This window comes from Anomaloglossus baeobatrachus, chromosome 2 (assembly GCF_048569485.1).
Source record: "Anomaloglossus baeobatrachus isolate aAnoBae1 chromosome 2, aAnoBae1.hap1, whole genome shotgun sequence".
In the NCBI taxonomy this organism is placed as follows: Eukaryota; Metazoa; Chordata; class Amphibia; order Anura; family Aromobatidae; genus Anomaloglossus; species Anomaloglossus baeobatrachus.
This window is the reverse complement of record NC_134354.1, coordinates 567,020,221-567,092,309: the sequence shown is the minus strand read 5'-3', so window position 1 is coordinate 567,092,309 and position 72,089 is coordinate 567,020,221. Positions and strand designations below refer to the sequence as shown.

Below are 72,089 nucleotides of genomic sequence, written 5' to 3'. Positions count from 1 at the left end.
TGCCTTTCATGTGGCACTAAAAGGTGCCTAGCCTTGTATTTAGCCCAAAAAAAAATAATTAAAATAAACGACGTGGAGTCCCCCCTATTTTTGATAGCCAGCCAGGGTAAAGCAGACAGCTGTAAGCTGAAAACCACAGCTGACAGCTTCACTTTGGCTGGTCATCAATTTGGAGGGCTCCACAAGCTGGTTTTTTTTATTATTTATATATAAATAATTAAAAAACAAATGGGGGTCCCCTCAAATTAGATCACCAGCCAAGGTAAAACTGACAGATGGGGTCTGGTATTCTCAGGGTGGGAAGAGCCATGGTTATTGGACTCTTCCCAGTCTAAAAATAGCAGGCCGCAGCCGCCCCAGAAGTAGCGCATCTATTAGATGCGCTAATCCTGGCACTTCGCCCCAACTCATCCCGTTGCCCTGGTGCGGTGGCAAACGGGGTTATAAATGAGGTTGATACCAGCTGTAATGTCACTTGGCATCAAGCCCAGCAGTTAGTGATGTCACGGCGTCTATCAGATACCCGACATAACTAATTGACAGTAATAAAAAAAAATTGACAACAAAAAAAAATATTTGAAAAAACACTCCCCAAAACATTCCCTCGTTCACCAATTTATTGAAAAGAAAAAAAAAATCGGGTTCGCTGTAATCCATTTTGGAGGTCCCACGACGATTCTGGACCTTCTAGAATGTGGGGGCACATTCATGGAACGTATCCCCCATTTTCTAGGAGTGCAGACCCTCCATTTGAGGAGAGTGGGTGCAGTATCATTGCACCCACTCTCCCCGGGTCCACAGCAGCAGCCAGCGTTTCTGAAAGAAGGAAGCTGAGCTGACAGCCGCTCTCTGCGCATGCGAGCAGCGTGCATTGTGTAAGGGGAGGGATCGCGGGGGATCAACGCTGCACAAGGTATGGGGGTCACCAGGGAAAACCGGGGTGGTATAGGGGGTGACCTGGCAGGACCTGGGGAGGAATTTTCTGTCGCATGTGTCATGGCACATGCGACAGAAATCAGTGGAAGAGGGTAAATGCGTCCAGCGCGCTATGTGCGCGCCGCCATCTTGGATTTTCAGGAGGGGTTGGGGGGGCACTTTGGGAACCAGAGGAGATCAGGGAAGAGATTTATCTCCCATCTAACATGTTTGATCATGCCAGGTGGGAGATAAATCATTTTTTATCGGCGCTGTCATTGACTATAACGTGATCATCGGTGATCACGTGACTGGGGACCGGAAAAACTGGCCCGAATCAACTACAGGGTCTCAGCTACCCCCGGTACCTGAAGCCCCGAAGATTTTGCAACGTTGGGGGTCGACCTTTTTCTGACCGCCGTTTTAAAATGACGGATCAGAATAAGTACCCTTTTTTGCTGCCGATTTAATACGTAAGGCAATCGTAATGGGGTTAAACTTCTCCACAACAGTATCACGGACCTGCCTGTTGTGTTCCTTGGTCTTCATGATGCTATCTGTGCATTAAACAGAGCACTGAGACTATCACAGAGCAGGTGCATTTGTACGGAGACTTGATTACACACAGGTGGCTTATATTTATCATTCATCAGTCATTTAGGACAACATTGGATCATTCAGAGATCCTCAATGAACTTCTGGAGTGAGTTTGCTTCACTGAAAGTAAAGGGGACGAATAATATTGCACGCCTCACTTTTCAGTTATTTCTTTTTTAAAAAAGTTTAAAATAAGCAATAAATTTCGTTCAACTTTACAATTGTGTCACACTTATTGTTGATTCTTCAACATAACTTTAAAATTTTTATCTTTATGTTTAAAGCCTGAAATGTGGGAAAAGGTTGAAAAATTCAAGGGAGCCGAATACTTTCGCACTGTACAATGCAGTCAGACACAGGAGAAAGAGAATACATGCACAGGAAGAAATAAGATAACCGAGGAAATAAACTGACAATAGGGATATTTCCACACCACACAAGATATCATATAACTGATCACCAGAAAGTGGAGTACACACTAAAGACAGGAATCGCTGGAGCTATCAGCAATGAGGAACTGGATCCAGTACCTTAAGCCTCTTTCACACGTACATGCCTCCGGTACGTGTTCGACAGTTTTCTCACGTACCGGAGACACGTATACACGTAGACCTAGGTATTCCTATGGTTTTGGACACACGTAAGTATTTGCGCACGGAACGTGTGTCCGTTCCGTACTTACGTGTGTCCGTGAGTTTCTCACGCCGACATGTCCGTTTTCTCTCCGGCATCACGGGTGTCACATGGAACGCAAAGGTGTCAAACATAATGCAAACGTACCACACGGATGTGGATGTGTTCCATGTGACACAAACCGGAGAGAAGACATGTGTCTGTGAGAAAAAAAAACAAAACTTTACTCACCTTCTCCTGCCCTGCTGTCTCTGCCGCTGCTGTCACTTGCTGCGGACCGCCGCTCATTATGCTCATTGAATATTCACTTCACTGCGGTTGGAAGCAGCAGCAGTGGGGAGTCTGCAGGACCGTAGACCGAAGATCAGCACCACGGACAGCGAAGCCAGGGACTGGTGAGTAGAAAGTTCCCGTTCTCCGTGTGTTATCACGGATAACACACGGAGAACACACGTAGCCCATAAACACGGGTCATGCAGGGCAAAACGCACTTCTGACACGTCCGTGAAAAACGTGTGTGGTTTTTCACGGACATGTGAGAGAGGCCTTAGGGCTGCTTCTCACTTGCGAGTTTCTCGCAGTAGAGCAATGCGAGAAAATCTCGCATTGGAATCGGACACATGTTAGTGAATGATTCAGCTCTCATCTGCGATTTTTTTTCTCAGTCCGAATCGGACTGAGAAAAAAATCGCAGCATGCTGCTTTTTTGCGAGTTTCTACTGCGAGTTTCTCCAATGCAAGTCTATGGGAGCGTGTAAAAAATCGGATGTCACGGGACAGCACTCACACCATCCTAGTGACATCCGATTTTCTAAATACATTTCTCGCATGTTTCCTAAAACACTGGAAACGAGCGATGTCTCCCAATGTCTGTCAATCACTATTCTCTGTCAGTCGGTCTCTCCCTCTCGGTCTCTATTCTCTCTCTGTTGGTCCGTCACTATCTCTGTCCCTCTCTCACAGTCTGTCGGTCATTTTCCCCTCCTCTCTCATACTCACCGTTCCCCGATCTCCGGCGCGGCGCTGCACGGCATTCTCACTGCTGTGGCGGCTTTTACTATTTTGAAAAAGCCGGCCGCTCATTAAACAATCTCGTATTCCCTGCTTTCCCCGCCCACAGGCGCCTATGATTGGTTGCAGTGAGACACGCCCCCACGCTGAGTGACAGGTGTCTCACTGCACCCAATCACAGCAGCCGGTGGGCGGGTCTATACTGTGCAGTGAAATAAATAAATAATTAAAAAAAATGGCGTGCGGTCACCCCCATTTTAATACCAGCCAGATAAAGCCATACGGCTGAAGGCTGGTATTCTCAGGATGGGGAGCTCCACGTTATGGGGAGCCCCCCAACCTAACAATATCAGCCATAGCTGCCACTAAATCCTAGATTAATCATGTCAGGCGTCTATGAGACACCCTCCATGATTAATCTGTAAATTACAGTAAATAAACACACACATGAAAAAATCCTTTATTAGAAATAAAAAACACAAACACATTCCCTCATCACCAATTTAATAAGCCCCAAAAAGCCCTCCATATCCGACGTACTCCACGGACCTCCAGCGTCGCTTCCAGCATGAAAGTGACAGGAGCTGCAGAAGACACCGCCGCTCCGGTCACCTCTAAGCAGCAACTGAGGTGAGTAGCGCGATCAGCTGAGCTGTCACTGAGGTTACCCGCTGTCACTGTTGGAGGATCCAGCGGTGGCCGCGATTAACCTCAGTGACAGCTCAGCTGATCGCGCTACTCACCTCAGTTGCTGCTTGGAGGTGACAGGAGCGGCGGTGTCTTCTGCAGCTCCTGTCACCTTCATGCTGGAAGCGACGCTGGAGGTCCGTGGATTACGCTGGATATGGGGGCTTTTTGGGGCTTATTAAATTGGTAATGAGGGAATGTGTTTGTGTTTTTTATTTCTAATAAAGGATTTTTCGGGTGTGTGTGTTTATTTACTGTAACTTACAGATTAATCATGGAGGGTGTCTCATAGACGCCTGACATGATTAATCTAGGATTTAGTGGCAGCTATGGGCTGCCATTAACTCCTTATTACCCCGATTTGCCAACGCACCAGGGCAAATCGGGAAGAGCCGGGTACAGTCCCAGAACTGTCGCATATAATGTATGCGGCAATTCTGGGCGGCTGCTGGCTGATATTGTTAGGCTGGGGGGCTCCCCATAACATGGAGCTCCCCATCCTGAGAATACCAGCCTTCAGCCGTATGGCTTTATCTGGCTGGTATTAAAATTGGGGGGGAACGCACGCCATTTTTTAAATTATTTATTTATTTCACTGCACAGTATAGACCCGCCCACCGGCTGCTGTGATTGGGTGCAGTGAGACACCTGTCACTCAGCGTGGGGGCGTGTCTCACTGCAACCAATGATAGGCGCCTGTGGGCGGGGAAAGCAGGGAATACGAGATTGTTTAATGGGCGGCCGGCTTTTTCAAAATAGTAAAAGCCGCCGGAGCAGTGTGAACGCCGTGCAGCGCAGCGCCGGGGATCGGTGAGTATGAGAAAGGGCTGCTAACTTCAGTCACTCAGGGGATTAGTGGTCACCGGTGAGCCCTTCACTGGTGACCGCTAATTAGGATGCGGCACAGACAGAGCCGCAGCATGACAATGAAGTCGGGTTAAGTTCACCCGAGTTCATTCTGATTGTGCGGCTCTGTCTGTGTCTGCTGTCATCTGCCATTCAGCTCTGCTACATGGTTGTCTGCGTCTGCTGTCAGCGGCCATGTAGCAGCGCTGAATGGCAGATGACATAGTAAAAAATACGCATTACACACGCATTACACACGCATTACACACGCTAGTAAAATCATTAATTTATTCAAAAACAGCATCGCACTTGCGTTGCACTCGCACCTAACGTGAACTAAAATCAGCCGAGTTTTTTTCAGCCCAGTCGGACCGATTTTACTCGCATAGATGTGTTTCCACCCTTAGAAAGAGTTGAGGCAGCTGTGAGTGGTCATTAGCAACCTGAGCTCCTAGCAGTAATTCACAAGCCAGCAGGGATTAACTCCTTCTGGACTGATGAGCAGTTAACATGAAAACAGCCGACACCTGACAACTAAGAAACATCAAGTGTGAACAGAGTCCAACACCACCATGACACCTAGCGTGTGCAGAGCAGAACACCGCATGACAATCATTTACAAATTACAACCCTAAATTAATGAATCTATCAGTTCAGTGAGCATATTGGCAACACAGGTGTTTCACAGAATTTTATATCATTGGGCGATGAGGAAAAAATAATTATATTTTTACCACTAAAATTATGTTTTAGTGGAGGCATGGCCTAGTGTGATATGTGAGGAGGATGTGTGTCATGGGCGGGGGGCGCAGACCACATCAGGGGGGGGCTACCCGAGGCGCTTGGATCCGGGATCGTGGCAGCGGCTCGAGTGGCAACCGAATCTGGGGCTCGTGCAGCAGCCTGTTGGCCACAACAATCATAAAAGGGGATATTTACAGGGGGAAAAGTTTGTCAGTGATGCCACCCGTGGGTCGTGGTGATGGCTGGTGGCGCCGCCGCTGCCTTGGTATGGAACGCCCGGGGCTGACTGAGTGGGGCAGCTAGATGGTATCCCCTCCACCGGTAGGGGAGGTGTTGTCCCGGCGCCCAGGTGTGCTGGGAAGGGAAATTCTGCAGAGCTTGTCCTTCAGTGTTGGACCGGGTGATAGTGGTGAACTCACAGTTCCAGAAAAATCCAATGGTGAACCAAATTGCCAGTGACCGGTAAACTCTGGCGGGTGTATTTGGTCCCACACCCTGGTACAGCAAACAGGGGTCCCTTCCTCCTGCACTTAAAGTTTGTGTTCTTGGTTTGACCACTCCGCTTGGAACGGGGAAGTCCACTCCCGGTGATTCTATGTGTTGGGAGCTGTGGCCCGCAAGATCTGACCCTTGGGATTTCTGTAGGCAGTTGCGGATGCCCTATCCCCCACATTGGGCTTCTGTCTCGCTCTCTGGGCTTACTGGTGGAACAAGGCCTCAAACCTTGTCACTGGCTGGCTGATTGACAAGGGGCTTGAAACTATCCACGCCCTAGGGTCCAGGCACCCCGACTGTGCATGGCATCTGGACCGGATTCCCGCTGTCGGCACCGGCGGGCTACAACGCTGCCCCGGTCCACTTTAGGTCTCCCGTGACCGGATCTCCGTCGCCTGTGGTCCTGTTTGCCGTCTGCCACATAGTCAGTAGCCCAATAGTCCAGGGGCCCCAACGCCTGACTCCGCTGTCTCTCAGCTCTCACTTCCACTCTCTAGACTCGACTGTTGTGTTTCCTCTCCTGACACCTCAGGATCCCTAGGTGGGCGTTCCCATCTGCCTGGTCCCGCCCACTGGTGTGTCCCTAATGTCATGGCGTTGTGACTAGGCTTTGCTGGCTGGTGTTGTGTACCAAGGATGTGGGTTTGTGTTGATATGCCAAGGTTGAGCCAGATTATATCCTACGCTATTGACTTATTTTTTATCTGAGCTCCTAGAATAGACGTTCAAATATGTCCATGTATTTCTCTACTCTTTCCTTCATTGAGGAAGAAACCTCCTCTATTTTATCTAAAGTCACTTCATCCAGAACCTTTTTGTCCATCCCAGCGAAGGAAACAAGAACCAGAGACTATGAAAATATCTATAGAAAATTAACAGCATTCGAATTACATTCCGCTACGTTGGCTGAATACCATACAATGAAAATTTCGAGATGGCGGTCATTAGGTGTCTAGACTGGGACAGCTCAACACCCCTTTCAAAATGCAAGTACACGCATGAGGTCTGCGAGGTGAGATAAGAGAAATTTTCTCACCTCTGGAGCTGCGCATTCTCCCCTCTCGTGTAGTTGCCTTTTCGAATCAAGGTGTCAGCACGGCTTTCTGTCATCCAGAAGTTCTAAGGTACGTTCGGGCGCCATTTGTTAAGGGGGCCATAAATTTACAGTGATGCAATCTAATTATGCATCTACCTTAACCCCGTCTGCATCCAAATCATGAGTCATTTGTTAGGACATCATGGCCAAAAGTTTTGAGAATGCTACAAATATTAATTTTTACAAAGTCTACTGCTTAAGTTTTTCTAATGGCAATTTGCATATACTCCAGAATGTCATAAAGAGTGATCAGCTTAACAGAAATTACTTGCAAAGTCAATATTGGCTAAGAAAATGAACTTTAACCCCCAAAACACATTTCAACAGCATTGCATTCCTGCCTTAAAAGGAGCAGCTAACATTGTTTTAGTGATTGTTCCATTAACACAGGTGTGGGTGTTGATGAGGACAGGGCTGGCGATCAGTCATGATTAAGTAAGAATTACACCACTGGACACTTTAAAAGGAGGCTGGTGCTTGGTATCATTGTTTCTCTTCAGTTAACCATGGTTATCGCTAAAGAAACACGTGCAGTCATCATTGCTCTGCACAAAAATCGCCTAACAGGGAAGAGTATCGCAGCTACAAAGATTGCACCTCAGTCAACAATCTATCGCATCATCAAGAACTTCAAGGAGAGAGCTTCCATTGTTGCCAAAAAGGTTCCAGGGTGCACAAGAAGGACCAGCAAATGCCAGGACCGTATCTTAAAACTGTTTCAGCTGCGGGATCGGACTACCAGCAGTGCCGAGCTAGCTCAGCAATGGCAGCAGGCTGGTGTGAGTGCTTCTGCACGCACTGTGAGGCGGAGACTCTTTGAGCAAGGCCTGGTTTCAAGGAGGGCAGCAAAGAAGCCACTTCTCTCCAGAAAAAACATCAGGGACCGACTGATATTCTGCAAAAGGTACAGGGAGTGGACTGCTGAGGACTGGGGTAAAGTCATTTTCTCAGATGAATCCCCTTTTCGATTGTTTGGGACATCTGGAAAACAGCTTATTAGGAGAAGAAGAGGTGAGCGCTACCACCAGTCTTGTCACATGCCAACTGTTAAGCATCCTGAAATGATTCATGTGTTGGGTTACTTCTCAGCCAAGGGAATCGGCTCACTCACAGTCTTGCCTAAAAACACAGCCATGAATAAACAATGGTACCAGAATGTCCTCCAAGAGCAACTTCTCCCAACTGTCCAAGAGCAGTTTGGCGCCCAACAATGCCTTTTCCAGCATGATGGAGCACCTTGCCATAAAGCAAAGGTGATCACTAAATGGTTCATGGAACAAAACATAGAGATTTTGGGTCCATGGCCTGGAAACTCCCCAGATCTTAATCCCATTGAGAACTTGTGGGCAATCATCAAGAGACGGGTGGACAAACAAAAACCAACAAATTCTGGCAAAATGCAAGCATTGCTTATGCAAGAATGGACAGCTATCAGTCAGGATTTGGTCCAGAAGTTGATTGAGAGCATGCCAGGGAGAATTGCAGAGGTCCTGAAGAAGAAGGGTCAACACTGCAAATATTGGCTGCATTAACTCATTCTAACTGTCAATATAACCTTTTGGAACTCATAATATGATTGCAATTATATTTCTGTATGTGATGTAAACATCAGACAAACACAATTAAAAACCAGAGGGCAACAGATCATGTGAAAAAATAATTTTGGTGTCATTCTCAAAACTTTTGGCCATGACTGTAGCATGCATACTATTCTTCCATATAGACCAGAGAAATGTACACGGATCTGCATAGAAAATATGACTGGTTTTATTGCGGAAGTTAAGACACATTTAAAGGAATCAGTTGGCTAGGAGCCAAGAATACGTAACACGTCTCCTATTGGGTAAACCGTAAAATAGCTTATTCTGTGATATACAGTATACTGTAATGTATAATGTATTTCCTCATTTATTTTAAGCTATGTCAGCATGATTCACTTGTCACATGAAAGTCCAGACTGTCTGATGAGTCTTATGATGTCTGAATGCAGATATAGGTGTGGTACACAGTTCAAGCACTATCTTAAATCCTGGTTTTGGATATCTTCATATAACTCTTAATACTCATAATAGTTCATAATCTTGTCCATAACAGTGGTTGCGGTTCAAGTTCTTTACTCACTGTCTGCTAGCCGCCCACTGAGTGCCGGTTTCTGCCGTGATGGGCTCCAGCCGATCCCGGATAATTTGGAGGTCACCACCGGTGTTCCCACTGTGTATCCTTTCTGGTCGGGGTCCCTCCAATCCAGAGTATGGAATATGGAACGGGCTGCGGGTGTTTGCTGCACTCTCCGCAGACCCTGGAATCCCCTGTAGCTGTAGAGAGCCCAGGCTGAGCGCCTGCTCCAAGCCGCAGGTATTGCGGTGCTCCCAGAAGTGTAAGGTGATGCCTGGACCGAGGTCCTGACTATGCTCCTCACCAAAGCTGTGCCTGGGGGTGACTGCTCAAGTGTGTAGATGCTCCTTCCTTTTCCCCAAGTGGTGCCCGCCCCCCAGGTGGTTGTCCTAGTGACCGGGAAAGTCCCATGCATCGTGATAGCCACCCCCCTGTCTATCCTAGGCCAATCCCAGTGGGAAAGCACCTAACTGTGTGTGGTTTGTGAATGTGAGAAACACCAGCGATTAACCTTTTCCTTACCCGAGATGAGTACTGCACCTTAAGTGAGATGCAATACCCTGTGGTGACTGAAACCTCAGGGGTGCCACATTTACGCACACATTCAGTATTTGGTCAGTATTTTACATCAGTATTTGTAAGACAAAATCAGGAGCAGAACAATCAGAAGAAAGGTATAAAACGTGTGTGACGCTCTGGACTAGTCAGGTCGTCACAGGGTTCTGCACAATCTTTCACTCCCCGTGCAGGGCTCAAACCCCCATGGTTCTGGGAACCTAACCTGCAGTACTGCCTCCACCAGCATGCACAAATCCTAGATACACCTTGCCCCACACCCTGTCAGGCACACCAGTGGGCTGCTTAAGCTGGAATAGGGCCGGCGACCTAGGGGTCAGGCAGGGAGGTGGGAGATGTCAAGTTAGTGCAGTGGTAGCCCTCAAGCTGTGAGAAGCTCTGAAGAAGCTGGGAGTTGTAGCTCCCAGGAGAAAAGCAGACTAGGTTGCAGATGGTGGTCTGGACCTAGAGGAGTCGGACCACCCGGTCGCAGGGGATTGAGGCTAGGTGCCTGGGACCTGTCTTGGAGGACGGTCAGCAGCCTCGGCCTTATTACCGGTCTGGGACCAAAGGCATGACGGGGTACACAGACCCTAGGTCGGGGAGAAGCTTCAGGCAACCCGGCAATTAACCTGCGGAGGACAGGACCTCTATGGACTGTTTCCACGGAGCTCAGAGATCGGGGGCACTAGCGCAACGAGGGGGATAGGGCTGTCCAAGCAAGCGGCCCACTGAAATCCCAAGCGTGAGCCCCTGAGAGCAAGCTCTTCTACTTAGCCAAAGTGGGGAGCGGGACCCGGAAAGCTCTAGGCTGATGAGCCGCAAAGAACACTTTAAAAATATTGTGCCAGGAGGCAGGTCACGGACCACCAGGCAGTGCTGCAGGGGACAAGACCCAGACGAGCTCCCCCAAGAGGGCAGCGGCACCCAGAGACTTGGTTTACCCTGTTGTCAGTGTCTGCTTTATTGCTGAGTGAGTACCCGAGTAACCCCTGCAACTAGAGAGCCTGCGCTCCCCATGCACCCCATCCAGAGTCTCGGGGCCTTCCCCTACCCGTGGAGGGTAACGTCATCTGGCTGCCCTAGTCCATCATTCCAGGTACTCCCCAACGGCAGCGGCGGTACTCCCTATTACCGCACACCACGGGTGGCATCACAAACTATCTATATCTCCCCTGTAAATACCCCCTTCTTCATTCGGGTGTGACCCTTAGCCCCCGGGTCCGGAGACCCTCGAGCTACAAGCAGTGACATCCAGATCCAGCAGTTCGACCGCTGCTGGGGCATTACATGTGCACCGCATCTGCATTTTCCTCTTGTTCCTGGTTTTGGTTTACAAATTATGTAAAATACTGAATGTGTAAACATGGCCATAAGATGTATGGTTTTGGCATCTGTCTGGCCAGTATGCATCTGCATCTCCTTTAACTGCACATTAAAGGGCAACTGGCTGTGTTTTCTTATAAAGACGACAACTGAAAAAAAGTATGCTGTGGGTCATTGGGTGTTTTTTTTAACTGTCTCCCGACATAGGACTTATGTATGATGTGAGTTTATCAGGCATAAGTGAATGTAAAAACCTGTAACTACATATAGTAACACTGTCTCCTATGCCATTACATTGTTCCTGTCACTGCTATGAGTTTAGATTTATCTGTGCTAATTGATACTGTGATGTGTAACCACTAGGTCTATGCATCAAAACAGTGTATAACAATGTATAAGGCTACTTTCACACTTGCGTCGTTTTGGCATCTGTCACAATGCTTTGTGTGACGCATGTGACGGATGCGTTGTAAATAGTGTGATAATAAAGGCAACGGATTCCTGTGAAATAACACGTTGCGTTAGTTTTCTTTAGCCGAGAGAGAGAGCCCCCATCATCACCCCACACATCGGCACTACCGCCCCCATCATCACCACACACACCAGCACTACCGCCCCCATCATCACCGCACACATCGGCACTACCACCCCCATCATCACCACACACACCCCGGCACTACCGCACCCATCATCACAGCACAAACCTCGACACTACCGCCCCCATCATCACCGCACACACCCCGGCACTACCACACCCATCATCACCGCACACACCCCAGCACTCCCGCACCCATCATCACCGCACACACCTTGGCACTACCACCCCCATCATCAACGCACACGCAGGCACTACCTCAGTGACATCCCCGCTCACTGCGCGACTCACTTCAGTTGCTGCGTGGAGCTGACAGAGAGCGGTCATGGTCTGTGGCCGCTCCTGTCAGCTTCATGTAGCAGAGCTAAAAGCGTCGTGGGACCTCTGTGGATTACGTTGGACCTGGAGAGGTATTTGGGGATTTTAATAAAGTGGTGAAAGAGGGTGTATTTTTGTCTTTTATTTCAAACAAAGTATTTTTTCGGGTGTATGTGTTTAATTACTTTTACTTACAGGTTAATCAGGGGGGTGTCTCAGACGCATGCCATGATTAACCTAGGACTTAGTGGCAGCTATGGGCTGTCATTAATTCCTTATTACCCCGATTGCCACCGCACCAGGGCAATTCGGGATGAGCCGGGTAGAGTCCCGGGACTGTCGCATCTAATGGATGCAGCAATTCCGGGCAGCTGCTGGTTGATATTTTTAGGCTGGGGGGCTCTCCATAACATGGGGCTCCCTATCCTGAGAATACCAACTACCAACCTTCAGCTGTGTGGCTTTACCTTGGCTGGTATCAAAATTGGGGGGGACCGCATGCCATTTTTTTTTAATTATTTATTTATTGTACTGCACGATATAGACCCGCCCACCGGCGGCTGTGATTGGTTGCAGTGAAACAGCTGTCACTCAGCGTGGGGGTATGTCTGAATGCAAGCAATCATAGGCGCCGGTGGGAGGGGGAAGCAGTGAATACAAGATGGAATAATGAGCGACCGGCATTTTCAAAAGAGAAGCCGCCAGAGCAGTGTGACAGCCGTGCAGCACCGCGCCCGTGATCGGTGAGTATGAGAGAGGGGTGAGAGGGAGAGACCGACTGACAGAGAGAGATAGAGAGACCAGAAGTAATTTTAAACGATTTAGATCGTTCTGCTGGACATGCTGAGCATGCTCAGTAGAACGTGACGGAATCTGTCAGCGGATTCCGACGCTAAGCTCATTGCGGCAGAATCCGCCACCATAGACACTCATTAGACACCTTGGCGGATTTCAACGGAATCCGCCAAGGTGCGTTGTTTTACGGACACCAAAAACGCTACATACTGCGTTCCCTCCGCCCGGCGCTCAGTCAAAATAACGACTCGGCGTCGGCCGGCAGATGCAACGCAGACACTTGCGTGACAGTGCATTGTCAATACAAGTCTATGGAGAATAGCGCTATTTTCTATAGCGGTGGATTGCGATGAACGCAAGTGTGAAAGCACCCTAAGATTGCATGTAACCTCACTGAGAGACTATAATCAAGGGCTGATTGGCAAATTTGGGGTTTTTGAAAGCTTGCATTGCTAGTCCTCAGATAGTGGTCCATCATTAACCAATAATTAGTTAACTTTGTCTTAAAATCATCAAAAGACAGCAAGCTGTCAATCTGCTTTATTTTTAAAGGGTTATTCCTATCTCCAAGATCCTATCCCAATATTTAATAGGTGTTATAATAATATTAGCAATTCCTCCAATTATAAATATAGTATAGTTCTCCTGATTCACTGTGTCGCTTACATCATGTTCAGGGCATTACACGACTTTAGGTATCCTGTTACGACCACTCATATAGTCATAGTAAGTTGCTCGTGGTCATAACCATAGATACCCAAGGTCTTGCAATGCCCTGAACATGAAGTAAAACAGAAAAAAAGCTGTGGAGATAAAAGCGCAGAAAGGGTATTACCCCAATATGTGTGGGGTGAGGAGGGGGGAGTAATAATACTCACCAGATGCAGTTGTGACAGTTGATTTGATGTTTCTTTGGTGCTTGACGGTTCTGAGGAAGGGAGCTGAGCTCCTGAAACGCGTAGACCTATGCCAACAATAAAGACTCGTTAATCTGACATTTGAACAGTGGTCATTTGGCGCGGCATTAAAACACCCCTCTCTAACCCTCTCTGTTATCTGAACATGAAGTAAGCGACATAGTGAATCAAAAGAACTATACTACATTTCTAATTGGAGGTATTTGCTAATATAAAATTATTATTACTACACCTTGGGATAGGATCTTGGAGATGGGAATACCCCTTTAAAGTAACTGTAGTTCTTGCAGCCTGTAAGGATGTCCCCGACCAACATCCCTGTCTACTTCTGACCCTCTACTCCTTTGCTGGCAGCAAAGGCAGCCATGGTCCTCTTCCACCTCCTTGTTTCTAAAAAATGTGATGGCTGATTAGTAGAAATGCAGACGCACAGTACTGAAGTCAAGAATACTCATTCATGTCAAGCTCACTTAGAACCATTGTCTGCGCTTGATGGACTCTTCTTCTCTGTAGACTCAGTTGACCGTCTCACCATATGTTGCTACCAGGGAGGGATTCAAGATTGAAATCTGATGGGAGAGTATATACAATAACAAGCTTACGTTATATTGTAAATGTCATTTTATATATAGACCAGCTTGGTTTCTCACCTTTCCTATTTACAGAATGCTGTTTTAAAAAGTTGATAAACCAATAAAATTTGACTTGGGGGAAAAAAAGGAATCTAATAGGGTGTGAAATACAAACAATAGTAATACACTTACAGTATCAGACATATAACACATGAATGCAAGGGAGGCATGAAACTCCATATCAGACCCTAAATAATGTGGACTTAAATAATGTGAACCTTAAATAATGTGGAGATTAGATGCCTCCCTCGGATAGATGGTGAGCTTCTAGGGATAGCACACATGGCATGTGTCGGTGTGCAGCAGTGGGCACTCCAGTTGGTGCCCTTAATCAACATCTTACTGGTAAAAATATCAAAATCGGTGGAAAATGGTACAAAGTAAATGATTTAATCACCTGCCGCACAAAGTGGATAGTATATGTGATTCTGTGCCCATGCGGATTTTTCTATATAGGGAAAACAATAAGACCCTTATTCACTAGATTTAGAGAGCACTCACATTCCATCAGTACAGGCATAGGAGCTACACGCCTCATCACACACATGCAGGAAGTACATAATGGTAATCATAAATTATTGAAGTTTGCAGGATTGGAAAAAATAACACCATCCCCAGCAGGGGGAGATACACATAAGCATTTGCTGATGAGGGAAGCTCGCTGGATCATGGATACCAGGGCAATGGGGCCCATAGGATTCAACGACAAAAATGACTCGGGCATTTTTCTATAACATAATGGGCATAGTTATATAGGAAATAGATACCAGTGTTCCTCTTTACTGTAAATAGCATGTACTGTACCTCCCCTTTCTGGTTTATTAAACAATTCCCCCCCCCTTTTATAGGAGGCTATGACCATAGAATTTCATATAAATAATAAAATGAAATAATATCAAGGACAAGACATCTGTTAATTCATTAGTCCAATATTAGTCACATATAATAGGTGATATAATGTTCCATTTCAATCAGACTGTTAAACGGTAATATAGAAATTGGGCTTTAATATACTCTTCAAACGGTTATTGAAAATATAGAAACAGGACTCCTCTTAAAAAAATGAAATCAAAATAATGAAATATAAAAATACAAAAATGAATCAAAAAATGAGCGAAAAAATGAACAAATGTTTCTGAAAGATGGTGATCCTCATTGGTGCGATAGCACCCTTAGTACAAATAAAAATAAAAATAAATACGTTTATATCTATGACATGGCAACGTATAAGTCAATATGGGAAAAGCTACACACCAATGAGTATCTTAATGAACACATTATAAACTTGATTCTTATGCTATAATCTGGCTAAATTCTCTTTAGAAAATATTATTGTATTTGCATGTTGATAACAATTCTATTCTAGTAAATGTTAGTTGCATGAAAAAAAAGGTATGGACCCGTGAAAGCACCCCTAGAGGTGCGAAACGGTACCGTCGTCCTCGTGCTCTGCTCCCTCCACTCCCTCATGTCCGTCTCACTTGTCAGCATAAGAAAATAAAGAAGTCTTTGGTCACCGCAGAGTGCTGCCAATCTCTGTTTTTATTCAAAGAAGACTTGATCGCATCCCCTGGTGAGTTGCTGCTTTTTTCCTTTATCCTGTGTTGGATCTGAATTTATGTATGGTTCAAAGATTATATTATAGGGAGCAGATAGAAAAACTAAACATGGGTTTACACCATCCGAGTGGTGGACTGAAATGACCAACTTGTCTGCTGATCAGTAGTGGTGTAATGGGCTATTTACCATAGACAGACCGAATTTCCTATTTGCACAAAATGACCAGTTTACACAGTATGATGCGCCTACAAGACAATTATTAATTAATATAATTTCACCTGAAGAACAAGTGTTTTGCTCATTCATCAGGGGAATGGCAGCGTTTTTATATTGCCTGATTATTGAGAAATACGTAGGAAAGGTTATTCACAAATATTATCCAGTGTATTCTGCTAGTTTATCAACCAGATTATAGCTCTTATTTTCTAAGACAGGCTGAAAAATTAATAAAGGAACCTGACCTGAGCTAATCCATCACTTTTTGTCTTCATTATACTTTATACATTGTCAATGATATCTTTTTTTCGAACATACTGGTATTTTTGTTCACTGTGTCCGTGTAGACTGTGACATGTAGCAAAGAGTTAAAGCCATTTTACTTTCACTTTCATTTCTCGATGTACGCATGCACTTAGTGTGGGGAACGCCTTCTACACGGCACAGTCGACTTTGTGTCGCATAAACAAGGTAAAGAGATCTTATTCTTTATAAGAGCAGATTTCATTGAGATGATTTGTCAATTATATTTATATTTAAATATAAAAGTGAAACAAAATCAGACTTGTGAACGGAATAGTTTTCTGTCAGAGTTCTGGGCTTACTTGTAGTTAAAGGGATTGTCTCAGTCTTTTCAATGGTATGAAGCAGGATAGCAGGCTGCCCTACTCCATACAGTGGCATTCAGTAACAATAGTACTTAGCACACAGTATAGAATATCATTTTTACAATGACGACCATCAATCACAGGCTTTCATTAAATCTATATGCCACAGTGTGTTTAAAGAAAAATTTCTCCTGCAGAAGGAAGTGCATGTGGCTTTCCATGACTATTAAGCCACGTTCTCAAAACTAGTATACAGTGGAACCTTGGATTACGAGCATAATTGGTTCCGGGTGTATGCTCTTAAACCAAGTTACTCTATATCAAAACGAATTTTCCCATAGGAATTAATTGAAACACAGATAATTCGTTCCACAACCCAAAAATATTTACTGTATTTATACAAACTTATTACAGTAATACAAAGTAGTGTACAATATTCATATAAAATTATTGCAGTACACTAATACAAAATACTGTACAGTGTAGTAAAAACATATAAACCAAATTAAACTGCATTTTATCTTATAATAGAATTGTTGGTGTGGGAGAGGTAAGTACAAGCAATGTGCTTTACTGGTTAGCAGAAAGAAAGTACAATACTATATCCACAAATGCAAATTGATAGACATGCTATATAGTATATACTGTACTGTACAATGGTATATTGTATACAGTATACAGTACATATGTACAGAAAGTTACCTCCCGAGCGGTTCAGAGCGCGGTGAAAGTACAGAACTGGAGGTGTGCACGGTGAGTATTTGCTCTTCTTGCAAACCATTGCTCTTAAACCAAGTTACAAATTTGTTAAAAGCTTTGCTTGTCTTACAAAATGCTCTCAAACCAAGTTACTCTTAGGAGTAATTTACACGCTGCGACATCGCTAGCGATTGCTAAGATGTCGAGCGCGATAGCTCCCGCCCCCGTCGCTCATGCGACATTTGGTGCTTGCTGCCGTAGCGAACATTATTACTACGGCAGCGTCACACGCACCTACCTGGTCAGCGACGTCGCTGTGAACGCCAAGCAATCCCTCCCTCAAGGGGGAGGTGCGTTCGGCGTCATAGCGACGTCACTGCGGCGTCACTAAGCGGCCGGCCAATAGAAGCGAAGGGGCGGAGATGAGTGGGACGTAACATCCAGTCCACCTTCCTTCCTTCCTCATTGCCGGTAGACGCAGGTAAGGAGATGTTCGTCGCTCCCGTAGTGTCACACATAGCGATGTGTGATGCCGCAGGAACGACAAACAACATCGTACCCGTTTTGGAACGATTATGCGATCATTGATCGTCGCTCATTAGTGTTACACGCTGCGATGCCGCTACCGGCGCCGGATGTGCGTCACTAACGACTTGACCCCAACGATATATCAGTAGCGATGTCGCAGCGTGTAAAGTACCCCTTAATCCAAGGTTCCACTGTATGTTGTGTTTTTGACGCTGCAGAATGCCTGCACAATCTCCGCACGTTAGTCTACTTGCGTTTTTTAAATTGCATTTGTGTGCTTTTTTGATACTGCGTTTTGTTGCTGCGGGGGGGGGGGGGGGGTGTCTGTTTGGTGTGTCATGCTTTAAATAAAGCTGCTTTGTTTTTGACCCTTCCTGGTATTGACATCATTAGTTGCAGATTACATGCGTTTTGATGCATTTCCACCATGTGCGTTTTTTTACCCCTGCGGAATCGCCATATCTAATACAAAGGGAAAATCCTCACAAAAGACTCAGCATACATGCAAGAGAAATTGATATGCACCACAGGTGAGTCTATGCAGGGTAAAAAAGCACAGTGGACAGGAGATTTCTATTCATTTCAACCACTTTGCTTGTACTGTAAAACGCTGCGTTTTCGACGCAGTGAAAATATACAGCGTCAAAAACAATCATCATGTGCACATACCCAAACCACTGATCAACGGGGTTTTAGCAGTCATACCCTCCAAAAATAGATTTTTCTTTTGGTTAGCTGTCAAAAGGGTTGATGTAGTCCTTATGGAACAACCCACTTTAGAGCACATAGTACATAAATTATTACAAAAGTAATTAAATATTTACACAGATGAATGAAAAAAAAACTACACTTTGTACACACCAGTTTTAGGCCTCATTCACACATTAGTATTTTCAGGTGTGAGATTAAAATTTTTAACAACAGGCTCCTTGTTTGTGTTTGGAAACCATGCCCAGTTTAAAACCACACCCCATTTGAATGCCACACCCCATTTGGATGCCACACCTATTTGAATGCCACACCCATTTTGCACACACTTTCCTCAACCACAAAAATACAAGTAACAGTAACTAAAAGTAAAGGAATTTTAGCCATCTTACCCTTCCTATACATTCACTGAGTCTCATTGCATATTGTTGAGTACCAGTTATTTCAGGCAAACATCAAATCAGTCATTTCTTAGCTTCGTGTATTGTATTAAAATGTTTTTCTACAATTTTTGAAAATTAGTACTAAACGAACTTTGCTCAAATTGTAAAAGACAACCTCCCATCTATCTGACAACTCAACTGTCTGCTGCACACAATCTCTGGCCTTGGCAGCTACAGGCCAAATATGTGCAAGTAACCACCAAGGCCAATGGATGGCTGAAGCAGTCAGCATATAATCCCATACAGTTAAACAGGTTATCCACTCCTGGACAATGCCTTTCAATGTCCCTAATGTGTTTAGTAAAATAAGAATAAGCAAACCTACTTACCATATGGGCAGTGCTCCAAGCACTGCAGTTTATCATCGGATGCTGGTACGCTACAGCACTCTCGTGATATAACGATGTTGCCAGATTGCGGTGTACACATCGCTCAATGTGGAGCCCCCTCAGGAGATAAGTATGCCTTTTTTACTAGACACATCAGGAATATTGAAAGGGATTATTCAATATTGGACAGCCCTTTTAATGTACAGCAGAGCAGACCACCAGAGCAGTGGTGATGAGATACAAGGAGCTCTTATTTTGCTATTATAGGACAATCATTCCCTTTTGTGCAAATTTCCAAAGCTTTTTGAAATCCTCAAAAAAAAAAGTCATAGGTTACATGAGAAATAATAGCCCTTTTAGAGATGCAAAAATCACAGTATTTATGTGCAACTTTCGAGTTTGGTGATTTAATAAAGGGAGCCTGTCACCTACTCACTTGCAGAGCAGTCCGGTCCGATGGGCGCCACTGATCTTGACCCGGTGCCTCCTGTCTGTTTGCAATCACCATCCTCCTTCTTGCTTCGTGTGGATGACAGATCCTACAACATCCACACAGTGTACTCCATTGTAATCCTGCGCATGCTCACATCTCTCTGCCCTACTGTGGGCAGAGCAAAGTACGGTAATGAGCAGGGAAAGATCAAATAATGACTGTGCATGCACTCTACAATGCTTTATTCTGCCCTCAGCAGGGCAGAGAGAAGTGCAGGGGCCCAATAGAGGACACTGTGTGGATGACGTACGACGCGTCATGAACACAAAGCAGGGAAATAAGACGGGGATTGTAAAAAGAAAGAAGGCGCTGGATCACGACCAGCGACCCCCATCGGACCGGACCACCCTGCAGGTGAGTAGGTGACAGGTTCCCTTTAAAGTGTTTTATGCCAGAATTCTAACATAAACACTTTAATGAAGGGATTGTCCCATTTGGGACATTGAAGAGAAGGCATGTTGACAGGAAAGGAGAGGTAGCTGCTACTTTTTCTATGATTGCATAAAGATCCAGAATATTTGACAATCTTGTGCCTATCAAGATCAATATTGCCAGCTTAACATTTTAAAGACATGGATCTCTTGTGCGCTTTTCTTTTTTCCTTCCCTTCCATCAATCAGAACTTTTTTATTTTTATATTGATACTAGCTGTACTACCCGGCTTCGCCCGGGTTAATAACTGCTGTTAACAAAATAGAATGTAATAACAAAAACGTATTCTGCACACAAAAACACACAAAACAAATAGATAGAAATGTAATTATCAAATTGTTTATTTAAATTGGCCAAGCTTTAAGTCCCCCTTGTTCACATCTGGCAGCTGTTAATTTGCCCCCAACACATATTGTTTCTTAATGAAAACTAAGCTAATAGAAGCATTTCACAACATATATTTCAACACCACAGATATTCCACACAGATTTAACTAAATTGGCCAAGTAATGTGCTCCATCTGTCTCTTTCCAGGTCTGTCTCTTTCCAGGTCTGTCCCTTTCCAGGTCTGTCCCTTTCCAGGTCTGTCCCTTTCCAGGTCTGTCCCTTTCCAGGTCTGTCTCTTTCCAGGTCTGTCTCTTTCCCCATCTGTCTCTTTCCCCGTCTGCCTGTCTCTTTCTTTGTCTGTCTCTTTCCCCGTCTGCATGTCTATGTCTGTCTTTCTTTGTCTGTCTCTATCTCTCTGTTTCTTTCCCCATCTGTCTCTTTCTAGGTCTGTCTCTTTCCCAGGTCTGTCTCTTTCCCCATCTGTCTCCCAATCTCTTTGTCTGTGTCTTTTCCTGTCTGTCTCTTTCCTTGTCTGTCTCTATTTCTGTCTCTTTCCTCGTCTTTCTCTATCAAGGTCTGTGTCTTTCCCCATCTACCTTTGTCTGCCTCTCTGGCTGTCTCCTCCTTCCCTGTCTCTGTCCATATCTGCGTCTCTGACTGTCTCTGTCTCTTTCTCCGTCTGTCTCAATCTCTTTCATAGTCTGTCTATCTCAGTCACTTTCCCTGTCTGTCTCTTTCCCTCTCTTTCCCTGTCTGTCTCTTTCCCTGTCAGTCTGTCTCTTTGTCTGTGTCTGTCTCTGTGTCTGTCTCTTATCCTGTTTATGTCTGTTTCCTTCCCTGTCTGTGTCTGCCTCTTTCCCTGTCTGTGTCTGTCTCTTTCCCTGTCAGTTTGTTTCTTTGTCTGTGTCTGTCTCTTTGTGTCTGTCTCTTACCCTGTCTATGTATGTTTCTTACCCTGTCTGTGTCTGCCTCTTTCCCTGTCTGTGTCTGTCTCTTTCCCTGGCTGCATTGTGACACGCCAACATTTCATATAAGGGCGTGGCTGCGCATTCTTCTGAAGTTCTGGCTGCACTGTGGCTCCCAGCTCCATTCGCTTTAATGGAGGCAGGTTTTTTGGTGAATAACTGTAAAGAGTGGGGTTAAAATTTCCCCTCAAAACATAGCCTATGACGCTCTTGGGGTCCAGAAGTGTGAGTGTGCAAAATTTTGTGGCTGTAGCTGCGACACACACACATACACACACACCTGACCTAGCCTGGCCTAGCCAGGTCATCACAGATAACACACAAACACCCCCACCCCCATTAGAAAGTAACATTAGCCAAACCCAAAATCCTTGTTGCCTCCCTCCAGGGTCTGCTGTCCACACCAGGTGGGGCGGAGCCAAGCGGTTGGTCCCATCCACCGAGGAGTTCACAGTCCTGGAGGCGGGAAAAGTGTCAGTGGAGTGGAGGAGTTCAGTTCAGGAGGTTGAAGTGAGAGGAGTAAACACTAGGGTGTCTGTGTTTGTGGCCCAGGCACTGACAGCAAGGTTGGCAGACGGTGGTGGCTGCCTGCAGGAGTGGTATAGCAACGCGGAACCGTAGGACCGGGGACGGGCGACGGCCCGCCGGTACCGACCGGGGAGCGAAGTGAAGCCAGCACACACAGGCAGGGCCATCGGACCCTGACCAGGCTTGGAGCCGCCGACAATAGTCAAATCCGAGTGTGACTGGAACCCCAGGAGTTTCCTAACAGCCAAAGACCCGATTGAAGGCAACTGCCCACACCGTGAGGGTAAACAGCTACCGCCTAAGGCTAGAGACCCAAAGGCCAGCGCCTGCGGGCAAACGGGCTCCTCTGGCACCCATACACCGGGGAGCGGACTACCGTTGGGAATCCATCGTAGTCAAACAACTACACAAAGGTGCAGGGAAAGACAGCCGCCATCACCTGTCCGGGGAGAGACACTGCAGCCAGCTGCGGGACCCGTCCATCCAGCCGTTTGGTTTACCAAGGACTTTGTGCATCTCTTGCTGAGTGAGTACACCCGTGCCATCCGGCGCCGCGCCGTCCCTGCGACCCTGCGACCCTGCACCTCACCGACCCTGCCTCCCCGTCCCTCCACCGGGCCCCGGGACCACCGACCCCTACCCACGGAGGGAGAAAACAACATCCCAGCTTCTCCCTACCATCGCACCCGGGATCCCCGTCACCAGCAGCAGTGGTGCCCATCTTCACCACAACCCATGGGTGGCGTCATGGACTAAATCCCTCAAACCAACCACCCCTTTCACTCACTGGCGAGGAGCACCGCTCGAGTCCCCGGATCCAGCCCATCGCTCGAGCCACCGAGCAGCAGCTGCAGCATGCCGGACCCGAGCGTTAGCGAGCGCGGCGCAGTGCCGTCCTCCCCGCCCGCGACACACACATTCAGCTTTATATATTAGATAATCATATTAAGACTTGATTTTTATGATAGGAGTTGTAGTTTTGAATTATACTCTTCATTTTACCGTATAGTATATTGAAAAAAAAGAAATATGTCCCTCATCCAGGACCGATCCTGGAATAAATGTTCCCCATCCTGGTATTTACACTGACGAGCAAAAGGGTAACACTGTTTTGAACTTTTGAATTTCAGGCTTCATATCTTACCATCCACTGGAGCTTTGAGCTTGAGGCTACCTTCATTTTATAGACAATCATCTCAAACATAAATTTGACTTGCAATTAATTAGCATATGGTTAGTTATGCAGATTCTTGCCATGTCACTGCATTGTTACTGTTTTACTCCTGGTGTTTCAGAAATCTTTTTCTTCCTGTATACTACAAAATACAATCTGTTCTCACATACCATAATAGCCTAGTGTTGTTTCTCAAGCGAAAGATCACTGGTTTGAATCAAGGAGCAGCCATGAAGATTTCCCAAGAAAAGGGAAACATCATCATCCAGCTCATCGACAGCGGTCTTTCAGCCAAGAAAATTGCCAAACTGCATCATGTGAGTGCCATAATAGTTGGAAAAATACAAAATAAAGTCCGTGCATCTATTCTAAAACATAGAGGCGGGTGTGCAGGCAAAATATCAGAGTCAACAAGATGAAAGGTTTGTCAGTTCTGGCCCGACAAACATAGCATTGGAGGTAATTCGTATGCTTCATAATAGTGAGCTCACAGGACTCCATATAAGCACCATATGACACACGTTAGACTGGACTGGTGGGTCGAAAAAAAGTGAAGAAGCCTCTACTTTAATATCGTCATAAGTGTTGGTTCGAGTTTTCAAAAAAGTGTGAAAACTGGACAGAAGGAGATTGGAAACATTTATTTGGAGCAATCAGAGGAAAGTCAATAGACTGGGCTCTAATGGGTGCAAATGGGTCTGGACGAAACAAGGGAATAAGGGGCTAATGGATGGAGAAATTGAAGGAACTGTCAAGTTCCCTTGGAGGAAGCCTGATGATATGAGATTGGTCTCAATGCTGAGCTATATGTGAGTATCCTACAAGATGAGTTATTTCGTACACTCGAGTACTATGGGTAAGAAAAGGGTAACTGTTCCAGCAGGACAACGACCCACAGCATAGGTCGACATTGGTGAAAAATAGTTAAATGACAATGAAGTAGAGGTGCTGGATTAGCCCCCACAGTCCGCAGACCATAACCCAATCAAACAGTTTTGGGTAGAGTTGAAGAAAAAGTTGTATACATACCAAAGTGAGTCAACCAGTATGCACCAACAATGGAAATCTGTAGTAGAAATCTGGGATCAGATTTCAGTCGATACATGCTTGAATCTGATCTAGAGCATTCCCAGAAGAATTCAGGCAGTGTTGAAAGCCAAAGGTGAATATACAAAATAATAAAAATTTACAGTGCCTTGCAAAAGTATTCACTACTTTTGGCATTTTTTGTATTTTGCTGCCTAACAACCTGGAATTTCCCTGTTTTCTATTTGAGGGTTTGCAATAGTTCATGTACAGAACTTGCCTACAACTGTGAACATTTGGTTTTCTTTTTATTGTGAAGCAAACAACAAATAGGATAAAATAACTGAAAACTTCAGTGTGCATAACTATTTAACCCCCTAAAGTCAGTAGTTTGTACAGCCTCCTTTTGCAGCAATATCGCTTTGGATATGTCCTCATGAGCTTTCCACATCTTGCCGCTTGGATTTTTGTCCATTCCTCAAAGCAAACTGCTCCAGCTACTTGAAGTGAGATGGTTTCTTCTGGTGAATAGCAATCTTAGATCATGTGCGCACGCTGAGGATTTACTGCGGATTTTCCGCAGATTTGATGCAGAAAATGTGTCTAACATTTCTGCAGTAATTCCCCAGCAAAACCTATCGGTATAAAAAAAATGCTGTGCGCGTACTGTATTTTTTTATACCTGCGGATTTACCCGTGGAATTTCCGCTGTGGAATTAATGTACATGTCACTTCTTTTCCACAGGTACCTGCGTTTTTTGCCATAGATAATGGTAAAAATCCGCAGGGAACAATCTGCGGAAAAAACGCGGCAAATCTACTGCAAAACCGCTCCAAACACCAGAAAAACCACATGTGGATTTCGTTGCGGTTTTGGTGCGATTTTTTACCGCAGGTGCAGCCGAGACTGTACCGCGAGCGCCGAGTGATTGATTCCCCGGTGATCTCCGGAGTTCAGGTGAGAGCACCGGAGATCACCCCGGCCTGTCTGCAGCTGACATGAACTGAACCGCAATCGCCGGGGAATCAATCACTCGGCGCTCGCGGTACAGTCTTGGCTGCACTCCGGAGCTCAGGTGAGAGCTCTGGAGTGCAATGCAAGTACCTGAATCCAGGCCTGGCATTACTGGAGATTCTTCCAGTAGCCAGTCCGATGCTGCCCGTCACATAGACTGTTTAAGGGTCCTGGTTGGTATGTTTCCGCCCTCTGGCACCTATGGTCTGGGGCCAGTCTGTTTAAGGATCAGTCTCTAGTTAAAATGCTTTTTACACCCTGTGTCTCCAGCTACTCTTGAGGTTCACACTATCTTGCCTTTTGTCTCCTTTCCTCCGTTGCCACTAACCACCCGTTGTATGTGACCTTCACGACCGACATTTATTCACTAGGCCTTCATTGACTCCTTCTAAAATGAACTTTGAACCACAAATAAATATAGAACCGAGGTATGGTATCAGCATAAGACCACAGAAAAAACAATACCTCTAAAAATATTTAAGTTTTATTTAGAAAATTATAAAAATGACAAACAGTGTCTCTCTAAAAATACATAAAGGACAACACAGTGCCAGTGAGATGTTGGGAGGAGATAGTTTCAGCGTGAAAAGGATAGCGATAGATAGATATTCACAGAGTCGTCAGATTACTGATCTCATAGCCTTTATTGACCCTTCCTGACGACGGAGGGTGTCCTAAGTTACTGGACACTCCCCGTTCCGGGTGGCTGTCCCTCCCTGTCCCTATCTCTAGCCAAGGGGTGTCCACCACCAACCCAGGTGATTAGTGCAAAACCATAAATATACACATAAACACAAATGCGTTAAATTTGGTTCCTGACTCAATAAGATACTTCAGTCAGATGAATTTAAATTTTGTTAGGTGGAGCTGTAGGGGACCCGCTGCAGTAGCTGTCACCCCACGCTCTCCCGACGCGTTTCTCCCCCACCTAACGCAATGCTGGGGGATCATCAGGGGTAAAAAAAGTCATACATAACGGTAATAGTTATAGAGCGGGATATGAACGGTCCAACCCGAAAGCCTTTTGATAATATACCAGAAAAACTTGGTTTTAATCACATGATATGCTGGCAGATATTCTCATTCAGAAGAACTTGTCTCTCGTTATAACTCCAAAAATGGATGAATAGCCAATGGGATGCTAGGAGTTTAGTAAATCAAAAAAACTCCTAAGGTATCACATGAGTCTTCCTATCCTTGTGTTTAAAAGGCTTATGGATCACATCCTAACCATGTCTAGGTCACATTAGGGCAGCAGGGACATCTATACATGCAAAGAGTCCAATTTCTTTAGTTGATGGTGTTACACCAATATCTACACTGTTAGTGTGTCCAGTCCTGTAATTTCTTGGTCACTGAGGTAGGGGGTGCTGTATCAATACGCAGCATCGGAATCTATATAATCCTGCAAAGAAAAGCTCCTTTACACAGTGTTCCAGTATAGTGACCAAGTGTTATAATGAACACTTCTTTCACCGATACTTGGTCATGACATATCATCTGGGCACAGGACAGGACACAGCGCTGGCTTCCCTGCGGTTAGATGTGCTTCGGCGCTCGGGACACTTTGTCCTTGCAGGTTGAGCTTTTCTTCGGACCAAGTATCGGTACGATGCTGCGTATTGATACAGCACCCCCTACCTCAGTGACCAAGAAATTACAGGACTGGACACACTAACAGTGTAGATATTGGTGTAACACCATCAACTAAAGAAATTGGACTCTTTGCATGTATAGATGTCCCTGCTGCCCTAATGTGACCTAGACATGGTTAGGATGTGATCCATAAGCCTTTTAAACACAAGGATAGGAAGACTCATGTGATACCTTAGGAGTTTTTTTGATTTACTAAACTCCTAGCATCCCATTGGCTATTCATCCATTTTTGGAGTTATAACGAGAGACAAGTTCTTCTGAATGAGAATATCTGCCAGCATATCATGTGATTAAAACCAAGTTTTTCTGGTATATTATCAAAAGGCTTTCGGGTTGGACCGTTCATATCCCGCTCTATAACTATTACCGTTATGTATGACTTTTTTTACCCCTGATGATCCCCCAGCATTGCGTTAGGTGGGGGAGAAACGCGTCGGGAGAGCGTGGGGTGACAGCTACTGCAGCGGGTCCCCTACAGCTCCACCTAACAAAATTTAAATTCATCTGACTGAAGTATCTTATTGAGTCAGGAACCAAATTTAACGCATTTGTGTTTATGTGTATATTTATGGTTTTGCACTAATCACCTGGGTTGGTGGTGGACACCCCTTGGCTAGAGATAGGGACAGGGAGGGACAGCCACCCGGAACGGGGAGTGTCCAGTAACTTAGGACACCCTCCGTCGTCAGGAAGGGTCAATAAAGGCTATGAGATCAGTAATCTGACGACTCTGTGAATATCTATCTATCGCTATCCTTTTCACGCTGAAACTATCTCCTCCCAACATCTCACTGGCACTGTGTTGTCCTTTATGTATTTTTAGAGAGACACTGTTTGTCATTTTTATAATTTTCTAAATAAAACTTAAATATTTTTAGAGGTATTGTTTTTTCTGTGGTCTTATCCTTCTAAAATGAACCATCACTTTCCCTGTCAGCTGAACTCTCCCAGGGTGAGCTAGTGCCAACAATTATCTCTAACTGATCCTGCTGTCTGTTGTGGGGTAGAATCCAGCCTCCTCCACAGAACAGCACAAACATTAGAATGCAGTACATTATCAACACTTAACTGGTTCCTGCCTCACAGTTTGGCAACTACACACAATACTGCTATACATTCCTATCTTAGCCCATCACACTATATAGAAACACATTAGACTTCACATGACACAATATTTACAAAAGATGCAAGACATTATTAACACTATACAACATTGACAATTGGTGTCTTCAGAGGTTTGAACGCTACAGACACAGTCCACCACTCTTACGCATACATCATGCAGTGCCATACAACGAAAATGTAAATCACATCTCATGGAGAGGTTAAAGGATTTTTAAGTGGTTTATTTCTCCACCCACAAATTAGAAACTGGATTGTCTACCCAACCCATAAGTGATTTGTAGCATTTTTTGCCTCTTTCAGATAACCATTTTTTATGTACATGTTCTATCTGGGGGTTTTTGACTTATAGATTACATATCCATTATAGTCTATTCGGCAGCTCACATGTCTATTTGTGGACATTCCCACTTCTGATCAGAAGTCCATAATCACTGATGATAAAAAAAAGACCAAACAAATAAAAATGTCATTCAGCACATTGATGAAAATTGGTCCATTTTTTTTTCATGTACAAGTAAAAGGACATTTGAATAAGGCCCTAAAATGCAAGACTTATGAGAAACAAAAGGAAACAAGAGAAAAATTAAATGCAAAATAAACTTTCTAAGCTATCAAAAAGTTAATTGTTAATGTACAATATATTTACATAAACTGAATTTTAATATCTTGCAGTTTCGCTAGACATGACGCTATTCATCAGAAGATTTTTATCAGAAGAAGAATTTAATGATAACTTTAATACTGTGGATTTGATGAATAAAACATTAGTGTGCTTCAGTCTCGAGGATAAGAAACCACCATGGAAACTATGGGGCTTTGCGTACAACAACCCAGGAGTTGAGCATGCTGAGATAACTGTATTACGGGAACTCTCCAAATTTTGGAGTGCAATTTCTACAAAAAAAGAATCTCAATTCAAAATCACTTTTTATGCAACATACAGTCCGTGCCTCAACTGTTGTGAAGAAATATGCAAATTTCTCGACAACTGGAAACAAAAAGTAATCATGAATATGAACATATCAAAATTCTATCATTTTCATGACATTGACAATAAAATCAGTTTAAAAATTTTGAGAAAATATGGAGTGCAAATTAAAATGATGGATCTGGAAGATTTTAAGGCATTGTTTTATCTTTTTGTGGATCCTAAAGAGCAATTCGAACCCTGCAAAGAGTTAAACATTCAGTGTGAAAGAAACAATATCGAACTGGATCATCTCTGGAGTGAGGTAAAGTTTTGCATGTGTGTGAGTGCAGAATATTAGCACTATAGAAGCTGATAAGTAGGTAGCACTCAATGTGAAGATTAGTTTCCCTTGCAAAGTTTCAATTGAGGTGTCTTTCAGGTTGGATATTCCATCATCTGCAGAAGACCTTGATCTATTTAAACATGTAAGAAATATTTGTAACGAAACTAAGCTCAGCTCTCCTGCACTGGACCTCCTCTCACATTGACTGGCATGAGATGAAAGCTGAAAGAAGATAGTGATATCTGCTCTACTTCAAGCACTTGTAATCACACACAGCTCTGTAGTGAGAACAGTGTTGCCTCTCATATGTCTCTGGCGGGCTTTACACGCTGCAACATCGCTAGCAATTGTTAGTGATGTTGAGCGCGATAGCACCCGCCCCCGTCGTACATGCGTTATCTGGTGCTTGCTGCCGTAGCGAACATTATCTCTACGGCAGCTTCACACGCACATACCTGGTCGCCGACGTCGCTGTGACCACCGAACAATCCCTCCTTCAAGGGGGAGGTGCGTTTGGAGTCACAGCGACATCACCGCGACGTCACTAAGCGGCTGGCCAATAGAAGCGGAGGGGCGGAGATGAGCGGGACATAACATCCTGCCCACCTTCTTCCTTCCGCATTGCCGGTGGATGCAGGTAAGGAGATGTTTGTCGTTTCTGCGGTTTCACACACAGCGATGTGTGGTGCTGCGGGAACGACAAACAACATTCTATCTGCAGCAGTAACAACATTATGTAAATGAACGACGTGGCACAGATCAGCGATTTTTTACGCTTTTGCGCTAGTTTATCGTCACACCTAGGATTTACAGATTGCGATGTCGCTACCGGCGCCGGATGTGTGTCACTAACGACGTGATCCCGACGATATATCGGCAGCGATGTCGCAACGTGTAAAGTCCGCCTTAGACTTCCTTCACACATTCGTGTCTCCAGTATGTGTGATGTTCATTTTCATATGTACTCGAGACATGTTCACATGCATAATAATTAAAGCCAACAGAGATGTTCACACCTTCATGTTTTCTTATGGTTCATGTACAGTCATGGCCAAAAGTTTTGAGAATGCTACAAATATTAATTTTTACAAAGTCTACTGCTTAAGTTTTTCTAATGGCAATTTGCATATACTCCAGAATGTCATAAAGAGTGATCAGCTTAACAGCAATTACTTGCAAAGTCAATATTGGCAAAGAAAATGAACTTTAACCCCCAAAACATATTTCAACATCATTGCATTCCTGCCTTAAAAGGAGCAGCTAAACTTGTTTTAGTGATTGTTCCATTAACACAGGTGTGGGTGTTGATGAGGACAGGGCTGGCGATCAGTCAGTCATGATTAAGTAAGAATGACACCACTGGACACTTTAAAAGGAGGCTGGTGCATGGTATCATTGTTTCTCTTCAGTTAACCATGGTTATCTCTAAAGAAACACGTGCAGCCATCATTGCTCTGCGCAAAAATGGCATAACAGGGAAGAGTATCGCAGCTACAAAGATTGCACCTCAGTCAACAATCTATCGCATCATCAAGAACTTCAAGGAGAGAGCTTCCATTGTTGCCAAAAAGGCTCAAGGGTGCCCAAGAAGGACCAGCAAACGCCAGGACCGTATCTTAAAAGTGTTTCAGCTTCGGGATCGGACTACCAGCAGTGCCGAGCTAGCTCAGCAATGGCAGCAGGCTGGTGTGAGTGCTTCTGCACGCACTGTGAGGCGGAGACTCTTTGAGCAAGGCCTGGTTTCAAGGAGGGCAGCAAAGAAGCCACTTCTTTCCAGAAAAAACATCAGGGACCGACTGATATTCTGCAAAAGGTACAGGGAGTGGACTGCTGAGGACTGGGGTAAAGTCATTTTCTCATAAGAATCCCCTTTTCAATTGTTTGGGACATCTGGAAAACAGCTTATTAGGAGAAGAAGAGGTGAGCGCTACCACCAGTCTTGTCTCATGCCACCTGTTAAGCATCCTGAAACGATTCATGTGTGGGGTTGCTTAAATGCCAAGGGAATCGGCTCACTCACAGTCTTGCCTAAAAACACAGCCATGAATAAACAATGGTACCAGAATGTCCTCCAAGAGCAACTTCTCCCAACTGTCCAAGAGCAGTTTGGCGCCCAACAATGCCTTTTCCAGCATGATGGAGCACCTTGCCATAAAGCAAAGGTGATCACTAAATGGTTCATGGAACAAAACATAGAGATTTTGGGTCCATGGCCTGGAAACTCCCCAGATCTTAATCCCATTGAGAACTTGTGGGCAATCATCAAGAGACGGGTGGACAAACAAAAACCAACAAATTCTGGCAAAATGCAAGCATTGCTTATGCAAGAATGGACAGCTATCAGTCAGGATTTGGTCCAGAAGTTGATTGAGAGCATGCCAGGGAGAATTGCAGAGGTCCTGAAGAAGAAGGGTCAACACTGCAAATATTGACTGCTGCATTAACTCATTCTAACTGTCAATATAACCTTTTGGTACTCATAATATAATTGCAATTATATTTCTGTATGTGATGTAAACATCAGACAAACACAATTAAAAACCAGAGGGCAACAGATCATGTGAAAATATAATTTTGGTGTCATTCTCAAAACTTTTGGCCATGACTGTACCTGTGAGAAATACCTGCGTGTCCAGATGATTCTCACAGAGACAAGTCCATTTTTTTCCCACAGCAAGGATCAAATACGGACATCACACAGATAACATCCGTGTGACATCCATGTGACACATACCGGAAAAAAAAACAGATGATACTAAAATGAATGTTTTTTATATGTAAAAGATGTGCAAAGCTAGAAAAATTATAGATAAATGCTAGATAGACAGATAGATAGCTAGATACCGTGTTTTTCCAAAAATAAGCCCTCCCCCGAAAATAAGCCCTAGTCCTGGATCAATAATGAAGTGTCCGTGCAGCTAAAAAAGGTTACAAATACTGCAGGACACTTCATTATAGACAGCGGCACCCGGCAATTACACTGACCCGACGCTGAGCGGCAGGACCTGCAGCAATCACACACCCGCACTCATCCACTCATCAGTTCTCTCACACACACACACACAATCAGATCTCACTCACACAGTCAGATCACACACATAATCATATCGCACACACAAACATCAAATCACACACACACAAACATCGGATCGCACACACATCGGATCGCATACACACTCAACTCATCCAGCGACACCGATCTCTTCTCGCCGGCAGAATCCTGAGAGGCAGTGCGGTGGAGCGCAACGAACAGGACCTGCGGCGGGACACGTGACTTGGTCTCATCATTCCCTGCGTCCGTAAACGCTGGATGTGACGTGTGCGATCGGCTGTGTGTCAGTGATCTGCTGTGTGTGTCTGGGATCGGCTGTGTGTGTGTCTGCGATCGGCTGAGTTTTTCTGCGATCGGCTGTGTGTGTCTACGTTCGGCTGTGTGTATCTGTGATCGGCTGTGTGTGCCTGCGATCGGCTGTGTGTATCTGTGATCGGCTGTGTGTGCCTGCGATCGGCTGTGTGTATCTGTGATCGGCTGCGTGTGCCTGCGATCGTCTGTGTGTGTCTGCTATCTGCTGTGTGTGTGTGATCTGCTGTGTGTGCCTGTGATCGGCTGTGTGTATCTGTGATTGTCTGTGTGTGCCTGCGATCGGCTGTGTGTGTCTGCTATCTGCTGTGTGTGTGTGATCTGCTGTGTGTTCCTGCGATCGGCTGTGTGTATCTGTGATCGGTTGTGTGTCCCTGCGATCGGCTATGTGTATCTGTAATCGGCTGTGTGTCCCTGCGATCGGCTGTTTGTATCTGTGATCGGCTGTGTCTGTCTGCGATCGGCTGTGTGTCCCTGCGATCGGCTGTGTGTATCTGTGATCGGCTGTGTGTATCTGTGATCGGCTGTGTCTGTCTGCGATCGGCTGTGTGTATCTGTGATCTGCTGTGTGTCTGCGATCGGCTGCGTGTATCTGTGATCGGCTGTGTGTGCCTGCGATCGGCTGTGTGTATCTGTGATCGGCTGTGTGTGCCTGCGATCGGCTGTGTGTATCTGTGATCGGCTGTGTGTGCCTGCGATCAGCTGTGTGTATCTGTGATCGGCTGTGTGTATCTGTGATCGGTTGTGTGTGCCTGCGATCGGCTGTGTGTGCCTGCGATCGGCTGTGTGTGCCTGCGATCGGCTGTGTGTGCCTGCGATCGGCTGTGTGTGTCTGCGATCGGCTGTGTGTGCCTGCGATCGGCTGTGTGTGCCTGCGATCGGCTGTGTTGTGATTTGCTGTGTGTGTCTGCGATCTGCTGTGTGTGTCAGTGTGTCAGCTAGCAGCAGGGTAGGATGGCGTGGAGCACCGACCGGAGATCACAGGGAGGACCTGGGAGCCACGCAAACGTCCGGGTCTGGGGAGTATGAGTCTCCTGGGAAGTGGGGGGTCTGCTTTTTTGGGGGGTAAACTTACCCCCAACCGTGTTTCTCCAAGAATAAGACCTCGTCCAAAAATAAGCCCTAGTGCTTTTTTGGGGGGCAAAAAAAAGACAGTGTCTTATTTTTGGAAAAACATGGTAGCTTGTACAGCTATTTAGCAGAATTAGTAAATACTTTTTGAAGAAAAAAAAAATTATGTGGGGTCCCCCCTAATTTTAATACCCAGCAGAGGTACAGTAGGAGCTGCAAACTGCAATTCTTAGCTGTCAGCTGTATCTTGGCTGGTTTTGAAAAATAGAGTGGTCGCGCGCCGATTTTTTTTTAATTATTTGAAAACATAATTTTTAAAAACGGATTGGGGTGCCCCTCATTTCTCAAAACCAGCCAAGGGACAGCAGACAACTGGGGGCTGATATTATTAGAGTGTGAAGGGCCAAGGTTATTTGGTCCTTCCGAGCCTAAAAATAGCAGCCCACAGCCACTCCAGACGTTGCGCATCTATTAGATGCGCTAATTCTGGCACTGTGCTTGGCACATCCTGTTGCCCTGGGGTTGGGGTTGATGCCAGCTGTGAATTGACAGCTGGCATCAATCCCTGGTAATAATGGGTGGGCGTCTAGCAGACTCCACCATTACTAATGCAAAATGTAAAAAATAAAATTTTATTTGCAATAAGACCACCCGACACAGTCCTCATTCACCAATTTATTATAAAAAATTAAAACCCTTTAAGTTCCGCTGTAATTCACAAGGAGTTACCCATTACATTGCTCCAAAGCAAACCTGAAAGACATATAAAGTGAGAATTATTAAAGAAAAAAGACAAGAGACACCCTTATTCACCAATTTATTCCCAACCAAAACGCTAATTCGGTCCACCATAATCCATATGAAGGTCTCACAACGTTCCCAGACTCACTGTCCAAGCCTATGAAGAAAAGAATGTTCCCCAAAGGCTGGGACACCAGCCGCTGCCAACTCTAATGCTGTGCTGTGTCAGAACTGCGGCACTGAACTGCAATGACCACATGAGGTCACCGCAGGTGACATCATGTAGGTCAGACAGTAGCGGTGACATCATGAGTTCTCAGCAGTTCACTGCTGAGGTTCTCACACAAAGTATTGCGAAAGCTGGCGGCTGTGATGTACGGTGACATCATGAGTTCACCGCAAATCACAGCCACTGGCTCTTGCACTACTTTGTGTGAGAACATCGGCAATGAACTGTGGTGAACTCATGACGTCACCACTCCTCACCGCTCCTCACTCACTCACATGCTGTGACCTACAGTGCTGACTGCTGAACCTTGAATTATATTATGGGCATCATGTTTATCACATTCTCGGGAATTCGGCACATCTTACTCCAGCGTACCCTTCATCAAGGTTCACATACACTAGTACTAGTCTTAATGAATCTGGGACTATCTGCTATGATAGATAAAGTAAAAAAACTGCAAGAACTAGTGGTTGATTTTCACAGAAAGATAATTGTGAACAAGTGGTATTAAAAATGCTCATTTCATGATTATCTTGCAGTGTAAATAAGCAGTCGCTCATCCAATGAATTAGCAAAATGCTCATCCATCAGGTGAAATATTCTATTCTGCAGCATAAAATAAAAATCATCATTCTCGGTGGTACATCATCCTGTGTAAACAGGACTCCACACTGCAGAAAGCAATTGCAGCCTACGTGCAATGAGTGATCTAGTATAAAATTGCTCAGTGCGCATCGGTTACTTTGGTTTGCCTACATAAACCGATAGGTCAAAGCTCCCAACACTATTAGATGTCCGCAGGGACCCTCAGGCCTTCTCACACAGTATGATGTTCCCCCTAGCCAACCACATACAGTATAATGCCCGTCAGCATCTATCATACAATATAATGTCTACCCACCACACGTTATGTTTACGCTGCTGCACTTCAATGAGGATGCCTCCACACATAGTATGATACCTCCACAGCCCACCAAACTCTAGTACGATACTTCCACAGACCATACACCTCAACACATAGAATGATGCCCTAAAGTCACACACAGTATAATTCTCCCAGACACACTATGTTTACGCAGACACAGTATAATGTCCCCACACACCGTATGATGCCCACACATCCCATCAATTCCATGTATAATGCTACACAGACGTCCACACAAAGTATGATGCCCCTCAGTACCCTAAACAGTTTGATGCCCCAACAAACATACAGAATGGTGGCCCCCATTCACAGGATGAGGCTCTTACAGCAGTAATCTCCACATATTTTTTGATACCTCACATCCACCAACACACGATATGATGCCTCCATAAAGATAACACCACAGTGAAGTCCATGACACAGTATAATGCCCGAACAGCTCCCCTAACCACAGTATGATGTCACAATAGCCCCCTCACAGACTCATTGCTCACACACACACACACACACACACACACACATTATAATGTTCTCATACATACTACAGTTCGACACAGCTTCCCCACGCACAGCATGATGCTTCCACATACCCTCACAGATAGTATGATCCCTCTAAATCCCCCGTTTAAATAATGATATCACCACAGTACAATCCCCACACAGTCTGGTGACCTCCTGAGTATGATGTCCCCAAAATGTACACACCCACACAGCTCTGCTACATCAAGCCTTCCACACACACCTTGCCGGTGTTCAGATTTTTCATTTCCACTGTCAAATCACGTGACCTGAGAATGTCTGAAGGTCTGAAGGTCTTGGCAGGATTTTTAGTCGCTACATAGACTGAACGGTGGACTAGGGATTTCATGGTTCCTTGCTCTATTATATTATCCTTAGAACAGGGATAAAGCTAAGATCAGGACACACCCCTGACCTCCTGGGACAGCAAAGCTGCTCCCCCCACAGAGTATGATGTCCGACACAACCTCATCCACACAGCCCCCAAACCACATTAAAGTGAATCATAGGCACACAGTACGATGTCCCCACAGCAACCCACACAAGGTATGACGCCTCCACAGCAATTCCCCAAACAGTATGATGCCTCCACAGCTCCTCACATAGAGCATAAGGTTCCCCATAGTAAAATCCTCCACACACAGTATGATTCTTCACAGCCACCTAAACAAAATATGATGCCCCAATCATGCTCCTATAAATTAGGATAATACTACAGTAAATACTTTCATAGTACATTCCCCTTACTCTCTGATGTGGCCACAGCTCCCAACACAATATGAAGCAGCCCGTCGGCTGTCGCAGGGGCAGCACATTAATAATTAAAGCGGCCCAGGATGGGGGACATTATTATAGGATGGGGACATTATTATAGGATGGGGACATTGATTGTTAAATAAATGGGGTGGGATGGAGAAATTATTATAGGAAGGGAACAAGACTGGGCAGAATATTACAGGAAGGAGCCAGGATGACATATGCTGCAAAAAGGGGCCAGGATGGAGGACATTATTATAGGAAGGTGCCTAGGTTAGAGGACAAAATTATATGAAGGAGCCAGGGTGGGAACAATAAGGAGGGGGCCCAGAACGTACGATATTATTATAGTAAAGGGCCAGGAAGGGAGACATTATTACATTGGGAGGGGTTCGTAGGACCTAGAACACTACATGGGCCTATACATCTGACCAACATGCAGGTAAGGCCCAGGTCCAAATTTTGCATTGGGATCCATCGAACTTTAGTTAAACCACTAGGTAAATCCTACAGATGGGTAGATTGGCTCGTGTTGTTTTTGTACAGTATGTAGTAAATACTCAGATTATCTCTTTAAAAACAGCTGCATCCTTTAATTAGCAGATTAATGCTATTAGCAACTGTGTGAAATTTCTTTATCTGGTATGCAGGATACAAAGGACATCTTATGACATGTATGATAAAAAAGGAATTGTCAATATGAAGTAAAGCTCATACTTCAGGTGGAAGGGAGAAAACGTTTCGCCTGACTTGCTGTTCATTGGAATGTAATTGTTAAATAATAGTAATAATAATAGATTAATAATAGATTAATGCATAAATACAGTGGAACCTTGGATTAAGACTAATTTAGTTTGAGAGCGTTTTGCAAGACAAGCAAAGCTTTTTAAAAAATTGTAACTTGGTTTAAAAGCAATGATTTGGAATAAGAGCAGCTACTCACCGTTTCGGTTCCGTCCTTTCACCACGTGCTGACCCACTCCGAAGGTAACTTTCTGTACATATGTGGCGCCCCTGAATATATCAAAGTGCCACAGGGTACTGCATCCTTACCCAGGGTGCAAGGCCCACCCCCCCATGGTTCCAGGTTCTTAATAAACCGGTGTCACTACCATCAGCACAAATGCTAATCACTCCTCACATCATGACCTGTCAGACACACCAGTGGGTTGGTTAAGCTGGAATAGGGCCACCCACCTAGGGGTCAGGCAGACTGTGGGATGGAGGAAGTAGGCAGTTGAGTGAGAGCCCTCAAAGAGTGACGAACTGGAGTAGTAGCTCCCGGGGAGCTAGACCGAGGTTGGGTCGCAGACGGTGGTCCAGGACCAGAAGGGTGCAACGGACATAGTCTAGGAAGACTGTCGGCATCAGAAACCCAAAAGAACTGACCGGTACCGAATATGACGGGGTACAGGAACCTAGATCAGGAGCCAGTTCAATGTCCTGATAATTAACCTGGGAAGGAGAGTCTCTTTATGAACTTCCCTAAGAGCTCAGACATTGAAGGCGACAGCACACCGCGGGGGATAGGGCTTTCCAGTAAAGCGGCCCAATAAAAATCCCAAGTGCCAGCCATCAAGAGCACAGCTACACTAAAAATATAGTGAGCGGGGCCCCAACAGCTTCAAGCCAAGAGGCCACAACAGAGAACTAACTTGTGCGCGGAGGCGGCTCCGGATTACCAAGTAACACCGGTGGGAGCGGACACCTGGACGGGCTCCCCTGTAGTGACTGTGATGCACAGAGTCTTTGGTTTATCTTCAGTGCGACTACCCACAGTGAGTACCCTGGTTCCCCTGCACCCTGCACTCCCAAATATCCACCAAAAAAACCCAGGGGCCTTCCCTACCTGCAAAGGGACTGACATTTTGCTGATCTAAACCATCTACCCCGGTACTCCTTCCAGCAGTGGCGGTACTCCTATTACCGCAACCCGCAGGTGGTGTCACGAACGTCTCCCCTATAAATAATCTCCTTTCAAGGATCGGAGTGTCTGCGGAGCCCGGGTCCGGACCCCTCGAGCCACGACCATCCCTAATCCGAGCACCGTCTGCGCCAGGGCGACACACATATTTACTGTGTACTGTATACCATTGTAACAGTACAGTATATACTATATAGCATGTTTATCAATTTGCATTTGTGGATACAGTACTGTACTTTCTTTCTGATAAACAGTGCAGCACATTGCTTGTACTGTAAACTGTGAAGTATTCCTACCCTACATTTGGCTTAGTTCTGTCCTTATTTTGGGGAGAATAGTTTTGGGGTGTGTTTTTTTGTGCACTGTACTAGAATAAAGGTTGTCATATTTATACATCATGTTTTATCTCTGTAATCTACCTCCCGCACACCAACAATTCTATTATAAGCTGATGTGCAGTTTAATTTGTTTCATGTTTTTACTGTACTGTACAGTATTTTGTATTAGTGTACTGTAATAATTTTATATGAATACAGTACATTACTTTGTATTACTGTAATAAGTTTGTATAAATACAGTAAATATTTTTGGGTTGCGGAACAAATTGTCTGAGTTTCAATTATTTCCTATGGGAAAATTTGCTTTGATATAAGAGTAACTTGGTTTAAGAGCACACTCCTGGAACCAATTATGCTCGTAATCCAGGGTTCCACTGTATATATAATATTGACTGTCTTACATGTTACATGTTGTACTAACACATTTCACTTATAGTAACTAATGATTTGCATTGAAACGAAATTATCTGCTTTTCTGACCACATAGGCTCTAATTCAACAAGACTGCCATTTTGTTCGTCAGTTTTTATAAAGAGTGTGCTGGAGTAAAATGCTCCAATGTTGGAATTTATTCATACATATATAAATTTTTGTGTGTGTGTGTGTCTGTGTGTGTGTATATATACACACACATGCCAAAATGTCAAATGGAGGATACTTTATATACAGTATATAGAAGATGAATCTGACTAATTTAATGTATGCACAAAACTACACATTCCTAAGGCCTAGAAAAGGGGCATTATGGTTTCAACAGTAGAACAGTCACTAGTAGACCACTTGCTTTGTAGCATTGCGGTCATGGCTTAAATCCCACCAAGGACAACATCTGCAAAGAGTATGAATGTTCTTTCCATCTTTGCGTGGTTTTTCTCTAGGTTCTCCGATTTCCTCCCACACTCCAAAGATATACTGATAGGGAATTTAGATTTTGAGCCCCAATAGGGACAGTGAAAGTTGGTAAAACCCTGTGGGATTAATGGCGCTATATAATTGAGTAAAATAAAAAAAATAACAATCCTTATATATAACCAGTGTCAAAATTAGTTGGTCATGTTGTATATTTCATTATTTTTAAAACTGATCATACAGTTTAAGTGTAGCCTCATCATAATCATACTTAACCTTTTTTGTTTTTAGGAGTTTGAAGAATTTATACTCAGAAGAAAAGGATATAACTCAGGTGAGTTCAAAATAAAACAGCCAGGCTTTACTGATATGTCTTGGGTTGTTTAAAATACAGCCTCCAATTCTCTTCATGAGCTGTATCTATGTCATGGACAAGCCTTTTTGTTCTATAATCCACATACTCGGACATACTACTTAAAACGAACCCGTCATTAGATCCCTGCTTTCCAAACCACGGGCAGCATGAGTTAGAGAGTGGCTGCACAACTGCAACCTGGTATGTTTTACTCTAAAACACTGTAACATGTCAGTGAAAATATAGCTTGAAAAAGCACCCATAGACTGTAGGGAGACACCTGATTGGTCCAATGACATCCCCAGATGGCAACTTCCTGCCCCTCTACAGCAGCCAGGCTCTCATTCACGCTGCCCGTGGTTAAAACAGCATGGCTCAAAATACAGGTTCCCTTTAAAATCGTTTTGCAGTATATTAACATACTGTTACATTAATATATACACACACATAAACAAACAGGATATTCCATATACTTAGTTTGAAAAGCCAGCTGGGGACTATAGAGAGAGAAATGACTTTGATGCTTCCCCGACCGGTTTCTCCCCGTCCTGCTCCAGTTGACTGATAGATCTAACTCTATGTACATACATGCGAGAGACCTATCAATCAACTAAGGTGGGTTGAGGAGAAGCTGGCTGGGGGCCGCATGAAACTAGTCAAGTCTCTTTCTATAGTCTCCAGTTGGCTTCTCAAACTATATTATGAGATTATTGGCATATAAAAAAATAAAATAATTTTTTACCAAACAACGTAAACTCACTTAAGGGGTTGTGCAACAAATAAAGTAAATTTCAATTAGCAGATCATGAAATAGTAATAATTTCCACAATTAGGTGTGTTAAAAAAAATGTTCCTGTGCTGAGATAATCTTACAAATGTGTCCCTGCTATGTACTGTGTAATGGCCGTGTCTGACCGTACAGGGACATGGTCTGATCATACCACATCTCCTGGGCAGGGGAGGAAACAAAAGAGAAAATGTAGACATTTAAGGATGGGATCGCAGCTGCCGCTGCTTTCTGTGAGGTAAAATGTGTTTAAAAACAAGCAGGGAAATTTTTTCTTAACAGAAAGAATAATCCATGATCCTGTGTTGTATACTCTTTCATTCCTTCCCTAGTCAGGTGGTGTGGTATTATTATTATAAGGTCTATTGATTAAAATGTACTTTTCAATGGACAACCCCTTTAAGTCCACCAGTCTCATATAACTGGGTGCCAAACTCCACTATTGATCCGCGGCAAATTTCAATGAACTTCAAAGATACTCATCACTTCCAGAACATTTTATTCATACCATAGTAAAAAAAACATGTCCTACATGTTCAACACTTCAAAATGATGGATTTCTAGTGAACACCCTTAATCATAGTTTAACCCATTAACAATCACCAATATACCTTTTAACAGCAGTCATTAAACGACCTTAATCCGCAGAACTGCTTTTTAAGGGGACTAAATGTATAGCATCCCAGACAGGAAAAATGCTGTGGGTTAAGTTGTGTATGAAGCATTGGTTCCAATCAGTTTTGGAACCTAACGGGGCCGATTAACACTGTCAATCAAGACAGCAGCATTTTGATGGTTAAAAGATGGAGAGGGCTCCCTCTTTAACCATATCGGCACCCCAAAATCATCATCACAGTTGATGATAGTTGCTATCACCACCCCAGGTCTGATATTGACTTCAGGTTACATGGTAGCCTATTAGGAGAAATTGTGCAACACATTGTGGGGTCGATTTTCACCTATTACATCTGTGTAAATAAAAAAAAATGCAGCTCATAAAAAATCACTTAAATATTATACAGTATTTCCACAGCTCAATGTAATAACATTTTGTGGACAGGTGTGGGTTCAAAATACTCACTTTACACTAAGATAAATTCCAAATTCCTTGCACACTAAAGTTTCCAGAATGGGGTAACTTGTGGCCAACAGCATACTACAATATATTCAAACAAAATCTGCGTTCCAAAAGCCAAATAGCACTGGCTAACATCCATTCCCTGCTGTGTGCTCAAATAGTAGCATACTACCAAATATGGCGGTATTGCCAGATTGGGTAACATTTCAATAACAAATTGTCCATTCAACCAGTGTGTGAATTAAAACTTTGAGGCTAAAGTAACATTTAAGTGGAAGATCCTTACATTTTTCATTCTCATGACCCTATCTTATAAAATTCTGTAATATGGTCTGTGCTTTAAAAATGCTCAGCATCCCTTGATGAATTCGTTATGGGGTGTAGTTTCCCAAATGAGGCTAGTTGTGCAGGTTTCTGGGAGGGTTTGGCACCTAAGATGCTCTGCAAATGCTAAATTTTGATCAAATTTGCATTCCTTTGCGTTCTGTGATTTGCCCTGTGCCCAAACTTTAGTTTTATTAAGGGTAGGTTAACATTGCATTAGGAAGAAATGACATTAATTATGGGTTCCACTTTCTCCTGTTACACCTCATGAAAATTACACATTCGGTGCTAAAACATTTCCCTGGAAAAAGAAAGTATTTTTCATTTTCACATCTAAATGCAATAAAGTTCTGTGAAAAACCTATGGGTCTAATTTCCAAAATGTGGTTGTTTGTGGAAGGTTTCTGCTGTTTTGGCATCTCAAAGGCTGTGTAAGTGTGACATTGCATACAAATCTATTCCAGCCATACTTGCACTATAAAAATCAAATAGCGCTATCTCCATTCTGAGCCCTGTCGTCTGCTCAAACATTAGTCTTTGACCACATATCACCATGTTTGAGAGAAATTGTGTAACAAGTTATGAGGTCAATTTCCTTCTATTATCCAAATATATCACAAACCTGGGGCTAAATCAATATTTTACCGAAACAAAAAAAAACAAACAATTTTTGTTTTCACATACAAATTTTAAAAAAGTTTTGTGAAGCACCTATAAATTCAGAATAATCCCCACCCTAGATTCATTCCTTCAGGTGTCTAGTTTACAAAATAAGGTATCCAGGGAGGGCGAGGTTCTATTGTTTTGACATGTTAGAGGCTCTGTAAATGCAACATGGCATCCAAAATCTATTCCAGTCAAATTTATACTCCAAAAATCAAACAGTGTTTTCCTTTCCAAGCCCTGCCTTATGCCCTCACATTAGATTTTAATCACATAAAGGGTATCATCAAGTTTGGGATAAATTGCGTAACAAACTAAGGGGCTTATTTTATAATACTATCTCATGTGAAAGTTACAAACTTGGGGCTTAAACAACATTTTACTGGAAAAAAAATAATTTTTAATTTTCACATCCAAATATTGTAAAATTCTGTGAAGCACTTCTGGGTTCAAAATGCTCAATACAACAATACATTACATAGATGAATTCCTTGAGGAGTCTAGTTTTAAAAATGGGTTCCATTTGTGGGTGTTTATCCTGTCTTGGTACCTTATGCTCAGCAAATGCAACATGGTGTCAGCAATCTATTCCAGCCAAATTTAAACACCAAATACCAAATAGCACTTCTTCCCTTCCGAGCCCTGCAGTAAGCCAAAACAGTAGTTTTTCATCACATGTGGGAAGTTACCACATTTGAGAGAAATTGCATAATATATTTTAGAGTCTACTGCAGCTAAAGCAATATTTTAGTGGAAAAAAAATATATAATTTTTCAGTTTTTCATTCCACTTTGCCTTATTCCTGTGTAACACCCGAGGAGTTAGCAAATTCCTAACTGTTGAGAGTATTTTGAGGGGTGCAGTTTTCAAAATATTATCACATCTAGGGGGTTTCTTGTTATATAGGTCCCTCAAAGTCCCTGAATATGTCTATAAAAAATAAAATTTGGGAATTTCCTTGAAAAAAAATGAAATATTGGTGCTAAATTTTACCCTTTCTAACATCCTAACAAGATAAAAAGACGTTTGAAAAATTATGCTGACGTAAACAAGACATGGAAAATGTTATTTAATTATCAAATTTTTCAAAATTTTTATTGAATTTCAGATAATTTCACAAAAAACTCTGCAAAATATATAGACCTAAATTTATCACAAAAAAATACAATACATCACAAAAAACTGTTTCAGAATCACTGGGATATGTTAAAGCATTCCAGATTTAGCACATGACGTGACACATTAGATTTGAAAATGGGATATGGCCAATAACCCCTTCATGACCTATGATGTAACCATATGTCATGGTTGGGAAGTGGTTCCTGACCTATGACATATGCTTATGTCATAGCGATCGGATGGGGCACAGGAGTTGTGCCCGCGCAATAGACGCCAGGGGCTCGGCTTACATGACAGCCGAATCACCCTAGGCTTTTTTAACTTCCTAAATGCTGTCAACAGCAATCGCAACATTTAGAGACTGGAAGAGGGAGTACGCTCAAGCGTTCGGGACCCCCGTGATCATGTCATTTTATAGCAAGATTGTCATGGCAACCTCCTATTCACTTAGCTACAGTAAAGCGGGCTTTACACGCTACGATATCGTTAATGAATTATCGTCGGGGTCACGTTGTTTGTGACTCACATCCGGCTTCATTAACGATTTCGCAGTGTGTGTGACACTTATGAGCGACCTTTAACGATCACAAAAGCGGTCAAAATCGTTTGCCGCAGAGAGGTCGTCCTGAAACAAAAAATCGTTTTCTGTTTATTAGCGATGTTGGTCCTCGTTCCTGCAGCAGCACACATCGCTGTGTGTGACACCGCAGGAACGACGAACATCTCCTTACCTGCCTCCACCGGCAATGTGGAAGGAAGGAGGTAGGCGGGATGTTACGTCCCGCTCATCTCCGCCCCTCCGCTTCTATTGGACGCCTGCCGCATGACATCGCTGTGACGCCGCATGAACCGCCCCCTTAGAAAGGAGGCGGTTCGCCGGCCAGAGCGACGTCGCAGAGCAGATATGTGCGTGTGACGCTGCCGTAGCGATAATGTTCGCTATGGCAGCGATCAAACAATATCGCACGTACGAAACGGGGGCGGGTGCTATCGCGCTCGACATCGCTAGCCGATGCAAGCGACATCGCAGCGTGTAAAGCCCGCTTAAGTCTTTGAAAACATGCTAGGAGCATGATCTCAGAGGCTTGTGTCAGTGTAGCACTGACAAGTATAATGTGTACCATTATACTTGTGCACCAGCATTGCAATACATTATACCACTGATCAGAGTAATAAAAGTTAATAATGACCCATATAGGGACTAAGCAAAAAAGCTTAAAATATGTAAAAAAATAATTGTAAAAATTTAAAAACAAAACAGAAAATAAAGAACAAAACAATTGTAAAAATATTATATAAAAGCATATGTTTATGTAAAAACAAAAATATTGAAAAAGTACACATATTTGATATTGTCGCATCCACAACAACCCGATCTATAAATGTGTCACACTAGTTAACCCCATCAGTGTCTTTTCATTATATAGCTGAAAAAAGTGAACATAAACAGAATAAAAAAAGTCATATTAAATGGTATAGCTAAAAAAGTCATCGTCTCGCAAAAAAAGGACTCAATACAGCTCCATCAGTGAAAAAAAAAAAACAACTATTGCTACCAGAATACCACAATGCAAAAATATGTTTTCTATAAAATTGTTTTAATGGTGTAAAAGCATCAAAATGTAAAAAAATCTAAATGTGCTATGACCTGAAGAAAAAAGCTGTCATTACTTTTACGACACGATGAATATCATCAGGTGCTCCCTCCACATACTGACATATCACCATGCCGCTTTAGGTATTCCCTTGGTGCTCTCACCTTTATCCTATTACTTATAGTACCACTGACGTCACCTTGGCAATTCATTTTCCATACTACGTATGATCAGTAATCTTATCACACATATTACAGTGCCTCATTGCATTCATTTTCTACCCCATACCTCCCGTGTGAGCCCCTTCACACTGTACGTTAGCCTTTTACTGGCGCTCTCCTTGTCTACTTCATATGTAGCAACGATACTTTCTTATCGAAGTATTCCCTATGCTGACTCCATAATTTCCCTTCCTGTCTTCAGGCCCTGATGCACCTATAAGATGTCTTATTATAACCATTTACCACGGTACTTTTTGTCCCTGGTGAAGGCTCCTGTACGAGCCAAAACGTTGGGCAGTACCTTTTGTTGGTGAAAAATAAAAAATGTGTTCAAGCATACCATACCTAGACTTTTCCTATTTTCTTGCACTGTGTGCCGGGACTACCTTTTCGATTGGCTATATTTTTTCTCCCAAGCACCAGGACTATAGCAGCTGAGCATAACTTTCTGTGATTACCTCATAAAGTGACTTAAGTCAGAACTGAAATAATTGGCAGGGTCAGGAAGGTGAAAACAGGTTGTGGGGTAAAGGAGATAAGCTCAAAATTAGTCAAGTCACTAAAATGTTAAACACACAGCATTATGGGAATATAATTTAAAATAAAATAGGAAACATATAAGGACATAATTATGTAGCTTAATTACATCATCATGTTATCTCCAAATTTAATCAAAAGAAGGCCAAACAAATCAATAAACACAATTATATTTAAAACGGAAGCCGTTTTGTATGTTGTTATGTGAGGATCCAATGAACCTCTCTCAACATAGAGGTTACATTAACAGTTACCTCCATTTATGGAGCATTTGACCAGCTCTGTTAAAAAACAAAAAAAAATGCTAAATTACTGACTTCACATCAATAATACTTTATAAAGTGCTTCAGCTCACAAAAATAAGAACTCTTCTTATTATAATATGCATTTGTATGTACTGTATAAATGATTTGCTGTAGATATGTTCAGGCTTTTGAACATCTTTTACCTACTCCAGGTTTCGAAAAATATCAAGTGGTTAAAAGAAGCAACATTACTGCTTAGAAGATACTCTGTGCTTTACAATACAAATCAATGGGAAAGCTCAAATGACACCAGAAATACGTCAGGACATCCTTTCCAGTGTAATCATTTTTTTCTTATAGAAATGCTATTGATTTCTTAATAATTCAATAGAGTGAAAAAAAAAAAGAAGGGCCGGAAAACGACAGTAAAATAAACTGCAAAAATCAAGGGAAAACTATCTAAAAATACACTGAAGGCCAAAACAGTTAAAAAATGCAAACAACAGTAAAAAAAATAACACAAAAGATGCTTTAGGATAAAAATAAATAAATGTCAGAGTTTCCTGAAAGTCATCTGTTTGGGAAAAAAATTGTCGGGTTAGCCTAAGTATAATAGACGTTGTGGGCACATACCCTAATAATACAAATTCTGTTTTGTTTTTTTAATTCACGCGTGGACATTGGTATAACAATAAGTAAATAACTAATCTATTTTTATTTCTAAACAGTATTGTTTGCATCAAAGGATATGTCTCCTGATTATGACAATGACGCTTACATGAGACTACAAAAAGACAATACAACACCAAAGAAGGTTGAACAAGAGAAGGAATCACAAGCAAAGACTCCAGTGAAGTTACCTCCAATGAGAGATATGGAACACAAGGCTGGATTTAAGAGAAAGCTCTCTTTTGACTATTCAGAATAGTTTTCCAAATACTTTCAGTAAACAGCCTATAAATTACACTAACAAAAAGCAAGAAATCCTTCCAGCGTATCACTCAAGAACTTCCAATTTCATTAAAACATAGCTTTTTATTTCCAATAAGTAAAAATAGCCACCATTATGTGTTGATCTGACAGAAAGTGGTGTTCAAATAGCGCTAATTGAACACAACTTTCTGTCGGATCTACACATGGTGGCCATTTTGACTTATTGCAAATTAAAAGCTATGTTTTAATGAAAATGGAAGTGATACGCTGTAAGGATTTCTTGCTTTTTGTTATTTGATTACCGAGTGCGCTTCCGCCCTGCACCTCCGTGCTGAACTCTCATCACATTTTAGCCTCTATATTGGACGTCTGATAAACCTGTTATCCGTCCTATAAATTACACCGCATCAATTTTTATATGAACCTGAATAATAATAACTACACATAATTTTAACTACAAAAAATATAACTGACGAAAACAGCAATTCATTTTCAGAGCCATGGAAGCCTATATCAATGGCAGAACATGTTTTATTGACCTATTTCCTGCTGCTGGTATAGTGCTTACATATTCTGGAGTGCTGTATAGAGATTATTACAATTCACATTTGTCCCTGTTCCTAATAGGGTCTCAAGAATATATACACTAGCAGCAATTTCATAAGCAGCCGAATGATTCATCTTTATGTTTCATGGGAGGAAACCTGAATAGTGAAATTAACCCAATCAAACCATGGACCACAGTCATTATTGTTTTTGTCTTATATTAGACATAGTTCCCAGATTTTTATGCTAAACTTATTTACATATATCAGGCTGATACTGAAATAGCTGGATAGTAGAGATGAGCTAACCTTTTGAAATTTAAGTAGGCCAGCTATGCCAATTTTTCCCAAAAAGTCAATTTGAAGCCAATCGTTTCCCTTGGAATTTGCAATTACTGCAATTGTATACATGTCTCTCTGAGGTTTCTTTAATGCAAACACAGCCTTTGTAATGCCAGACTGACCTCAACATACAATGGGAAAAAAAGTAGTTAGTCAGCCACCAATTGTGCAAGGTCTCCCACTTAAAAATATGAGAGAGGCCTGTAATTGACATCATAGGTAGACCACAACTATGAGAGACAAAATGAGAAAGCAAATAAAGAAAATCACTTTGTCTGATTTGGCAAGATTTTTTTTTCAAATCATGGTGGAAAATAAGTATTTAGTCATCTAAAAACATACAAGATTTCTGGCTCTCACAGACTTGTAACGTCTTTAAGAGGCTCATCTGTCCTCCACTCATTACCTGTAGTAAGGCACCTGTTTGAACTAGTTATTAGTATAAAAGACACCTGTCCACAACCTCAAACAGTCACACTCCAAACTCCACTATGGTGAAGACCAAGAGCTGTCAAAGGACACCAGAAACAAAATTGTAGCCCTGCACCAGGCTGGGAAGACTGAATCTGCAATAGGCAAGCAGCTTGGTGTGATGAAATCAACTGTGGGAGCAATAATAAGAAAGTGGAAGCCATACAAGACCACTGATAATCTCCCTCGATCTGGGGCTCCACGCAAGATCTCACCCCACGGGGTCAACATGGTCACAAGAACGGTGAGCAAAAATCCCAAAACCACACAGGGGGACGTAGTGAATGACCTGCATAAACCTGAGACCACCGTAACAAAGGCTACCATCAGTAACACACTTCGCTGCCAGGGACTCAGATCCAGCAGTGCCAGACATGTTCCACTGCTTAAGCCAGTACATGTCCAGGCCTGTCTCACATTTGATAGAGAGCATTTGGATTATCCAGAAGAGTATTGGCAGAATGGCATGTGGTCTGATGAAACCAAAGTAGAACTATTTGGAAGAAACACAAGTTGTCGTGTTTGGAAGAGACAGAATGCTGAGTTGCATCCAAAAAACATCATACCTACTGTGAAGCATGGGGGTGGCAACATCATGCTTTGGGGCTGTTTCTCTGCAAAGCGACCAGGATGATTGATCTGTTTACATGAAAGAATGAATGGGGCCATGTATCGTGAGATTTTGAGAGCAAACCTCCTTCCATCACAGCAAGGGCATTGAAGATGAAATGTCGCTGGGTCTTTTAGGATGACAATGATCCCAAGCACACCCCTAGAGCAATGAAGGAGTGGCTTCGTAAGAAGCATATGAAGGTCCTGGAGTGGCCTAGCCACTCTCCAGATCTCAATCCCATAGATAACCTTTGGAGAGTGTTGAAAGTCCGTGTTGCCCAGGGACAGGCCCAAAACATCACTGGTCCAGAGGAGATCTGCATAGAGAAATGGGCCAACATACCACCAACAGTGTGTGACAACCTTATGAAGACTAACAGAAAACGTTTGACCTCTGTCATTGCCAACAAAGGATATATAACAAAATATTGAGATGAACTTTTGTAATCGACCAAATACTTATTTTCCACCATCATTTGCAAAAAAAATTCTTGCCAAATCAGACAAGGTGATTTTCTGGATTTTTTTTCTCATTTTCTCTCTTATAGTTGTGGTCTACCTATGATGTCAATTACAGGCCTCTCTCATCTTTTTAAGTGGGAGAACTTGCACAATTGGTGGCCGAGTACTGAGCTTACCTAACCACCCTGTTGTTTGATTGGGTATTGAGCAGTGGGAGCACGGTCACTCATCACTAGTGTCAGATACTAACCATACTTCACTGCTGAGCAGTTTATTCAATACTTTATGGCTTTCTCTCTTTTTTTTCTGTTAAACTGAAAATTGTGACTTCCTCTTCGTATCAAAATTCAACACAGAATGTCTGCTGCATTCCCTGCCTTTTGCTTTTATAAAGACTATGATAGTCCTTTCTGATTGTGTTATATCATGTGATGTGATAACTGCAAGGCATTATGGAGAATCCCACCTGAGGTCACGTGAGCTTTATCTGGCTGGTGCAATCTTCAGCAATGTGTAATCTTCATGTTTCCCGAATGAAAAGCAACATTAATCAGAACCAAAAATTTAATTCTGGCATTTTGAATTGTTTTTAATTATGCTGTTTACTGATCGGATTCATTTACTTTATATTTTGAGAGATCAGACATTTCTGAATGCGGCAATATGAAATAAGTGGTTTTTTTATTGTTTTATTTTCAATTGGGCAAAAGGGGGGTGATTTGAACCTTGTTTTTTTTATTTTTTTTCATATTTTTATAAACTTTATTTTTATTTTTTATTATTTTTACTAATTCTCTTAGAGGACTTGAAGCTGCAATACTCCGATCGCTTGTGCTATACAGAGAGGTGTTTCACAGCTCTTTACAGCACAAATTCTGTCTTCCTGGGAGTGCCAGCGTTCACCGGAACTATATCAAGACAGTGATAGGGGTCATCAGCTGACCCCCAGCTGTCTTGACAACCCATCGGCATCCCAGAATCACATCACGGGGATGCCAATGGGAGCGAGGAATGACAGCAGGATTTAACTAGTTAACAGCGGTGGGCGGATAACTGATCTCCCTTCCATTGTTAGAGGCACATGTCAGCTAATCAGATCAGCTGACATGGGCAGGGAAAGGTGTGGGCTCACTGTGAGCCCGCACCAAAGAGAGAGACATGACCTATGACGTAATGTTACGTCATAGGTCGTGAAGGGGTTAAATTGCTTTTATATTTTTACTTTTGTCTTAAAGACAGTTGCCTTGAAGATAAGGGAGCAAACATGGTGGAGTTGGGTGCGGAAATATTAGACCATATTATTTAAATAGCTCTTTATTCTGTTGCTTTTTAGTCTGGTCTTGTCTTGCTTAATAAAGACCATATGGCCGAAACGTTCATACATTGTTTTGCTACTGTTAATTGTCTTTTAAACTGATGGAATGAATAAAAGTTGAAGTTTTAACCTATATCTGGTGCCTCAGACATAGTTTATTGGAACAAGTGATTCATTTTTGCATGGATTCTCCTTGTGATGTATAGTTTCTAAAATATACCACCCTACAATTAGTCTGCTCACTGACCTGGCCACTTGAATTTACATTACAATCATTCCAATAAGGACAAGGGCAACTATTGCATGAACAGGTGCTTCCAAATGTTTGACTGGTACTGCACTCTAGCAGGGTCTATCAGGAAACCAGTGGCAGAGAGTATGTACCTTTTAAAAAAAGGATCTTTTCCAGAGGCACACATTTCCCATTTTTACCAAAAATCTTATTCTCATGCAGTTTTTGAAGAACAATGCATATATGATAAATGTGCTAAGTAAAGTCAAAGAAATAAATAGGAATGAGATCCGCGGACCAAAGATTTGTCTGAACATAATTATTTACAACATTTCTAAATACAGTGGCATTACTTAAAGGGAACCTGTCAGGTCAAAAAAGCGTTCTGACCTACAAGCAGTAGCCCGTGTGAGCTGCTAACCCCTTCCTACCCATCCCTGTGTTGTTATATTGTGTAATATGAAAGTAATAAAATATGTTTTATTACTTTCATATGTCTATGTAAATATTTGTGCATGTATCTCTGAACAGTAGAACAATGTACCACAAGTCTAGACCATTTTTTTTTAGCAATAAAACCCTGCAGCAACTCAAGACGTAGACAACTAAAAAGCCATTTTTTTAGACTGTCTGCGATATTACTCATAGCTTTTTTCTCTGGACCAAAAATAAAAAAATAAACAAAAAAATATATATATACAGTACAGATCAAAAGTTTGGACACACCTTTTCATCTCTAGAACAACTGCTAAGAGGAGACTTTGTGCAGCAGGCCTTCATGGTAAAATAGCTGCTAGGAAACCACTGCTAAGGACTGGTAACAAGCAGAAGAGACTTGTTTGGGCTAAAGAACACAAGGAATGGACATTAGACCAGTGGAAATCTGTGCTTTGGTCTGATGAGTCCAAATTTGAGATCTTTGGATCCAACCACCGTGTCTTTGTAGAAAAGGCATAGCATCCCATCACTCTCCTTCTTAGTCAAATAGCCCTTACACAGCCTGGAGGTGTGCTTGGGCTCATTGTCTTGTTGAAAAATAAATGATGGTCCAACTAAACGCAAACCGGATGGAATAGCATGCCGCTGCAAGATGCTGTGGTAGCCATGCTGGTTTAGTATGCCTTCAATTTTGAATAAATCCCCAACAGTGTCACCAGCAAATCACCCCCACATCATCACACCTCCTCCTCCATGCTTCATGGTGGGAACCAGGCATGTAGAGTCCATCCGTTCACCTTTTCTACAAAGACACGGTGGTTGGATCCAAAGAGCTCAAATTTAGACTCATCAGACCAAAGCACAGATTTCCACTGGTCTAATGTCCATTCCTTGTGTTCTTTAGCCCAAACAAGTATTTTCTGCTTGTTACCTGTCCTTAGCAGTGATTTCCTAGCAGTTATTTTACCATGAAGGCCTGCTGCACAAAGTCTCCTCTTAATAGTTGTTCTAGAGATGAGAAGGTGTGTCCAAACATTTGGTCTGTACTGTATTTAAAGTTTCAAAAGCATTCTGGTAGCAAATTAGAGAAAACAGAAGAGTTAATGGAAGTGGAATATACTTTTGCCATTTTAAATGCAACACTAGAATATCATCTTGATGTCAATCACTTATAGCAGGGGTGGGCAATTAATTTTCCTGAGGGGCCACATGAGAGACCGTGACTGAGGAGGGCCGAATCAAAAGGCTGAAATTCTGCTCAATAATAATTATTTTATATTAATATTAAATTGTATCACTTAATATGGAGCAGAATTAAGTATGCTGACATTACCCTACTTACAGTATGAGCCCACACACAGCTCACCCTATATACAACATGAGCCCACACACAGCCCTTATATACATTATAAGCCCCCAACATAGCCTCCCTATATACAGGATGAGCCCCCACATAGACTCCTAAATACAGCATGAGCCCCAGCATAGGCTCCTAAATATAGCACACATTCTGAGCCTCTATCTAGCCTCCTTTATGCATTATGAGCATCCACATAGGCTCCTATCTATATATATAATGGCCTTATTCTGTCTGTCTGTCTGTCTGTCTATCTGTCTGTCTATCTGTCTGTCTATCTGTCTGTCTGTCATGCTCCGAAATTGTGTCCTTACGGTGACACAAAGCTGATTGGCCGCTGGGCTCGCCATGGCTCCGCCCCCCCACACGGATTGGCCTCTCGCCCCGGCTCTCTGCAGGCCCCGCCCCCATCACGCAATGCACGCTCGCTCTGGCCCACCTGACACGGAGCCCCGATTCCCAGGTGAGTACACACACACACATCAGATCACACTCACTCTCACACTCACTCTCACACACACCTCACACATCACAACATGCTGGGATATCTCTTGCTTCTACACCGGCTCCGTCAGGATCCCGGCAGCGCCAGACATAACCTTGCGATGCTGGGATCTTCACGGAGGCCGTGAAAGCTGGTAACCATTATACACATCGGGTAACTAAGGTCCCTTAGTTACCCGATGTGTATCATAGTTACCAGTGTACACCGGCTCACACTCACTCTAATACACACCTCACACACACATCACATCGCATCCACACATCAAGGTCCTGCAGCGGCGGAAAATACAGACACATAACAGCACACACATAACAGCACACACATAACAGCACACACATAACAGCACACACATAACAGCACACACATACACACACACAAATCAGATCACACTCACTCACACACACACATCACATCGCATCCACATACTCACAACATCCTGGGATATCGCTTGCTTCTCGGCGGCGATACTGTGCTGTTGTGATCTTCCAGGACCTGCCGGAGGATCACATGGCCAGAAGCATGTGATATCCCCGGATGTTGTGAGTATAAGCGCGTATGTGCGATATCGTCAGTGTCTGTGTGTGTGAGTGTATGCGATCGGGTGTGTGTGAGTGGATGCGATCGGGTGTGTGTGAGTGGTTGCGATCGGGTGTGTGTGAGTGGATGCGATCGGGTGTGTGTGAGTGGATGCGATCGGGTGTGTGTGAGTGGATGCGATCGGGTGTGTGTGAGTGGATGCGATCGGGTGTGTGAGTGTCGGCAGAGGAGCACGGCGTGCTGGAGGAGGCTGGGAGCAGAGAGGCTGATCATGGGGAAGGCTGGGAGGAGAGAGGCTGATGCTGGGGGAGGCTGGGAGGGGGAGGCTGGGACGAGGGAGGCTGATGCTGGTGGAGGCTGATGCTTGGGGAGGCTGATGCTGGGGGAGGCTGGAAGGAGAGAGGCTAATGCTGGTGGAGGCTGATGCTTGGGGAGGCTGATGCTGGGGGAGACTGGGAGGGGAAGGCTGATGCTGAGGGAGGCTGGGAGGAAGGAGGCTGGGAGGAGAGAGGCTGATCCTGGGGAAGGCTGGGAACGGGAGGCTGATGCTGAGGGAGGCTGGAAGGAGAGAGGCTGATGCTGGGGGAGGCTGGAAGGAGAGAGGCTGATGCTGGTGGAGGCTGATGCTTGGGGAGGCTGATGCTGGGGGAGACTGGGAGCGGAAGGCTGATGCTGAGGGAGGCTGGGAGAGGGAGGCTGGGAGGAAGGAGGCTGGGAGGAGAGAGGCTGATCCTGGGGAAGGCTGGGAAGGGGAGGCTGATGCTGGGGGAGGCTGGAAGGAGAGAGGCTGGAAGGAGAGAGGCTGATGCTGGTGGAGGCTGATGCATGGGGAGGCTGATGCTGGGGGAGACTGGGAGCAGAAGGCTGATGCTGAGGGAGGCTGGGAGGAAGGAGGCTGGGAGGAAGGAGGCTGGGAGGAGAGAGGCTGATCCTGAGGAAGGCTGGGAAGGGGAGGCTGATGCTGAGGGAAGCTGGAAGGAGAGAGGCTGATGCTGGGGGAGGCTGGAAGGAGAGAGGCTGAGGCTGGGAGGAGAGAGGCTGATGCTGGGGAAGGCTGATGCTGAGGGAGGCTGGGAGGGGAAAGCTGATGCTGGGGAAGGCTGGGAGGACGGAGGCTGGGAGGAGAGAGGCTGATCCTGGGGAAGGCTGGGAGAGGGAGGCTGATGCTGGAGGAGGCTGGAAGGAGAGAGGCTGATGCTGGCGGAGGCTGATGCTGGGGAGGCTGGGAGAGGGAGGCTGATGCTGAGGGAGGCTGGGAGGAGGGAGGCTGGGAGAGGTAGGCTGAGAGAAGAGAGGCTGATGCACACACACACACGCGCGCGCGCACACTGCACAACACACCACACACACACACACTGGGAACCACAAACAACTGCCCTACACAGACACCCACACACACAGACAACGCTGCACACACACAACACCCAACACACAAACACCTCGGCACACACAAATATACGCACATACCGCACAACACACACATTGCACAAAACATACCTCCCCCCAAAACACACCACACACACACAAACCGCGCAACACACACACAACGCTACAGACACACAGCGCTCCACAAACAACGCAACACACGCAACACACATACAACACCGCTCTCACCCCCCATCACACCCAGACAACACCCAGAACATGTACAGCGCCTACACAAACACTTGGTAACTACAGACAACAACATCTCTCTCTATATATATATATATATATATATATATATATATATATATATAACAAAAATCATACATGAACTACACAATACGTAAATTCTAGAATACCCGATGCGTAGAATCGGGCCACCTTCTAGTATACATTATAAACATTCATTCAGCCTCCTATATACATTATGAGCCTTCACACAGCCCCTTATATACAGTATGAGCCCCTACATAGCCCCCTATATACAGTATGAGCCCCCACATAGCCTCCTAAACAGGTGCAAATATCCCATACACATATTGGAAAATAAACACCCAGTGCTCTGCTCCGTTCTCAGTTGTACTGACGCCCCGAACCACATTCGCGATGATGTGACATCATCGCGTTTACTGTCTCACTCAGTGATTCTTGAGCCAGTGTTCCACTCCTCTACCAATGTATTCACCGCTATCTGAATCCTGAGGATGCAAATAGCAGGGATATCAAGAAGCTGCCAGCGAAGGAGGGCATGGTCCAGCCCCCAGTCCACTGTTTTCATCACTTCAGCTGTTTCGGTCTACGTGCCAGGCAGGACCAAAACAGTGGAGGGCCGGATGTGCCAAGCTCTCATTTACAGGATTATTTTTCGCAACCAAAGCTTTTCCAAAACCGATAACCAGACAAATTTTCAAATACAATAAAAATTGCACATTCAAAATGCAGTGTCAAAAACTTACCAAAAACTCATCATGGGCGCAAAGCCTAAAGGGTGCTTTATATGCTGCGACATCGCTAACGATATATCGTCGCGGTCACGTCGTTAGTGATGCACATCCAGCGCCGTTAGCGACATCGCAGCGTGTGACACCAAGGAGTGACGATCAACGTTCGCAAAAGCGTCAAAAATTGCTGATCGTTGACACGTCGCTCCTTTTCATAATATCGATGCTGCTGCAGGTACAATGTTGTTCGTCGTTCCTGCGGCATCACACATCGCTATGTGTGACACCGCAGGAACAACGAACATCTCCTTACCTGCGTCCACCGGCAATGAGGAAGAAAGGAGGTGGGCGGCATGTTCCGGCCGCTCATCTCCGCCCCTCCTCTGCTATTGGCCAGCCGCTTAGTGACGCCGCAGTGACGTCGCTATGACGCCAAACGCACCTTACCCTTGAAGGAGGGATTGTTCGGTGGTCGCAGCGACGTCGCTGTAAAGGTATGTGCGTGTGTCGCTGCTGTAGCTATAATGTTCGCTACGGCAGTGATCACCAAATGTTGCACGAGCGACTGGGCGGGTGCTATCGCGCACGACATCGCTAGCTATCGCTAGCGATGTCGCAGCATGTAAAGCACCCTTAAAGCCACTGCACAAGTTGAGTATTTGGTGAGTTTTTTCCCTCAGTATATTTAAGCCAAAACCAGGAGTGGAACAGTCTAGAAACATGCACAACTTCTGCATTTTTTTTACCCACTTCAGGTTTTGGATTACAAATAAGGAGGCAAGAAAACTCACCAAATACTCAATATGTGCACGAAGCCTTATAGTATGAATGGTGTCAATCAGAGCACCAACGTACTAATACTTTGTCCAGGCAGAATCCATTTGTATTATTGCAGCTTAACACTTGATAGATTTATTTAACAACTAAGTGATGTTCTCCAAAAAACAGTGTGATTCTTTAGAAATCAGAATAGCCAAACATAGTGTAAAACCAATAGCAATTATTTTAATTTCTAAAACACAATTAGCATACAAATCAGCATAAGATGGTCAGCACATCAATAATATACAACTTAGGTTACATTTTCAGCATATGGCTATAGTTTCTTAAATTGGATAATATTGATGTGTTGACTATCCTATGCTCATTTGTATGCTAATTGTATTTTAGAATTTTAAACAATTGCTATTGGTTTTACACTATGTTTTGGCTACTCTGATTTATAGAGGAGAACATCTTAGGCATTGAAAAAACCCACCAAGTGTAAAGCTGCAAACCAACATCTATCCCAATGGATGATGCCTGATTAAAAGATCTGACTGGGCATAGAATTAGTTTAAAAAAAACTCACAGCTCCCTGGTATTTGTATGACATAATGCTGTGATGGTGTTGAGCGGCCCTAATCTCATTTTATACTTACTAGGTGGTGATTACATGGTTTCACTGGTTGGCTCTTCTGACGCATTAGTGATCTATTAGCCACTCTGTGGGGTAACTGTGTTATGAGAGTCTAAGATGATGAAGTGTAATGATTTATTAGTTGCAGTCCTGGGAGTTGAATGCAACTAAAACATTGATCTAAAACTATAGCTTAATAGTTAGTTAAAATTGTAAAACTGCGCTAACATCAGTTGTTAAGAAGCCGCAGTCTCTTCCAGAACTAACACATGGAGACAGACCTCAATAGTTTGCCTACTCCTGCTGGGCATTCAGCTCACTCAGGGGTGAGCACTAGGCAACTGCACCCTTCACCCCCTCACCACTAGACCGGGTCTTTACAAAGTAAAGTCTGCACATTATAATCACCACATAAGTACAAAAAAGTATCCCATTAGCACAAATATTTTGCGACATGTAATTTGTAAGATGCCGCTATTCACAATTGAGATTTGCTTTTACAAAGCTGGGATGTAGTATGTCATCGACTGTGACATTATATGGCTCTTCATTAGTCTGCACTTCAAAAGAACACTAATTATGGTCTGTCCGCTGTTTATAACATCTCTGAGCCTTTGAGATTCATATCTTTCTATTTCCACAAAAATACGTCTGATGTGTTGTCGTCTCATTATAATCGGTCTTCTCAACCAGCTCTTCCTACTCTCACCTATTATAGATACAGCAGCCAGGGATGAAGTTGCTGCACAAGTTTTACATCCACTTTAAAGTACAATATAATCTCTCTCTCACTCATAAAGTTCCCACACCACCCAAATATAGGGCCTAGGTGGAGTTTTCAGTCAGGCTTAAATATAAGACCTACCCTGAAAATAAGACCTAGCCGCAGTTCAATAATGAAGTGTTCATGCAGCTAAAAAGTTAAAGAATACTGCAGGACACTTCATTATAAAAAGCAGACACCCCAAAAGAGAGAAGAAAGAAGACAGAAGACCCCACGATCATACTCACCGGACACTGACCGGGAGCAGTGGAATGCATCATGGACCTGCGATAGATCGCACACCCACACGCATCAGAATGCACACACACATCAGATCACACACACACACACACACACAATCACACATCAGATTGCACACACACACACTCACCACATTCAGCGATATTGATTGCTTCTGAGCAGCATAAGGACCTGCGACGCTGTGCAGTGGAGTGCCAGGACCTGCGGACGCATGGAGGACCCAGCGGTAGAATGCATGTTAGGCCTGTTTTACATGTCAGTAAAAAACACAGACTTTTTCACTGACGTGTTAAAAATGCATATGTCCCTCTGTGTGCCGTGATTCATGACACACGTGGGTTGTCCATGTGCAATGCGCGATCCGTGATTGCACATGGAGATAAACTCACCTGTCCCGTTCCTGCTGTCCGTGGTGCTGAACTCTACAGCTCTGCTGCATCTGGCCGCTGTGTCTCTCACCTCTACAGCTACTTCCGGGTCAGCTGTGGCTGCCTAACTGAATATGCATGCCAGTAATGAGCCGGCCAAAAAAAAGCAAAGAGCAGCTGCCAAACACAGCATCGCTGGAGAAGGGAAGTTTAAGAAGCTTTTTATTTTCAATGTCCGTGTTTTTCTGGTACATGTTTCACGGACCACACCATAGTGTGGTCCGTGGGACATCAGTGATGCCAGAAAAAAATGTACATGTCTCCATGCGGCAAGCACGGACACGCGTGTACACCACACGGACACACGGTCAGTGAAAAATCACTGATGTGTGCACAGACACATTGATTATAATGGGTCTGCATATGTCCATATAAAACTAGGACATACGTACCAGAATCACTGACGTGATTAAGAGGCCTTAAAGACAAGAGAGCAGAGAGTCCCCTCATGGCTGGAAGCAATTGGTATCACCGGATGTAGTGAATGTGTGCGCGTGCGATTATATGTGCGATCTTGTGTGTGTGTGTGTGTGTGTGTGTGTATGCGATCTGATGTGTGTGTGTCGGCTAGAAGCAGGGGAGGACGGCGTGGCGCATACTTGCTAGGAGTGCCCACTGGAGATCGCAGGAGGACCTGGGAGCCACGCAAACGCCTTGGGTCTGGTATGATGATCCTGGAAAGGGGTATTTGCATTTTTTGGGGGGGGGGACTTTTCCCCAACCATGTTTCCCCGAGAATTAACCCTCCCCCGAAAATAAGACCTAACTTATTTCGGGGCAAAAAAATATATTATATATTTTGGGGAAACAGGGTACATCTGCTTCCACCGCCCTGTCTGTTCTGCTAATGATCTAATAACATGTTCTGTAATGCAAATCTCCCATTCTCGGCTCCAAGACTTTTCTCATGCTGCATTACTCTCCTGGAATGCACTACCCCAGACAATTAGGCTTATTCCTAATGGATGTATTGTGAAGGATGCTCTAAAACACATTTTTTTGTTTACCAACTTCACATATGTGATAGCAACTCTGGGGGTAGTGCCGTTCTAGGATCTGCCTGATGTCACAGATGAATGCTGTCGACGGAAGGAATCAGGACACACACACCAGCAGCTCTAGCTAAACAAAAATTCCCCTTTATTTGGAGGAAGTACTGGATTTTTATATGGTCCCACTTGGGAGGGGGTAATAAAGAGATAATACAACACACCAAAAGAAAAATTGTGTATTTGAAAAGCACTACGCAGAAGACAAAATGGACAGTGGTGCCTTATTCTACCACTGTCACACTATCTTTTCTCCTCACAGCCTGGTCCCACTTTCCTATCTCTACATATGCAGATACTTGCTGATAACAATAGTCAGGCAGTGTCCAGCCATCATTATGATGGATGGACCACAAAATACAAGTGCTTTTACCTCGTGTCCCCCATGTTTTCTCAGTCTTGCACGCTCTTGTGTCACCCATGTTTCCTCAGTCTTGCATGCTCTTGTGCACTCACTTTCTCTTGTTCCCCATTGTTTAAACATGGTCAACTGCTACTATGTTATATAAAAAAAGATATGGTTCTTTGAGGTCATGGAGGGTTAGGCTGTGTTAGCACACTGCATCTTTAAGGCCTTGTGCGCATACTGTTATTTTTTTCGCATTTTCCGCGTTTGTTCGGGCGCAGTCTTGGTCCCAAAATTGCATGCATTTTCTTCCCCATCAAAGTCTATGAAAATTAATTTTTGCTGTGCCCACGTTGCAGTTTTTTTTTGGCTGTATCTTTGTGGTGACCAAGGGTCAAGATATAGAAGAAAGAGCAGAATGGTGAGAATACTGAAATACAAGTTCACTATATCGCAAGACAGAAAACTCATATTGTCTTTCCATTCAAATCCATCAAAAAATATTAACACATTAGAACCATCCTTTAAAAAGCCCGGTGTGTTCATGGTCATAGGTTGTAAGACCATATCAACCCAGGCACTGAGTCTCTCATTGAGAGACCCAATGCCTGAGATGACAGATCTCAGAGGGGTGGAAAAAAACCTCTTATGGAATTTGGAAAGTCCATGAAAGGGGCGGGCCCTCAGACAACAGACAAATGTTGCTTCCTGGTATCAGCTATGTTAGCTGAGTCCCTGCCCCTTCTGGTAACATGGGTATGACATCAGCACAGGTCCTTTTAGTCACAAAGTAAAACAATTCTATAATAGAATTAGCATAAGTAACAGGGGGAGGAGATAACTATGAATACCCACTCCAGCTGCTGTCACTCAACATACTGCTGATTTTAGAAACTTTACTCGCTTGTATTTCAAAACCTATACATCTTAGCTGATACCGAATGGTATGAATAGAATCAGCATGATAGTGCCAGTATAGCATTAGGCTATATAGGTAAATCCTGGTGATTGGTGCACTTTAATAACAGAGATTCAACACCTAGAACTTGGTTGTCATGTGTAGGTTCCTATAAATGCGGGTCAATAAATGCACCATTTGTGACCAAAAGTAATGTGGTTATATACAGGGATAGAAAGCCATACACATATAGATCATTTATTAATTGTGATACCACTAATGTGGTGTAGATTATTAAATGTATAAAGTGTGAACTTTTGGCTGCACCACCAGAAGATTAAAAAATAGTGGCAGAACATATTGCTGATATAAGAAAGAAAAAAATTGTTAATACCTCAAGTGTTGCCAAACATTTTCACAAGAGCATGATGGAAATTTGAGCGATTTCAGATGCTTGGGTTTGTTAAGGGTTAATAAACCCAAACGTGGAGGAAAGCATTGCTGAAAGCAGAGGCCTGTGGATATTAAATTTTAATACCAGAATACCTTTTGGTTTGAATTTTCGGAATGATTTAATGTACATTTATTAATGAATCTTGGTATTATTGGAGTTGTATAAAATACGAACAGTGAATGTTTTACTGTGAAAGCAGACCATGTTACGACTAAGACCACAACAGGTTGAAACGCGTTAACTGGGATTGTTTCCCTTGACAATTAACCCCTTAGTGACGAAGCTAATTTTCACCTTAATGACCAGACCAAATTTTGCAATTCTGACCAGTGTCACTTCATGAGGTTATAACTCTGGAACGCTTCAACGGATCCCAGTGATTCTGAGGCTGTTTTTTCGTCACATATTGGACTTCATGTTAGTATCAAATTTTGGACAATATTTTTTGCGTTAGTTTATGAAAAAAATTGAATTTTGGCAAAGATTTTGAAAATGTAGCAATTTTCATCTTTTGAATTTTTATACCGTTAAACCAGACAGTTCTGTGACACAAAATAGTTAATAAATAACATTTTCCACATGCCTACCTTACATCAGCACAGTTTTGGAAACAATTTTTTTTTTGTTAGGAAGTTAGAAGGGTTCAAAGTTGATCAGCAATTTCCCATTTTTAAATAAAAATTTTCAAAACCAATTTTTTAGGGACCACTTCACATTTGAAGTGACTTTGAGAGGCCTAGGTGCAGAAAATACCCAAAAGTGACACCATTCTAAAAACTGTACCCCCCAAAGTACTCAAAACCACATTCAAAAAGTTTATTAACCTTTAAGGTGCTTCACAGGAACTAAAGCAATGTGGAATGAAAAAAAGCAAAAAATAACATTTTACCTAAAAATGTTGCTCTACCCCAAATGTATTCACTTTTAGAAGAAATAACACAACAAAATGGACCCCAAAACTTGTTACCCACTTTCTTATGAGCGCGCATATACCCCACATGTGGTAAGAAACTTCTGTTTGGACAAATGGGAGGGCTCGGAACAGAAGGAGCAATATTTGAATTTTGGAAAGCAAATTTGGCTGAAATAGATTGCAGGCACCATGTTGCATTTACAGGTCCGCTAAGGTACCTAAGCAGCAGAAACCCCTCACAAGTGACGCCATTTTGGAAACTAGACCTCTCAAGGCTTCTATCTAGAGGTATAGTGAGCATTTTGGACCCACAGGTTCCTCACAGATTTTGATAACGTTACATTATCATATTGAAAATTTTCATTTTTTTTTCTCAAAAATGTTACTTTAGCATCAATTTTCTCACTTTTTCAAGTGGTAATTCCAAAAAGTAGATCCCAATGTTTGTTACCCACTTTCTTATGAGCGCGTTGATACCTCACATGTGGTCAGAAATCTTTGCACAAATGGGAGGGCTTGGAACGAAAGGAGCAATATTTGAATTTTGGAAAGGAAATTTGGCTGAAAAAGATTGCGGGCACCATGTCGCATTTGTAGGGCCCCCAAAGCCCCCGTCACATTTAACTACTTACCAGCGATCCCGAAAATGATGTGACCTGATAAGGATCGCTGGTAAGTCGCTGGGAGGTCGCTGGTGAGATGTCACACAGTCAGATCTTACCAACGATGCTGTAACGATCAGCGACCTGTATAACGATCTCGGCGGGCGTTAGGACTGTGTTAGGAGGTCGTTGGTAGGCGTCAAAACACGTGATGGTGTCTCCGCAGTGGATATGTTGATCTCCCTAAGGTCAACAATGCTTGCTTAAATAGTCTTTTACTAGGCATTGCCCCCACTAGCCAGATTCCTACTCCACACTGATGAGGGGCAAATACCCCGGAACGGCTGTCTGTGGATGGATACCATGTTTGGTATAGGTGGTCTCCTTGACTGGAGACTGCCCTCCCCGTGGTTGTTCCTTCCCGGTGAAAGACCTGGCTAGTTTCCTGGCAGCGTTGAGAAATACGTGATGGTGTCTCCGCGGCTTTCTTATTTGCATACTTCCCAGGGGGCGTTGCTCTAGAATCACTGCGTTGAGAAACATGTGATGGTGTCTCCGCAGTGGATATGTTGATCTCCCTAAGGTCAACAATGCTTGCTTAAGTTGGTAGGCGTCAAACACAGTGATGCATCCTGCCCAGCAGGACATCGCCTTTGAAGAAAATGGTCCCAACCATTCAGCAACAACTAGCAATCTCACAGCAGGGGCCTGATCGCTGGTAGGTGTCACAGATAACGAGATCACTGCTGCGGAAAACGGTGACGCAGCAACGATTTAGCGATCTCGCTGTGTGTGACAGGGCCTTAAGGTACGTAAACAGCAGAAACCCCCACAAGTGACCTTATTTTGGAAGCTAGGCCCCTCAAGGAATTTATCTAGATGTTTGGTGAGTACTCTGAACCCCCAGGTGCTTCACAGAATTTTATAATGTTGAGCCATGAAAATAAAAAAAATAAAATTTTACCACAAAATTGTTACTTCAACCAGGTAGCTTTTCTTCACATGGGTACCAAGAAAAAAAATCACCATCAAATGTATTGTGCAATTTCTTCTTAGTTTGGCGATACCTTATATGTGGTGGAAATCAACTGTTTGGGCACACGACAGGGCTCGGAAGGGAAGGAGTGCCATTTGACTGCAAAATTGGCTGGAATCAGGCTATGTGCGCACGTTGCGTAAATACATGCAGTTACGCTGCGCTTTGTAGCGCAGCGTAACTGCATGCGTCCTGCGTCCCCTGCACAGTCTATGGAGATTGTGCAGGGGGCGTGCGCACGTGACGTTTTAGAGCGCAGCGCTTCGGCTACTGCCGAAGCGCTGCGTTCTAAGAAGTGACATGTCACTTCTTCCGTGCGCTTTGCCGGCAGCTCCTGCTCTGTCTATGGCAGGAGCTGCAGGCAGAGCGCATGGAATCGGCTTTTTTTTTTTCACTACAGACATTTCTGCAGCGATTTAAAGCGCACATGTGCTCTTCAGATCGCTGCAGAAATCTCTGCAGTGACTGTACGCAACGTGCGCACATGGCCTAAATAGCAGACGCCATGTTGCATTTGGAGAGCCCCTAAGGTGCCTACACAGTGAAGCTCCCCAACATGTGGCCAAATTTTGGAAAATACACCCCCTCAAGGAATTTATCTAGATGTTTGGTGAGTACCCTGAACCCCAAGGTGCTTCACAGAATTTTATAACGTTGAGTCGTGAAAATAAAAAAATAACTTTTTACCACAAAATTGTTACTTCAGCCAGATAGCTTTTTTCACAAAGGTAACAGGAAAAAATCCATCATAAAATGTATTGTGCAATTTCTCCTGAGTTAACCGATACATCATATGTGGTGGAAATCAACTCTTTGGGTGCACGGCAGGGCTCGGAAGTAAAGCAGCGCCATTTGACTTCAAAAATTCATTAGTGAACGCCATGTTGCGTTTGGAGACTCCCTGAGGCGCCTAAACAGTGGAGCTCCCTCACAAGTGACCCCATTCTGGAAACTAGACCCCTCCAGGATTTTATCTAGGGGTTTAGAGTGCATTTTGAACTCACAGGTACTTCATAGAATTTGATAACCTTAGGTAGTCATATTGAAAATTTAAATTTTTTTCAGAAAAATGTTGCTTTAGCACCAAATTCCTCACTTTTTCAAGAGGAAATACAAAAAATGGACCACACAGTTTGTTATTCAATTTCTTATGAGCGCAGTGATACCCCATATGTGACAAAAACCCCTCTGTTTGGGCAAACAATAGGGCTCGGAACAGAAGGAGCATGATTTGAACTTTGTAAAAGTTGAAATTGTGGGCACCATTTCGCATTTGCAGGGCCCCTAGGGCACCTATACAGCAGAAACCCCCACAAGGGACCCCAGTTTGGAAACTAGACCCTTCCAGCACTGCTATTGTGGTGAGATTTTCATGCCTGACATTACATGTTAGGAGCCAGAGATGCTTATAGTTACCCCGACCTATAAATATATTTTTTTTATAACTTTGATATTAAAAGTTATGTTTTAGCCTCTTATCTGTTTTACGGCATGTTCCCACAATCCGGCGACACTGTGTCTAGGACGCAGTGCCAGCCCTCCTGCAGAGATGTGAGTGTTGTCCACGGGAGAATGCAGATGCCTGTGCATACAATCCGGGTTCGGGCCGCTGTGGACTTTATTCTCCCTCCGAAGAACACTTTAGTCTCCGCAGCATAAATTGACATCCTACTGCTCAGGAAGCCACGCCGCAGGTCATTTTATGCTGCAGAGAAAAGAAGTGACGTGGGTAGGAGATTTCTAAAAATCCTTCCACTGTGCTTGTACTGCACAACGCAGGGTTATGGACGCAGCGAAAACACTCTGCATCCAAAACGTTGCAAATCCTGATTGTAGGCACATAGCCTAAAAAGCTAGGATGGATGGATGGATAGACGTCTAACACATATATAATGTCTCACCCCCTGCATATTCTAAGCTGGCGCCAGTTTCGTGACTTTCATTGTGTTTAGCCTTGTATTTAGCCCAAATATAAATACATATTAAAAAACAAAAAATCAAACGACGTGGGGTCCTCCCCATTTTTGATAGCCAACTAGGGTAAAGCAGACGGTTGCAGCCTGTAGACCACATCTGGCAGCTTCGCCTTGGCTGGTGATCCAATTTGGAGGTCACCCCAAGCTGTTTTTTATAATTATTTATAAATAATTAAAAAAAATGTGGGGTTCCCCTCAAATTGGATTACCAGCCAAGGTAAAGCAGACAGCTGTGGTCTGGTATTATCAGGGTGGGAAGGGCCATGGTTATTTGAATGATTGAGCACATCGGATGAGAAAGAAATCAGTTTTACCTACCATTTCTTTTTTTTTTTAATTTGATCGGCGGTATACGGTGTATACCGGCAATCACATTATCGTGGTCCAAAAAAAATCACCCCGATTCATAATCTGGGGGGGCCTCAACTACCTCCAGTAACTGAAACCCCCAAGATTTTACATCGCTGGGGGATGCTACAGTCTATTTTTGGCATGACGTCTTAAAGCGTCAGAACAGAATAAGTACCCTGTTTTTCCGACGTTTTAAGTCGTAAGGCCGTCGTTATGGGGTTAATATGGATTTTATAAATTTCAATAAATTGAAGATTTTATAGAATTACCGGATAACTTTTTTCTTTTGGACTTATTATTGCCCATTGCTGGATGATGGGCTTTCCGGCCTCCATATTAAAGCAATCTAAGAGCAGGATTCTAAACAATCTAGTGGTGTCTTTCTGGAACTTTGCTTATGCATCTTATGGATGCGCCACTTCTGGGGCGGCTGTGGGTTGCTAATGTTAGGCTGTAAAGGTCCAAATAACCATGGCCCTTCCCACCCTAATAATATGAGCCCTCAGTTGTCTGCTGTACCTTGGTTGGTTTTACAAAAATGGGAGAGACCCCATGTCATTTAAAAAAAAAAAATGTTTAAACAAATCAAATTTAAAAAAAAAAAAAGTATGGATTGTATGCACAGGCAGCTGCGATCTCCCGTGGACAAAAAGATCCCCTTTATTTTTCATAACCAGCCAAGGTACAGCAGACAGTGAGGGTTGCAGTCTGCAGCTGTTCCTGTGCTGGATATGATTTTTTTTTACCTAAAAAACAGCTGGCCAAACTAGCTATCGCTCTATCAAGCTATTCTGTTATTTCTTTCTACCTAATCTGTTCTTTCTTATTATCTATTCTATCCGCTCTTTCTTTCTATTTATTGTTTTTATTTTTTCTATCTATTCTAGCTATCAATTATTATCCTATCCAATCATATTTTTTTTTTTCTCCTTTAAAAATCGCATTAACAAAAACACGGCAAACATGCAGCAAAACGTCATGCGTTTTTTGGGCCACAAGCTGTGTTTTCTATGGCCACAGGAAAAAGATGCAATCAAGATGCAGTCAGAAAAAAAGATGCAGTGTGCAAACATAGCCTTACTGTACAGTGTCAGCACTGGGTTTCAGACCAAACTGTGCATATACAGTGGGTACGGAAAGTATTCAGACCCCTTTAAATTTTTCCAAATGAGAATCGTGAGGTCAAAGGAACTGCCCAAGGAGCTCAGAGGTAGAATTGTGGCAAGGCACAGATCTGGCCAAAGTTACAAAAGAATTTCTGCAGGACTCAAGGTTCCTAAGAGCACAGTGGCCTCCATAATCCTTAAATGGAAGACGTTTGGGACCACCAGAACTCTTCCTAGACCTGGCCGTCCAGCCAAACTGAGCAATCATGGGAGAAGAGCCTTGATGAGAGAGGTAAAGAAGAACCCCAAGATCACTGTGGATGAGCTCCAGAGATGCAGTAGAGAGATGGGAGAAAGTTCCACAAAGTCAGCTATCATTGTAGCCCTCCACCAGTCGGGCCTTTATGTCAGAGTGTCCTGACGGAAGCCTCTCCTCAGTGCAAGACATATGAAAGCCCACATAGAGTTTGCAAAAAAACACACTCCCAGACTATGAGAAATAAGAATCTCTGGTCTGATGAGATGAAGATAGAACGTTTTGGTGATAATTCTAAGTGGTATGTGTGGAGAAAACCAGGCACTGCTCATTACCTGCCCAATACAATCCCAACAGTGAAACATGGTGGTGGCAGAATCATGCTATGGAAGTGTTTTTCAGCTGAAGGGACAGGACGACTGGTTGCAATTGAAGGAAAGATGAATGTGGCCAAGTACAGAGAAATCCTAGAAGAAAACCTCTTCCAGAGTGCTCTGGACCTCAGACTTGGCCAAAGGTTCACCTTCCAACAAGACAATGACCCTAAGCGCACAACTAAAATAACAAAGGAGTGGCTTCAGAACAACTCTGTGACCATTCTTGACTGGCCCAGCCAGAGCCCTGACCTAAACCCAATTGAGCATTTCTGGAGAGACCTTAAAATGACTGTCCACCAACGTTCACCATCCAACCTGGCGGAACTGGAGAGGATCTGCAAGGAAGAATGGCAGAGGAGCCCCAAATCCAGGGGTGAAAAACTTATTGCATCAGTCCTAAGAAGACTTATGGCTGTACTAGCTCAAAAGGTGCTTCTACTCAATACTAAGCAAAGGGTCTGAATACTTATGACCATGTGATAGTTCAGGGGTTTTTTTTTAATAAATTTGCAAAAAATTCTACGTCTGTTTTTTTTCTGTGAAGATGGGGTGCAGAGTGTACATTAATGAGAAAAAAAAATGAACTTTTTTGAAGTTACCAAATGGCTGCAATGAAACAGAGTGAAAAATGTAAAGGGGTCTGAATACTTTCCGTACCCACTGTATATGATGTAAAGAATTTTACTTAAAATGAGACATTGAAAAAAATGTGTCAAAAAAACAGATTAGACATCTACTAAACTTTCCATTATAAACAGTAATTTTTAATTGATGAAACCCTGTGTGTGGTAATTACTATTTTGTGACATTCACCCTTTCAGGATGGCCTCAGTGGATGCTGGACGCACGCCATAAGGCAGGCCGATATGACAGAAGCGGGGCAGCGGCTGAGGCTCTGCGGGTCACCGCGTCCCTGACTGCAAGTCTGGATGATGAGGCTGCAGCATTTCCCGCGCTTTCCACTTTGCCGCGCGTTCCATGACATACACTTCCAGCATCCTCCGGTCAAGCTTACGTCATCGCCTCACAGACTCTCATGGACACACCTCGTGGTCTACCAGCTGCTCCACCAAGAACCAATCAGCTGCCTTCTCCAAACTGTCTCCCTGGCTGCGCCAAAAGCCTCCTGCCGGCTTCACCCGCTGTAGGCTCCGCCCTCTGCCAATGTGGCCCAATGGCGTGCTAGGGAATGTCCGGCGTGCGGGGCGTGTGAGGTCAGAGCGCGGCCTGGCCATGTCCCTCCTCCGTAGCCCCGCCCCCCGGCAGGCAGCTCTCCGGCCCGCGCTCAGTGTCGCGCCCTCTCTCTCGCTCTCTCCCCGTGTGTAGAGCTGCGGACATGGCGGCCGAGCAGCAGCAATTCTATCTGCTCCTCCAGAACCTGCTGAGCCCAGACAACGGCATCAGGAAGCAGGCCGAGGTGAGCGGGGCCGGGGGAGGATGAGCGCGGCCCCTCATAGTCGCATGTCCCAGCCGGGCCCACGTGTTAGCAGAGCGTGGCGCTCCACAGCGGCTCCGCCCGTGCCTGTGAGGAAACTTCCCATGCTGCCGGCTCGTCTGTGGCCTCCGGGCCATTACAAGTCCCAGGAAAGTTCCTCTAGCCACCTGGGTCCTGATGCCGGGCGCCCCACAGTGATGGCCATATGCAGTGGTCGCAGAGTCCATGATCCGCACCTGAGCCGCCATGTCCCTCTCATTGTCCCAATAATGGGGGCGACCAGGAACCTCGCCAGTACTGGTGCCCGCTGCCTCCTCCCAGGACACACTGGTGCGGTACCGGAGCAGATCTTCGTAGTTTGTAGCTTTGCAGCTCAATTAGTGTTGACCGGTGGATCTTTACTTGCAAATTGACTGCAACCCCTCCCCACCCTAAAATTCCGACTTTGCTCCCTGTGTCCCCTGTGCCCAGCCGGAGGAGTATATACCAATGACTGTGCACATTACTCCTCAAGTGTGTCAGTCTGGAGGAAGGGGCTGGAGACTGCCAAGACCGCCACATTCAAGACACAGTCCTAGATATATATATATATATATATATATATATATATATATATTTATATATTTATTTTAGGATGATCAATCATTATCAGCTTCCTGAGATGTTAGACGAGATACTTAGGACACATGCATCGCTGTAGAATAAATCTCTGCCGGCTGATGACCCCCCCCCCTTCACTTCCCTTTTATGTGGTTTGTTCCGCCTGGTCGTGACTTAAGGCCCCGTCACACTAAGCAACATCGCTAGCAACATCGCTGCTAACGAGCAACTTTTGTGACGTTGCTAGCGATGTTGCTAGCGATGTTGCTGTGTGACATCCAGCAACAACCTGGCCCCTGCTGTGAGGTCGTTGGTTGTTGCTGAATGTCCTGGGCCATTTTTTAGTTGTTGCTGTCCCGCTGTGAAGCGCAGATCGCTGTGTGTGACAGCGAGACAGCAACAACTAAATGTGCAGGCAGCAGGAGCCGGCTTCTGCGGAGGCTGGTAACCAATGTAAACATCGGGTAACCAAGAAGCCCTGTCCTTGGTTACCCGATATTTACATTTGTTACCAGCCTCCGCCGCTCTCACTGTCAGTGCCGGCTCCTGCTCTGTGCACATGTAGCTGCAGGACACATCGGGTTAATTAACCCGATGTGTGCTGTAGCTAGGAGAGCAGGGAGCCAGCGCTAAGCGGTGTGCGGTGCTCCCTGCTCTGTGCACATTTCGCTGCAGCACACATCGGGTTAATTAACCCGATGTGTGCTGTAACTAGGAGAGCAGGG

General features: G+C 43.9%; 2 protein-coding genes across 2 annotated transcripts in view; both read left to right on the top strand.

Moving 5' to 3' along the window:
• Positions 1-16,479: 16,479 nt before the first annotated feature.
• Positions 16,480-49,062, top strand: LOC142290395 (DNA dC->dU-editing enzyme APOBEC-3C-like). The gene is made up of 4 exons (XM_075334354.1): positions 16,480-16,524; positions 28,782-29,341; positions 40,367-40,409; positions 47,728-49,062. Exons 2-4 carry the CDS (start codon positions 28,793-28,795, stop codon positions 47,925-47,927), a joined length of 792 nt encoding a protein of 263 aa, XP_075190469.1. The 5' UTR covers positions 16,480-16,524; positions 28,782-28,792; the 3' UTR covers positions 47,928-49,062.
• Positions 49,063-70,566: 21,504 nt separating this feature from the next.
• The window catches only part of IPO5 (importin 5), a 187,682-nt gene continuing 186,159 nt past the window's right edge, over positions 70,567-72,089 (top strand). The window contains exon 1 of the mRNA XM_075336731.1: positions 70,567-70,746. Within this exon, the coding sequence (XP_075192846.1) occupies positions 70,666-70,746 (81 nt within the window). The 5' untranslated portion in view covers positions 70,567-70,665. The remainder of the gene's footprint in view (positions 70,747-72,089) is intronic.

Excerpts from the sequence above, each read along its gene's own strand:
- LOC142290395 (XM_075334354.1), top strand. The coding sequence starts at position 28,793 with ATGACGCTATTCATCAGAAGATTTTTATCAGAAGAAGAATTTAATGAT. Across the intron at positions 29,342-40,366 it reads TGGATCATCTCTGGAGTGAG|GAGTTTGAAGAATTTATACT; the intron begins GTAAAGTTTTGC and ends TTTTGTTTTTAG. Across the intron at positions 40,410-47,727 it reads AAGAAAAGGATATAACTCAG|TATTGTTTGCATCAAAGGAT; the intron begins GTGAGTTCAAAA and ends ATTTCTAAACAG.